This window comes from Lagenorhynchus albirostris, chromosome 18 (genome assembly GCF_949774975.1).
Source record: "Lagenorhynchus albirostris chromosome 18, mLagAlb1.1, whole genome shotgun sequence".
NCBI classification, from domain to species: domain Eukaryota; kingdom Metazoa; phylum Chordata; class Mammalia; order Artiodactyla; family Delphinidae; genus Lagenorhynchus; species Lagenorhynchus albirostris.
In genome coordinates this window covers 31,686,402-31,747,349 of record NC_083112.1, presented here as the reverse complement: position 1 = coordinate 31,747,349, position 60,948 = coordinate 31,686,402, and the positions used below count along the sequence as shown (strand labels likewise).

At 36.7% G+C, this 60,948-nt stretch overlaps 1 long non-coding RNA gene across 1 annotated transcript; it reads left to right on the top strand.

The window, feature by feature from the left end:
• The first annotated feature begins 669 nt into the window (after positions 1–669).
• Positions 670–54,065, top strand: LOC132508753 (uncharacterized). Its single transcript, XR_009536752.1, has 3 exons — positions 670–781; positions 43,089–43,296; positions 53,865–54,065. It is a non-coding gene; the product is annotated as an uncharacterized LOC132508753 (long non-coding RNA).
• Positions 54,066–60,948: the final 6,883 nt, after the last annotated feature.

The window sequence follows — 60,948 nt, the reverse complement described above, 5'->3', positions numbered from 1 at the left end:
AGATGAGGATTCTGGTTTGGATCAAGTAACCTCAGTTGACAGAGGCAATAGAGTGGTTCTGTAGTTGTCAGTTGGGTCTCAGTTCAAAATGCAGCTGTATATATAGTGACACAATATAGCAAATTTATATTAGAGACTTCTGAAATTCTGAGATAATTTTTTGATAACTATTTTTCTTCTTTTCCATTATTTGATGTCTTAAGAGATTTCTTAATATGAAATAAACTTTTATGGCATTACAATAATAAATATTGCAAGAGGTCTATCTGGCTAATCAATCAATCAATCTTGCAATCGTGGTGAACAATTTTTTTTTTGAAAATTTACCAGAAAAGAGAGATCTCAGTTATTGTGATTATTTTGGCTCCAAACACTGGCTGGAAAGGAGGCTCTAGGGGCAAAACTTGTCTTAAAAAATACCCAGGAGACTTTGAAAAGGAGGAAGAGAATAGCATAAACCTTGAGGAGGTATTAAAAGGTATTAACAGGTGGCAGAAAGATCATCCTCTGGTCAAGCAGGATAATGGTCCAAGTTAACCTCAGACCTTTCAGATTTCAAGTGTGCAGGGTAAAAAACAATAATAAAAATGTTTTGTCATTTATGTCTGAAGATGATATTGGTGACTCATACCTGTAAGGTATCTTCTACTTATTTTTCTTGTAGGAGCAATAGATTTGTGTGAGCTGTTCACTCTTTCCCTGTCCCCTCCCTACAAGAAAAGAATGTTCTCCGAGAAGATTAAGCAGGGTTAGGGGCAGACTGTGTCTTTGCACAGAGCAGGTAAGTGGCCGGCCTCCTTTGTAATCCCTTCAGGCCCCAGATTCCCTCAGTCATGTCAACATTGTCTGAGGTTCCTGACCCTAAAGAGCATTCCCAGCTTTTCCAGCCTTGTGTCCTGTCCCTGGTCCCTTCTCCAAAATGACCCCTCTCTGATCTGCCTTTAAGCCTCACTGCCTTTACCCAGGCCCTTCCCTACCCTGGATGAGCTTCTTCAGCTCAGCTTGGTAAAATCAACCCATTTGTCAAAGCCTCTCTCAGTTGTCACCTCCTGTGTAAATCCTTCTGGAGTCCCAACCAGCAGAATGAGCTGTTCTATGCTCTGTGTGCCAATGGCATCTTGTATGCATAATTTGTATGCACTTGGGGTGAACAATTTTTAAAATATAGTGCTGTAATACCTTTCATAAGAGTCTACCTAAATTTTTCAAATGTTCACGTATATGTGAAGTTGGTCTGAACTTTTACTTTGCCTATTTTTATATTTAGGTATTAAATTATGCAAAACATTATAAGATAAACTGTAAAATAAAGCTAATTGTTTTTGTTTTCCAGAGTGGTTTATGTAGTATGATACTTTGTTTTAAGTTGGCACATTTTTGCTGAGTGATTCACTAACTTTTAAATTCCTTCCATGATTTCTACCTCTCCTGGGTCAATTTTTCTAATTATATTTTCTAGGAAAAAAATATATTTCATTGATATTATCAAAGTTTTAGCATAAACTAATACATGGTATTATTATATAATACATTATATAATATTATATATTAATATTATATTTAATATTATGACATTAATGGTATTATTTTTAACCACCTCTATACTGTATTTATATATTAGCATTTCTTTTTTGCAGAATTATTCTTTTTTGGAGAATAGTTATTTTGATTGATTTATTTTCAAAGAGGCCATTCTTAGATTAATTAATTCTACTTTTTAACTTTCACATTAAAATGTTAATTTCTGTGCATTTAAAAAAGAATTAGTTTCTTTTGCTTTTCCTAAAATTGCTTTGTTGTGCTTTCTTTCCAATTTATATAATTAAAGGTTTAGTTAACATTTTTCTCTTTTTTTTCTTTTCTTTTCTTTTTTTTTTAATAATGAAAGCATTTAAGTTTGAGAAGAATACTTTTGAATAACTTTGGCCACTTCCCAGATGTTTAGTATGCAGTTTTATCATGATGTTACTTTAAAATTTTTCCGTAATTATTTTTTTACACCAGCAATTTATGAGGTTGACACATTTTTCAAACGTTTGAAAATTTTTGTTTAACATTTTAATATTACTTTGTAGGTTTTTTTGTTTTGTTTTGTTTTGTTTTGTTTTGTATCAAAGACTCTGCATGGAATTTCTGGAGTTTTCTTTTAAATTTATTTATACTTTTTAAAGATGGCCTTATAGGAGAACTATCTTTGCAAAAGTTCCGTGGACACTTGAGAAAAAAGTTTAGGTATTTATGTTTTCCATATAGAGTTCAATATAAATATGTTAAATAAACACTGTTAAGTATTTAGATTTTTCATATAATTTTTAATCTTATTTATTTACCAAAGCCTATGACTGTTGTACTAAAATCTCTACCTCCTATTGGGTTTCTGTTTATTTCTCATATTTTTAACAGTTTTTGCTTCATATATTTTATATTGATTATAAAGTATAATTGTTTATGACTCCAGTATCATTATTATGGATTGTACCTTCATAAAAAATAAGATTACACATATTTTAATTTTTGTTGAAGGCTATTTTTCTGTTATTAATATAATTTGGATGTTTCTTCTTCCTTGGGTTTAACTGTTGCATTTTGTCCAAATATTTACTTTTAGTATTTCTCTGTTATTTTGTTTTAGAGAGGCTAGCTTTTGTTTTATAGATAAGTCTAGCAGTTATCTTTTAGCAGAGGTGTTTGTTACAATAAATGTTATGTTTGATTTTATTTTGTCATTTTGTTTGAAGATTTCTGTACTTGTTTTCTGTTGTTTTGTATGTTTTGCCCCTCAAAACGTTTTTTTTTGTTTGCTCTTTTTGTCATATGAAATGTGTTCATTTAAAATTTTGTTACCTAACAATTTGGAAGAAAAATATCCCTGAAAACAACATTTTAGAGGGTACCTTTTTTTTTAAGATAAATTTATTTATTTTATTTATTTATTTTTGGCTGTCTTGGGTCTTCATTGCTGCACGTGGGCTTTCTCTAGTTGCGGCAAGGCGGGGCCTACTCTTCGTTGCAGTGCGCAGGCTTCTCACCACGGTAGCTTCTCTTGTTGTGGAGCATGAGCTCTAGAGTGCAGGCTCAGTAGTTGTGGTGCACAGACTTAGTTGCTCTGTGGCATGTGGGGATCTCCCTGGACCAGGGATCGAACCCGTGTCCCCTGCATTGGCAGGCAGATTCTTAACCACTGCGTCACCAGGGAAGTCCTGGGGGGTACCCTTAAAATTAAAAAATGGCTGAATATCAATGTCATGAATGAACCAGAAACTGTTGCCACCCTCCTGCTCCACCACATGCCCACTTTTATTCACCCCTTCTGCTTCATAAGTTTTTCATATGATATGAGATTTCTGATGATATTATTAAATTATCATATGTTGACATTACATAGCTCTTCTTTCTAAATCATTTTTTTGTTTGTTTCACAATTATTATTACATTTAAGTGATTTAATGCCTTCTGCGCATCCTCCTACAACACAGGATCACTTTTTGGCAGTCCCATTTTTTAATTTCTAAATTGAAGTATAATTGATTTACAGTGTTATATTAGTTTCAGGTGTGCAATGTAGTGAGTCAACATTTTTATAGATTATATTCCATTTAAATTTATAACATTATATTATATATATATGCCTATATTCCCTGTACATTGCTGTACATTGTATCCTATATAGGAGTTTGTACCTGTTAACCCCCTATTCCTATCTTGCCCCATCCCCTCACCTGTCTCCCACTAGTTTGTTCTCTCTATCTATGAGTCTGTTTCTATTTTGTTTTATTTTTTAGCTTCCACATAGAAGTAAAAACATATAGTATTGTCTTTCTTTGTTTGACTTATCTAACTAAGCATAATACCCTTCAGTTCCATTCATGTTGTTGCAAATGGCAAAATATTGGCTATCATCAAAAAGACAACAAATAATAAATGCTGGAGAGGATGTGGAGAAAAAGGAACCCTAGTACACTGTTGGTGGGAATGTAAATTGGTGCAGCCACTATAGAAAGTAACATGGAGGCTCCTCAAAATATTAAAAATAGAACTACCATATGATATAGCAATATATTCGAAGAAAATGAAAACATGAATTCAAAGAGATACATGCACCCCAGTGTTAGTAGCAGCATTATTTACAACTGCCAAGATATGGAAACAACATAAGTGTTCATCAATAGATGCTCGACTGTTTTTTAGATTGATCTTTTGAACAGTTAACATTTTGGGGGAGTACTCTGGGAGATATCCTTTGTGAGCCTGTGCATTACTAAGAATAATTTTCTCCTATCATTACTGGAATGATAACTTGGTTGAATACAGGGTTTGGTGGCAACTTTTTTTCAAAATACCTTTAAGTTGTTTTGTTTTGTACCTTTTTAAAATTGGCTTTTAATGCTATAGAGAAGCCCAGGGACAACTTCAGAGATTTTCTTCTGAGAGAGGTTTTCTCCTGAGAGAGGTTTTCCTCTGTGTGTCCTGCCCCCAGTCTCAGAGATGCATAATTTGCTCTTTTCTTTTTCCCTTAGAATTAACAGCTTCACCATAATATGATGAGAAAAAGGTAGGACCTTTTAATCTAAGCCTTAGGTCTTGAGATGTTTTTGAAGTTCCCTTATGTAACTTAGGGAAACGTTAGGAACATTTTAATCTATTGAGAGAAACATAAAAACATTTTACTTTATTAGGAAACTTCATTGTTTTATATCATTTGTTATTTATTATGTCATATTTGTTGGTTTTTCTTTTTCAGGAAATCAATTATCCATTTCTTATGTCTTTACTTTCTGTCTTCCATTTTAATCATCTTTAATCATATAAGTTTTCTTCTCTTGTCCTTCTATTGGAAGAGGCTGTTGAGAAAACATGACTGCCTGTGACCCTGCAATCAGAGGTTCCTCCCCCCTCCTCTGTCCTTGGCATGTACATTCTGTCCACCATGCCCACACTAGGAGCTGTTTCAAGCACACAGACTTGAGAGAGCAATGTGGTGTTGAGACCATCTGGACAGTATACCTGACTAAACCCAGTTAAGGCCTTTATATAAACTTTTAAGATTTGGTGGGTGTGGAGATCTACTTGCCTTGCAGCTGCCCATAATAAGCCTCATATATGAGATCCTTTGCTTATTAAACCTACCACCGACCAATCTGGAGTGGCCTGCATCTTTCTTTGGTCTCTGCTTGTCCTCCATGTGCAGGAGCCAGTTTTAGAACCAACACCTTCTGCATTCTTGAAGTGCTTCCTAAGTTTGTTGCCTATTGAATTTAGTTTTCAATAATATCGCTTCTAATATCTTGTTCATCTTTTTATCCTGATATTGCCTTTCTCTTCATAAAGACATATTAAATGAATGATTTAATTTTACGGCAGTTTTTTATCATTACAGTCTTTCCTTCTTTTAAAAAATTCTAGCTCCTTGATTCAGTCAGTTCCAGTTCTATCTAAATGTTAACATTATATTATTTCATAGAGTCCATGTTTTCTTCAATTTCACTGGGAATGAAAATCAGGTTTCTGCAAAAACAAACCTACCATTTTTTTTACCACTTCCTATAATAGTTCTTTTTCAAAAGTTTTATTTTTCTTTTGCATTTTTAGTACTTATGTCCTCTTCCTTTTTAAAGTGTAGACTATTTTCATAAGTACTATGCATATTTTTCTTTGGTTTTATTATTTTCTTTCCCTGAATGAGCAGAGTAAGTCCTACCATGATATTTTCCAGCAAACAGTTTTTGTGGTTTCTCTTGGGTTAAACTCACTGTCCATTTGACAGCTGTTGGAGCTGTCTCAGACTTTAAACTGGAGGCAAGTGTTGTTGATGTTAAAAAATTCCTGGTGTTTAGGTGTTCTTTCTGTAATACGGTCAAGCTGGCTTGGGAGGGATCGTTTCCTGGTCCAACTACATTACATTGCTGTGAGTTGGGGAATAAATTCCGGGGTAATTGAAGCACTCTTTAGTTCTTCCTTTGCCAAAGACAATGAATAAACAATCAACAACATTCCCACTCCTCCAAGATCTTTCAAGCTGAGACCTTCTCTATAGCTGCACTAATGTCCCTGGATGTCAAGCATCACATTTTGATAAACATCCCATCCCAGCCACATTTTTTTTTATATTTACAGTAATTATTATCTAATAGTAGGTAGAACAAGTGATATTATTTTCACTTGAGAACTAATCACAGGAACACAGGCAGATGTTGGCAACGTGACTCTGGCTACATGAGAAAGCAAGCTGCAAACACATAGCTGGAGTTTTCCCTTTATTGGTCAGGAATGTCTCCAACGAGGTAAGGACAGAAGTCAAGTACCAGTAAGGCTGGTACCCTTAGCATTGAAGCATGAACCTGCTGATAATAATCCTTTACTTTCTGACTCATGGGGAGATCTGGAAGATGCCAGGGCAAGGGTGGGGCACTCGAGGGACTAGAGTAAGTGGCAATTAATCAATCAGCTGAGAAGTATTTCAAAATTTTACCAACTCATATGACCATACCAGTATAGGCATCTCCTACATACTCCTGGCCTCTGACCTAGAATGTTTCCTTGGAAAAATGCCTGTTTAGTTGAAATTACTGATGGAATCAATAATTATTTCTAGTTTTTAGTGGGAGTAAAATTTTGCAACACTTACTGAGTTTTCAAGAGTATTTCATTGTGGGATACTATGAAGGAGGTAAGTCATGGAGTACTATAACTATCCAGGGGTTCCCCACCCCTGGGCCACAGACGGGTACTGGTCTGCGGCCTTGTTAGGAACCGGGCTGCATAGCAGGAGGTGAGTGGCAGGAGAATGAGTGAAGCTTCACCTGCTGATTACCACCTGAACCATCCCCCCCCCAACCCCGTCCATGGAAAAATTGTCTTCCACAAAACCAGTCCCTGGTGCCAAAAAGTTGGGGACCACTGATTTAAATTATTTCACAAGGAAAGAAATAGAAACTAAACAAATTTTTCTAAATTAGCATGGCCTGTGACTGGAATCCTTATTTCATTTATTTGTCTGCCTCCTGCTGTATTGAAATCTTGTATCATGTTCTTTCCTGTGTACAACTGATCCTATAAGAAATAGAACTATTGCCAAAGAAACTTTGGTTAGGAATTATGGGGTTTTTGTCTGTTTGTTTTTACTTTGTTTCTTACTTAGCTGTCTGATCTTGAATGACTCAATATCTCTGAATTTGGTTTTGTTCACCTGTAAAATATGCTGTCCAGAAGATCAAATAAAATAAAGGGTGTGGGAAAGCCTTATATGTTATAACATTGAAATGTTAGTAGCTTATGAATGCATGTATGTTTTCTGTTTTCTATGAGGTTTAAGCATCCCTGATGTTATGTGTTTGAGCACCATTTAAGGAATTGTGCATTGTTCATGGTATTATGCATATTTGTACATTGAGTGAGTGCATTTATAACTTGTCAGCCTGCTTTCAAATGACTGTAATGAAATTTTTTCTTCTTGATTTTCAGGTAAGTTCTATAAAATCCAGCAAGAAATAAATTAAGGTTTTCACAACTGTATATATTTATTTTGAGTAGTGTTAATGCCCTAAAATTATTCTTGATTATTTATCACTTCCTCTAACCTTCATTATTTAAATTAGTGTATACTTACTACACTATTTTACACTGATTACACTTGTTGCTTATCTCACTAGTGTAAATGTCAAGTTTCTTTTATTATAAATGTTTTACTCTTGTTTCCTTCCTTTGCTGCAGTTTTAAACATCTAGGCATTCTTGAATATAATGGGGGAGAATAGTATCTTTTACAGAATGCTCAAACATTCTTTCTATCTTGACTTTTTTGTTTTGGTTTTGGTAGAAGTATGAGAAAATTTACTGATTTCTTTACTAAAACAAATGCCAGATGTTCTAAGGCCAGCAGCTCAGGAAGCGTGCTCCAGGCAGAAGAGCTACAGACCCTTACAGGTGGCAACCTTCCTCTCTGGTGATTTCTCACTGGTCTCTTGTCACAGCTCTGGCTTTGGGGTGTTTTTCATCTCTTTACAGTCAGGCCTCAAAGTGGGCACTGATCATTTGTTTAATTCTGCCTAACTCAGCTGAGGACAGCAGACTTTTCTGCATGTGAAAGGGATACACCAGTTGCTACGGCTTCCTAGTTCCGGCTGAGCTCAATTTCTCCAGTGTGGACCCTACGCTGGGGTCCCTGCCTCACCATAGGGCTGCTGTTCTGGCCAGCCCCCAGCCTTCCCATCCGATGACCTCAATCTATGTACATGAGAACATTGTCGTCCGCTCTGAGTAAGAAAACAATATAATTTATCATCCAAACCAAAACACTTGGAGTAAAAGGGGTGCTGTTAATAATTTCACCAAGATAACAAGAATAAGCTGGGATTGTCCTGGGCAAACTGGGAGATATCATTTCTAAAATGGTAAGAGAATCACATACAGTAATGAGCAGAAGTGAGGAAGTTGCAGAGGGTGTCATTTCCTTATAGAATAGATTGATTTTATTTTTTTTAAAGTTACCTCTGTAGAAGAGTGAACTTACCATGCTTAGGTCCAGCCAGCCATTAGCATTTTGATGTTCACATTTGGAAATAATTATTTTATCTTGCTATGAGAACACTAATCTGAAATTTGAGATTTGGCTTGCTGCTATTCCTTTTCAGAGGACCCACACAAATTCAAGAAATTTACATGAAAGATTAGATATTACATTTGTAAAAATATTAGCTCATAAACTTAGAAAATATGGCTTCATATTCAGAGATCTAATGTATAAAGTGCTATTTTGCCATCCACTTTTAGCTGTGTTTGTTAAATAGAAACAATATTGTCCCCCATAATGACTCTTGGAAATGCATGCATCCATCCTGGTTTATTCTTTAATTCCCAGACACTTCTACTGTTTAAATTGCTCATGGTACTTTTGAGGGAAACTTTACCTGACACCTAAGCAAAGCACTGAACCATCCACTCTATTTTTCATCAAATGCTTCCTCTCCCTTCTTCTTTCTTCCCCTCTACCCTACACATACCTTTATCTGGCAGTAGAAAGAAAAATACATCTTATGAAAGCTTTGGAAAAGGATTCAATTCCCTACATCAGAGCTCCACCTCTCCTGGGACCTCATTATTTCTTTGAAGTTCTTGCCCTGCAAATCAGTTCTGTCCTACTGGCCCTCCTTCCTGCTTTTTTAGCCCTCTGCTCTCCCATCAAATTTGTCTAGATGTGCGGAATGTAGTGTTTTTCCAGCACTGACCATGTAATTGTATTTCTGATGTTTAAAAACAACATATGAAAAATACTAGATTTTGAAAATATAAAAAAACAAATGCCTATGAAGACAAGAGAAGTTTGGACTTTAAAAAATTTCTTAAGATGAGAAGATCAAGAGGACACATGGGTTTAGGAAAGTTTGATTTTCTGTTAAGTGCAAAGCAAACAAGGCAGGGAAAAGAAAAGCCAGGTGGGGTTGGGGACTGGGTATCCTGACAAATGTTGCCAGCAGCCTGAAACCAAAGAACATACTTAAAAATCCTGTCTGCTCAGGTGAAAACTTGAAAAGTGGCACCCTGAAGCTAGCTTGGGCTTGTTCAGTCTGCCCTACCCTGTGGCTTCTGATGCTCCCGAGCCTTCTTCCAGCAACCAGACAGCTCAGGTGGTGTCCGGACAAGGTAACACACACTCCTGTCCAATGTTTCCAGGACATTAGTACCCGGAGGCAGTCGGGGCCTCGCTCTCAGTGGAGGACATCTTTTCCTTTTTCCTTTCTGTCACTGGTGGTGCGGAACCGCTTCTGCTCATCATTCTCTTTTAATCTGGTCCAGTGATGAAAAATACCTACTGGGGCCCGCCTGGCAGGTGAAGCATACAGATGTTAAGCTCCAGGATTAATTTTGCTAGCACTGACATCTGGGAGTCAGCGCCTTTCCCCCGGCTTGGCTGGTGGACTGTGTTAACCCCTCATGGTCCAAAAGGCTCATTTGATGTGTCAAATTAGCAGTCCAGCTCTCTTGGCAAGAAAACCCACACTGATGCTTTTTCAATGCGAGAATCTGTATTTAAACTTCAGAGCCTTGAAGTTTTATCAGAGCCTCTGTGAAGGACAAAGAACCACAGCTCCTGAAGATGATAAGGAAACTGAGTGATGTGCATGCTTTTCTCAGCAGCACCTGCAGAATGTATTCTGAACAGGGGAGGCTGTCATCAGTGTCCATCGAAGAACAGAAAGGCAGAGCCTAGGAAGAATGCTCCCCCGAGTGGGAGTGATAGTGGATAAGCAATTAGACGCCCTTCACACCTCCCACCCCTCCACCACACATACACACACACACACACACACACACACTGTAGATGCACAGTCGTCACTCAATTTTCACCCTCTTTTATTTGAATTTAGCTTTTGTTTGGTGCAACTGTTTTCCTTGTCCCCAAAAGTCAAGAAAAAAATTTACAATCTGACTCTGCTTCGTGAAATCTTGCCTCTACCATGGTGTTTTCTGTTGTTGGAAAGTTTACGACTGAGTGTCTGCAAGCAACAGTACTTTTGAAAGGGGCTCTAAATATTAAACTCATTTCAAGTGTGACTTGAGACTGGGCAGACTGCAGGAGAGGTGACAATTTATTACTCTTCAGAAGCCCTAAAGCAGAGTAAATATAGATTTAGCAGTGATAATACGAGGACAACAGATCAATTTGATTTTAAGTAAATCTTTCCCCCCAAAAGCCAGAATTTGATTAATCCATCAAAGCTTGCTGCAGTCACTGAGAACTAATTGAAACATAGATTAGTTCCTCTTCTCTCCACACAGTTAAATGTACCTGTCTGCAGAAGAAAACATTCTGAACTTTTTTTGTTAGTGGTGCAGATTGTCAGTTTGTCAGTAATTGCTTACCTCAAATTTAAGTGTCATATGTCTGGTTTCAAAAGAGTCTGGAAGCCTGATATAATTTATTCATTATGTATGTAGGAAAAATAGCCTCATCCAACAGTCTCATAATGAAATTCTGACGCTCTGTATTCAGCTTTGGCCCCTGTCTGTGTGCATAGGTGGCTGTCTGGAACTGCTCTCAAGGACCCAGTAACCCTCATCCAATTTATTCTGCTTGTGTCCTAAGGATAGAAAAGCCCTACAAATTCTAGAGAGATGTGGTAATACTTTATTATCATGGAAATCTTACTAGAACTTTGAATTTTCAGTCTGCTTTTTGCTCTGAGCCTCTCAGGGAAATTTTGAAACATTTATGTGTTTCACAGATGTTTATGACTAGTGGAGATCAACTCAGATTTATGGGAGGGAAGAATGAGAAAACAGAGGGTAAGACCCATCTAGAAGTATCAAGAAAGTCAATGCCAAGATGGTCTAGAAGTAAATATCCAAGGGATCAATTGATGAGCCCTGTATACAGGAACTCAAGGTCACACAGACTTGATAAAAGTGGGAAAATAGTGACCTCTTCCATTTTACAGTTTACAGAGTGCTTCTACATATGTTTTTCAAATTGATGCTTGGAAACTTCTAGGATTCTACACATATATATATATATATATATATATATATATATATATATATTTTTTTTTTTTTTTTTTTTTTGCGGTACGCGGGCCTCTCACTGTTGTGGCCTCTCCCACTGCGGAGCACAGGCTCCGGACGCGCAGGCTCAGCGGCCATGGCTCACGGGCCCAGCCGCTCCGCAGCATGTGGGATCGTCCCGAACCGGGGCACAAACCCGCGTCCCCTGCATCGGCAGGTGGACTCTCAACCACTGCGCCACCAGGGAAGCCCTACTTATATTTTTTAATTTGATGCTTGAACAATCCTAGATTTGATTTTTCAGGTGAAGAAACTGAGGAACAGAAAATCACCTCATGTCAACCAGTAAACTGAGTGTGTGGCCAAGGTCCTTTGAATAATTGCCCAGTATTTTTTCCTCTAGTTTGACTCATTAGTGAAATTAACCTGGGTAGTTGAAAGGCTGCTTTCTTTCTCTTTTTAAAAAGTGGCTGCTAGGGGCTTCCCTGGTGGTGCAGTGGTTGAAAGTCTGCCTGCCGATGCAGGGGACACGGGTTCGTGCCCCGGTCCGCGAGGATCCCACTTGCCGCGGAGCGGCTATGCCCGTGAGCCATGGCCGCAGAGTCTGCGCGTCCAGAGCCTGTGCTCCACAATGGGAGAGGCCACAACAGTGAGAGGCCCGCGTACCGCAAAAAAAGTGGCTGCTGATGACAATACGTTTTTAGCCAGGGAACTAAAAACATTTTTTTTAAACATTGAGATTTTAGTTTCATTTCGTTCATGGGCTCTGTCAGTTAATTTACTGTTTTTCCCAGGAGGTGGCCCTTATTCCATTTATTTTAAGCAATAACAATGGCAATGATATTAACTTCACTAAGTCATGGGTTGAAGAATATCTGTATAATGGCAAAGTCTTCATATTTAGGCCTGATTTTTATTCTGGGGAATTTGATAAGCACTCTTTTATAGGGTTATTCTTGAGAGTTAAATGGGTATTTTCGGCAAGTGCCATGAAGTTCTGATTCTATTCATCTGAAAAAAAGAGGAATGATTTATGCACAACTGCATATAAATGATATGTGCACTATATTTTAGTGTGTCCTGGAAGTGCTATTGCTTTTTAATATTGCTTAATAAAATTGAATATGAGGTTTTTTTTAAAAAAGTCTTACTTTGCTTTGCAAAATAAATAATAGGTCCAGGTGGCTTTTGTTCTGCTATAAATTTTATCACAACTTCAGGAAATTTCCCCAAATCGTGTTGCTGCCCACTTTTGTAGGTGACATGTGGGGTGAAGGATTTACTTTTCTTTTAATCATTTCGTCCCGGAATTTCTCAAGTGAGAAAAGTAGTTGTAGGAAAGGGCTATAGAATTGTGCTTTGACTATTAGTAGAAAGGGAGTGTCAGGGAAGCTGTTGACTAATGAATTTTTCCCAGTGAATTGTGAGGCCTGTAATCAAGGCTTATCAGTTGGCTGCTCCATGGAATCTTGTTAGCTAACAATTTTCACCACTATTAATCCCAGGCTGGGGTTCAGTGCTTTGGATTAAAGCTCTGACTCATATGGAAGAAATAAAGTCTAGAGAGGTAGTCTACTTTGAAAAAGATTCTGACTCAAGGTCTTGACAAGACAGGGACTTCATAGGCCAACAATTCAGAGAGATGCATAGACCCTGAATTAATTTCCAATGGCCTGTATGCTTTGAAATCTCTACTTCACAAAGATTTGTTAAAAGAAGTAGTTGGGCTAAATTTTGCTGCCTAAGTGAGTGGGGAAAATTTGAGAGTAGAACCTAAAACATAACTTTCCTCTTTCCCTTCTGCCAGATCTCAGAGGGTATTGGTGGTATGTACATATCAGGAACATGATGAGTCCTGTTATTGGGAGAAAAGCTCTGTCTTGCTAGGTCAGGGCGACATTGAAGAGATGAGTGATTCCTTCTTGCTTATATGGATTAGAGCCAGACTCATATGTGTAGAGTATTTCCTACTTATATTTTAAGGCCCAGTTTAAATGCACCTGCTCCATGACCCTTCCCTGATTTTCCTCAATTGTTATTTCTCATCCTTTAGATCTTGCATATAATTTCATCTATATCTTTCTGATGCCATTTATCAGTCTCGCATTATACCATGGTTATACATTAAATTTTCTGTTTTCTACTTTTAGACCTGAAAGTAAATTCTGTTTATTATTAACTTTTAAACACCAATAGCATTTAATTCTGTACTTTACATATAATATGTTCTCACATACTTGTTAAATGACTCACTGGGTTTTCATGATAACTGAATTCTTATGATTAACTGTCCTTCAAAATAAGTTATGTGAGTTACAACCAAATGATAAAATTTGAAAATAATTATATACCAAATGAGATACAAATATAGGCATACTATTTCCCTTTGTAATAGATACATTCCAGTAAAGTTTAACATGTTTTAAAGGCAAATTTAATTTTTGTATTTGTTTTCACTTTAAAATTGAATACAGAGTCCTGTGGGGGAAATTGCTTAAGAATTGAACATTTATGGCTGGATAAAGTATTATGAAGTATATTTCTTTTGCTGTATTTTTATATTGCTTTATAAATTTTACTCATGTTGTTGTTGACCTTGTTATTGTTTTGGCCAAGTCTTTTTGCACAGTAGAAATCTTTTAAAATCATATATTTGACAGAAAAAAATAATTTTCTAATGAAATAATATAATGAAGCTTTTAACATAAATTTCGCCCTGAAGCATGAAAACTATCATGATTACATTAGAAGAGAGACGAGAAGTCTGGTTCTGTAGAGGAAAACTCATCTTTTATTGGAGCAGGGAGATAAATTATAACTGCCTGTTTCCTTTGTGTAATGGCCTACAACCATAACTTAAATTTACAGACTGTATAATTCAGCTTAGTCTAAGTTATTCTGTGTTTACAAACTACCTGAAAATCTCAATGGCTTTCATAAATAACTGTTCTCACTCATGTTTTGTGTCCATTATGGGTTGACGGTGGCTCTGTTCCACGTTCTCTTCATTGGAGGACCCAAACTGACAGAGTAGCCTCTATCTTGTCATTTTTTCCCATGTGTCAAAGGATAAGACCATCATCTAAAACAAAAATCTTAACATTAAATTTATTGCTTATTTAAGTGAGGGAAAGCTACGTGGATCAGGCATATACTCTTACAGCAAACCAGGGAACTGACTTTTTCAGAGGTTTTGGGACGGATAGACCTAACCCTAACCCTAACCCTAAGGCCCTGTAGAAGCATAGATACTACAGTGAAACTGTTGTTAACTAATTGACATTCTCGAGAATGTTTCTTTTCTAAGTCCATTCCCCACTGGATGACTTTTAGAAGCAAAATGCTGCCACTGTTTGGCTGGTGTTCTCGAGCAGTTGTGATTGTCACAGTGGCTGTAGACCTGCCATTGATTGATTAAATAGTTTTAAAGAATTCTGGCATTTAACTGATTCCATGGCTTCAGAACAGTTTTTTCCCAGGAATAGAGAAACTTTTATTATTTCATTTTCTCTTGGCATTCAGAAAAGAGAAGATGGTGTGCAACCATGTGAAGGCTTTTATAGTTTCTATATGGAAGTGACATGTCACTTCCACTCATATTTTAGTGGTCAAAGAAAATCACAGAGATAAATGAAGTAACAAATCTTCAATCAACCCACAGGGTTGGGCGAGACAGCAAATATTTTGAACAATAATATGGCCTACAGCACTGGTAGAAAGCAAATGCAACACACTTATATCAACGGGACAGGTGTCATGTTTCTTTAAAAATAGAGGCAAATACAGGCTTCCCTGGTGGCGCAGTGGTTGAGAGTCTGCTTGCTGTTGCAGAGGACACAGGTTCGTGCCCCGTTCCGGGAAGATCCCACACGCCGCGGAGCGGCTGGGCCCGTGAGCCATGGCCGCTGAGCCTGCGCGTCCAGAGCCTGTGCTCCACAACGGGAGAAGCCACAACAGTGAGAGGCTCGCGTACCACAAAAAAAAAAAAAAAAAAAAAAAAATAGAGCCAAATAGTATTATGTGGAAAAAAATCCATTTCTGATATGATTTTAAAACCATGTTCTTTTAAGTGTTTTCATTTGTGGCAATATAAAGCCAATTGATAGCCAGGGAATCATGTTTATAAATGTCACAAGTTGTTTTTTTGATGTATATTTTTTATAGTATGTTCTAAGGACCAAAAACTTTCTATAGAATATATTTTTGTGATTCCATCTGAGTTGCAAGAAGAAAAACATGACTTAATAAAAATAAGGCCATACACAGCTGCAAGATCAACCCTTTGAAACACTGATCATCTCATTTTTAAAAATTTCTTTACTGGCTTTCTATGGGCTGGAGTGGGGAATCCTTCTCTAGACTGGCATTTCTAGCTTTATTTATTTTTTAAACTGTATATTAAGGTGATTTCTGACAATGGGTTTAATAAAAAATCCTATTATTATTATTTACTAGTTTTGAGGAATCTTAGAAAGGACTTTGACATACAGTTACTCACTTAATATCACATAAACATTTGCTTATAGCAGAAATGAAAATTCAGGCTAACACTGAAGCTCTGAGGAGTCTGATGTCCATCTGCAGGTAAGAGAGTAGAAGCTGGGATTTGTCTCAGGTCTACTGTGCTTTATATTATGACCTGGTGAGCCAGACAAATTGACCTATTTGTTACTCTCCCTCAATACCTTTGGCTTTAGTTAATTTTTGTTTTTAATCCTATTATCCTTTCCCTCATAATGTAATTCAAATCGTTCATAAATGAGTAGATGAGACAAAGCTGTTTTATCTAGGTTGAGTAGCTGACAACATTTATCAATATTGAGCAGACTTTCTCTATTAATTAACTGGCCATTTGATTAAGTTTGAACTCTGACCCTTAGGCTCCAATAAACCTTTCCTGGACATACAACTCTTCACACATGTTGCTGCTGTTGAAGGAATAAACATGTCTTGTACAAGAGCATCGGGATAGAATTTCTGGAAGCTCACACCTGCTCTCTCCAGACTTGGCCCCATGTGCCGTTTTCATTTATTGATCCTGCTTTGTAGTCATTCACTGTAATGAATCATAGCCATGAGTAGAAACTAAAAAAAAAAGTTTGAGCTCTGGGACATTTTCCTGAATGTATTTCCTAATATATATTTTTAGGACTTTATTTTTTTGGAGCAGTTTTAGGTTTACAGCAAAACTGAATGGAAGATATAGAGATTTCCCATATATTCCCTTCCCCCATGCGTGCAGTTGCCCCCATTACTGACATCCCCCACCAGAATGGTATATTTGTTATAACTGATGAACCTCCATTGACACTTTATGATCATCCAAAGTCCATAGCTTACCTTAGGGTTCATTTTGGTTTTGGACATTCTATGGGTTTGGCAAATGTATAATGGCATGTACCCACCATTACAGTACCCTATAGAGTAGTTTCATTGCTCTAAACATTCTCTGCGATCTGCCTATTACCTGCCCCCTTCTCCTCCACCCCCCGCAATGACTGATCTTTTTACTGTCTCCATAGTTGTATGTAGCCTTTTCAGATGGGCTTCTTTCTCTTAGTGACATGCATTTAAGTTTCCTCTATGTCTTTTCATGCTTTACTATAGCTCATTTCTTTTTAGCACTGAGTAATATTCCATTGTCTGGGTGTATCACAGTTTATTTATCCATTCACCTACTGAAGGACATCTTGGCTGCTTCCAACTTTTGGCAATTGCGAATAAAGCTGCTGTAAACATCCAAATGCAGGTTTTTGTGTGAATGTAAGTTTTCAACTCTTTCAATAAATACCAAGGAGAGCAAATGCTGGATCATATAGTAAGAGAATGTTTAGTTTTGTAAGAAACTGCCAAACTATCTTCCAAAATGGCTGTACCACTTTGCATTCCCATCAGCAATGAATGAGAGTTCCTATTGCTCCACATCCTTGCCAGCATTTGGTGTTGTCACCACTATATATATATATATATATATATATATATATATATTTTTTTTTTTTTTTGCGGTATGCGGGCCTCCCACTGTTGTGGCCTCTGCCGTTGCGGAGCACAGGCTCCAGACGCGCAGGCTCAGCGGCCATGGCTCACGGGCCCAGCCGCTCCGCGGCATGTGGGATCTTCCCAGACCGGTACACGAACCCGTGTCCCCTGCATCAGCAGGCAGACTCTTAACCACTGCGCCACCAGGGAAGCCCACCACAATATTTTTAAAGGAGAAATTAATATAATCTCCTCAACCTCTAAACCTGTCTTAAGTTCATAGGCCCTTAAATTTATATACAAACCTATAGATGATTTTGGTTGTACAGATAAACATTGATAACCGTGTATGCATGTTTATAATAATAGTGATGGTGATGATGATGATGATGATGTTGGTGATGATATCTGACATTTATTGACCACCTACTTTGTGCCTCAGGCTGAGTTTTGTATGCAGTATCCCTTTTAATCCTTGTCACGATAGTATATATGAGATTTGAACGACATAATCTCTGTTTTACAAATAAAGCTTGCACAACAGTAAATGGTAAACCTGGGATTCAAATCTAGGTTGTCTAACTCCAGAGCCAACAATTTAAACCACAATACACCCTGGTTTTCATAGCAATAAATCTGCATGTGTATGTTTGTGTGTGGGAGTGTGGTGTGTGTGTACCTTCACATGCTGTTTGTTATAGGAGAGATAAAGTAGGAAGAATAAATGCAACAGATTACCTGAGGAGGTATTAGCTCTGTATGTGTGGTTGAATCAGTATTTCCAGATCATTGCCTGCAATGCTGCCATATAAACTAGTATTTAGCAAACTGTGTGCCAGGTTTCTTAGGTTTTATCCATGTCATCTTAATAACAGCTATATTTTTCTGATATAAAGCAACTTCTCCACACTTTTTGCCCTTGCCTCTCTCCTGAATTATATTGGACTGATTCTCTGTGGTACACAAATTGCCAAACAATCTAGTCTTTGCATGGTATGCTGCTAATATAATCCAGACAGCAGAGTGTGAGTTTAAATTACCCAATGCCGATAAAATACTCACTTGCTGTGTCATACAATGTGTGGAAGAAACATGCTTCACTTCCACTTACTGGTGGACATGATGTATTGGCTCCATAAGCATAGTACTTAGCATGAAAAAACATAGTTTTCAGATAAGGAGACTATTTTATCCTCTTCATTTTTCTTCCCTGCATATTTTTTTCTCAAAAGTGTATGAAATATGTTTTGTTATTGTCTCGTTTGGCACTTTCAGGTTGGTTTCCTTTAGGATGAACAGGTTTTAGATTCCCAAGCAGAGCGATGAAAGGAACACTGTGAAAGCTGCCTTTTGTAACAGCCCAAGGGGATGGAACCATCAGTTTCTTGGTAGGGATGGCCTTTAGGTAAAGGTCAAGTACAATTATACTGGAAGCATTGAGATTAGCTTCAAGTGGCTGTTTTGGTTAGGGGGCTGACCTTCTGAGAGCTGGAGAGAAAAATCCATATTCTAAAGCAAAAGCTCTCATCCTCCTGACTCCTCTGTTCTTCACTCTCAGAAATATTAAATGCTGACTTGTCTGTGATTCTTCTTTCTCTTCATTAGCTTATACAAGGTGTGTACTAGGGTATTTATCGTGAAATAAGTTTGTAAAAACTGGGAAGAAGTTTAAAAGTGTATCTTAAGGCTGCTATAACAAATTACGACAAATTGGGTAACTTCAAACAACAGCAATTTATTGTCTCATAGTTCTGGAGGTTAGAAGTCTGAAATCAAGGTATCATCTGGGCTATGCTTTCCCTGAAGGTTCTCGAGGATGATCCTTTTTTACTTCTTTCTAGCTTCTGGTGGTTGCTGGCAGTCCTCTGCATTCCTAGGCTCATAGATACATCACTCCAATCTGCCTTTGTTGTCAAATGATGTTCTTCCCTGTGTGTCTCTTTGTTTGTGTCCAAAATTCCCCCATCTTATAAGGACATCAGTTTTCAAATGAATGCCCACCCTTGTCCTTAACTTGATTACATCTGTAAAGATCCTATTTCCAAATAAGGTCACATTCACAGGTACCACAGGTTAGGAATCAACACATTGTTTTGGAGAATACAGTACCACCTACTACAAAAGGTAGGGCTGTATAGTGGGAAAAGCATCAGATTCAGAGCAAAGGCATCACCAAGTATTGGCTTGGTGGGAGTAGGTGGTTGTTAGCTCTCTTCATAATTTCCTTCGTATCCTCCACCGATTTTTTAAGTGGACAATTGAGTTTTTTCAGCCTTAGTGAAAGGCTATGCACATATAAGTTTCAGAAAACTCTGCTAGTTCCTCCTCTCAACCTGACTGGAAATCGAATACCCCTCAAGAATAAAATTTTTGGAGCCACTGACCTAGAATCAGAAGACCTGTGTTACGTTGTGCGCTCTACCCCTTCCCAGCTGTGTGCCCTTGAATTCTGGTCCTAATCCTTTCAAAGGTCAATCTGATAAATAAAGTTAAATTACAGCTCTATCTACGCAATCAGATTAAATGATATAATAATGCTATAATAATAGCATATGAAGTGGGAGTATTCCTTTTGCCTCAGAATTGGCAACTATATCCCACAGGTAGAGTCCCAGAAATATGAATGAAATGCATTGTTTAAAACCAAACACCGAAATTGAGGTCACTTTCCACAAGCTCTGAAGCTCCCAAGGATTGCCAACATAGTGCCTCATAAACTTTTACCTCTTTAAGCAGAGGACTGGGTAAAAAAAAGTGGGAGTTGGAGAATTGTCTCTGTGCTATGTCCTTAGGCTAAGAGGGTATGCTGGGACTTTTCTCTTTCTGCCCTGAGGTGCTCCACATCTAACAAAAAGATTGCAAAATGACACCGAATCCCTCAGTCCCTCCTGCCTCTTATATCCATATCCTTAGCAGTGTGACTTTTCAGGTTCCTCTAACAGCAGGTGGAATCCTTCCCCCATCTCTTTTATTTACTTTTTTATTGTGTTAAAATACGTAACATAATATCTACCATCTTAACCATTTTTAAGTGTACAGTTCAGTGGTAATACATACATTCACATCATTGTGTAGTGATCACCACTATTCATCCCCATAACTCTTTGCATCTTGTAAATCAAACTCACCTATTAAACAATTACTCCCCATTCTCTCTTCCCTTCAGCCCCTGGCAACCACCCTTCTACTTTCTGTGTTTATGATTTTGACTACTCTAAATACCTTATATAAGTGGAATCATACAATTTTTGTCTTTCTGTGACTGGCTCATTTCACTTAACATAAAGTCCTCAAGTTTTATCTATTTGAAGCAAATTGCAGAATTTCCTTCCTTGTTAAGGCTGAATAATATTCCATTGTATGTATATACACATTTTGTGTATCCATTCATTTGTTGATGGATACTTGGATTGTTTTTATGTTCTAACTACTGTGAACAATGCTACTATGAACATGGACGCACAAATATCTCTTCAAGACTCTGCTTTCAGTTCTTGAGGTATATACCCCAAATTGAAATTGCTGGGTCGCAGGGTAATTCTATTTTTAACGTTTTGAGGAAAATCCATACCGTTTTCCATAGCAGCTTGCACCATTTTGCATTCCCACCAACAGTATACAAGAGTTCCAATTTCTCCACATTCTCACCAGAACATGTTGTTTTATGTTTTGTTTGTTTTGTTTTTAATAATAACCATCCTAACAGATATGAGATGGTATATATCAATAAATATTCATAACATTTATTTGTTTTGTAAACTGTAAAACTATGAAAATGAAGACTTCTATTAATTAAAATTTCAAATATTTGTTTTAATATATGCTATTATTTTAAAAGTAGAGAGATACTAAATATCTAAAAAAATACCTTGATTTACTCCAGAATTGAATGATCTTTCTTACTTCCTACAATGTTCTTCTATGACAGGTTATAAGATACCAAAATAAGAGAATATCTGACTTTTGGTTGAATTTTATATCTTTTATACAAAATATTTCAGGCCTTAGAGTCAATTTCAAGCAAGAAATATTCAATTTTGTTTACAGACAACATTATTGAATATTTGCATAATATCCACTTTGCTGAGTGCTCACAAATCTTACCCACTGCATATTCAATAGTGGGGTGATGTTGCTCTTCTGTGTGTATTGCCTTCTCTGTTAGTCAGGGTTCTCCAGAGAAACATAATCAATAGGATGGATATATCTATGTCAATATGTATATCTTAGAAAGAGATTTACTTTAAGGAGCTGGCTTATGCAGTTATGGAGACTGGCAAGTTACAAATCTGAAGGGTAGGTTGCCAGGCTGGAGATCTAGAAAGAGCCAATATTGCAGTTCAAGTTCAAAGGCCATCTGCTGGAAGATGTCCTTCTTGCTTGGGGGAGTTCAGTCTTTTGTTCTATTCAGTCCTTCAACTGATTGGATGAGGCCCAACCACAACATGGAGGGCAATCTACTTTAGTCAAAGCCCACTAATTTAAATGTTAATCTCATCCCAAAACACTCTCACATAAACACCCAAAATAATGTTCTACCAAAAAATCTGTGCACCATGGCCCAGCCAAGTTGACATATAAAGTTAACCATTACATTCTCTTTGTGTGTGTGTTTTTCTCTTTTGGGTGTTAGAAATCCAGTTAATCAGCTTCCTTCAAAAGCTTTTGGCAAATTCTTTAGCCTCTTTTTTCTCCTCATTAGTTAAGGATCTAGCAATTCTCTAGTAATGATTTTAGAGTTTTAGAGCAAAATGTTGATAACCTACTATTGGTCATTATCCTTATGTGGACCCCTTCACTCTTCTTATGGTATATTAATTTATAGGGATAAAGCCTTACATATTTGGCTCTCATATTCAGGTATAATATTATGAAGTTCATACTATTTAAATATAAATAAGTTATTGATTTTCCAAAGTTGTGTTCTCAAAGACTGTTTGAATTCCTCTTCTATAATGCTATACTTATGTTTACTTACTCATACCAAACAATGGCTTGATAGCATGGGCCTCCTCCTAAGACCTAAACATCTCTAGGACTCATAGACTCACCACCATGCATCTGGCCAATTAAGCATGTCTCAATCTTGTGTTCTAGGACCATACTCTATGTATCTGAAACTTCTATTAACTCCACCATCCTTACTTATGATGTTGAATTCATCACTCCTCTCCCTTTCCATCAGCACTTTACTCCTTAAGGTCTTTTATTGGTCTTCATTTCTGAATAGACCACAGTAACTTTCCTTCTTTCCTTCCATTATTTACACGTTAATAGCCTTTTAACCAACCTCTGTGCTATAATCTTCCATTTCTAATCCAATGGATATAATTGAGTTTATTTTCCTAAAATTTAAGTTGCTTCATAATATATTATCCGTTACATAAATACTGTTTTGTCCTACATGAAATATATTATTGTTTACATGCAAAAGTTGAAAATTACCATGACATTCAAAGTCCTCCACACTCTGAATTTTTTGGCTTTTCAACTTCATCTGTTATTTCCCAATACCGATAATTCCAACAAGGACAATCTTTTTCCTCTTCCCCAAATAATCTGCCTGTGCTATACTTTAAGCCTTTCTTCAAATGTTCTTGCCAGCCACTTCCTTCCTTTCACTTGTTTCCCATCCAGCTTCTACCAGACTTCAAGGTTCAGATGCCTCATGACTTCTTACAGGCATTCTTCTCTAACTACTCCCATTATTTCAATCTTACCTACACATTTCTCTGTACTAAATAAGGCCTTTTTGTCATTTTTTTTAATTGTTAAGTGAAGGTGACATCTCATAACTAATTATTTGTAAACTATCTTTTGGCTAAGAATTTGTAGACACCTCTTATGTGTATATACTTAAAGTTCACATGCATTTTGATGTACAGCCTCTCACTTGATTCTCGCCACAACCTTACCAGGGAGGCAGGATAGATATTAATCTTGTTTGAAGATAAGAAGACAGGCTCAGAGTCATAGCTTTAGGTCGGGTGGCTGGTAATGACAAAGTTTTGAGCACAGGTCTTTTGAGTTTTTCGCCATGTTAACATATACTTCAAGATTGTTGCATAGATTAAAAGAATGGAGTGTGTACATGGAAGCATTTTGTAATCTGTACAAAATTATGTAAAGTCATATTTTTATATGTTCTGTATTCACGGGCAGAGATCACATTGTATATTCCCAATATTGATTTTTTCAAGTACTTATTGTTAGTTTATTACGTCTTCTAAATGTACTAGGATCTAAGAATGTAAACATGTAAAAATTTCTATAATTATTTTTGCCCTTCTGAAAGTCTAAAACTTATTGTCAGGAAGGAAGAGGGAAAATAAGGAGTGGAGGATAAAGAAGGCAAAGAAGGAAAGAAGGAAATGTTTACTCAAAGCAGAAAGAAAACCAACATAATGAATATCTGCCTTATGTCCACAACTGTACTAGGCTCTCTGACATATTTAATTATTATAAAATATTATGAAATACTATTATCACTGTGACCATAACTGAAAGGCAGAGAAGTTAAAGAGTTTTCCCAATTATACAGCTAACGTTGAGTTCATAGTAATGATAATAAACTACAATGTTGAGTCAAATACTAGCTACCAATGTATTGTCTAGCACATTTTTTAATTAAAAGGAAAAAACTCGTCTTCTACCGCATCTCATTTTTATTTTAACCACAATACATGAGCACTCCTGAAATATCAACAAACTGAAGTCCGTTTTGGTACAATATGGTCTCAGTTATGTTGAATGAGAAAGAGACAGATATATCTTAGCACATACAAAAAAAATCCTGAAAAGCTTTATTTTGTGATGTTACTATTTTAGAACATTTTGAAAACTTCTGCATGCTTATCAAAGCCATACTTAGTCTATTTTGAGTGTTCAACCAGCCATTGATAATTGAATAATAAGCCAGACTTTTGCTAATAATACATCTTTGCTGTTCTTAAGTGTTCAGCTGCCACCCAAAGCAATCTGCTGAGGGTAGAAAGAATACCATGGATTTGAAATATAAGGATATCCACAGTAGGATTACCTGGGTGGTGATGTTCACATGCAAAATTACATATTAGATCTCTGTACCCTGTCAAATATTTAAGTAACAAATCAAGCAAGCAAGCCTTTGTCAGGCTCTTGTTTGGAACCAGATGTACCCTAGACTTTTGTCACCATCTGCTTATTTAATCTTAGATATGAAAACATCATATTAATTATAACTGCCCCATTAATTACATCAGATTGTTTAGGACATGAGGTGGTGAATATATCTTTCAGTGCAGGTGGTAGAATTCTTTGTAGAACTATAATATTCATGGCAAGCTGGACAATTTATTTATAATTCACCCTGAGTGAAATTCATTTCATCAAGAAAATATGTAGATACTTCAATCATTAGAGAAATCAGTTCCCTTCATTGTAGTAATTTTTCTTTTTATAATAAATTTTTTTCTTATGGAAGAAAAATGACTTTGCTGTAATTGGTTTCTACTATACTTTATTCTTTTATGCATACACCTGTCTTCTTATCTGCGTGTCTCTCAGATTTAAGGCTGCAGCATTGACTCTCGTTCATGGTGGTATTTGTGATGGACTATGGATTGAATTGAAATCCTTTGAACTCATTTAGGCTGTGACATTTATGGCAGATTAATTAAAATGATTCGTGGTTACTTTAGCTTCAGTGGGAAAAGTGAACAGGTTTCTGATGTGAAATTCTCTCTTTGGCCTACCTCACTTCCTGCCTGATTACTTTAGCAATCTCTGCATTACCATGCTTCCTTTACAAGTTATTTAACATCAATATTTGGGTTGTATACATAGGTAATTTAGTGTTTTTGGACAAAATCAAAACCCTTGCAATACCAGGTGTTTGTAACCCATTACCTGTTCTTGAACCAAGGGACACGCTAACTTGCTGAGAATGGAGCATCATAAATGCTGGATCAGGCTCTGCTGTCATGATTTGTTCCAGCAGTGCTTTAGCTCAGCCTGCTGGAAAAGTGAAAAGTGGAGAATGCCTTATGCCACAACACCATGTTGCAAAGACACTGACTTCCAGGAATCATTTCTCTCTAGACAGTTCAAATTCACAAAAGGTAATGTGAAGTTCTATAACTATCTTATCTCTGGCTGGTGATTCCTTCATATAATATCTAAATCAGGAAGTGACAATCACCTCCTGCCTCATTATCCATGAACATTTCAGCTTCATCTGTAATCATTTTTTTAAATTTTGTTTGTTTCAGGCAAGCCAACACGTATGTGAAATATATCTTATAGAATACTGTATCAAGATGAACAGAAAGGTAACTCTTGGTTACTTCTTTAGCTGATTTTTCAGACTGTTTCTCTTTAAATTTTTGCCCTCTTGTTTCTCCCCTTTCTAGATTTTTATTTCCATTTTATTTTTTGACTTTTCATTAGCCCTAGTGGAAAACTGAAATGAGACTATGCTCATACTGTTAACAGTTCTAATAAAAGGTATTCTAAGAGTGAAGGGAAAAGGTAGAATCACAAAAATCTTAAGAGCTGAAGGGAAATTTAGAAAACATATAGTTCAATTCCCTCATTTGGTTAAGAAATTTTAGGTTTAAGTGTTAGATAAATACCCTAAAATATTGTGAAAGAGATCAACTTTTCAAAAACATTTAATGAGTAAAATAAGATTTGGTGTTGTATGCAATTTTCATTTTTAATATCTCTACCAAAAATTGAGGGCTTCCCCAGTGGCGCAGTGGTTGAGAGTCTGCCTGCCGATGAAGGAGACACGGGTTCATGCCCCGGTATGGGAAGATCCCACATGCAGCGGAGCGGCTGTGCCTGTGAGCCATGGCCACTGAGCCTGAGTGTCCGGAGCCTGTGCTCTGTGATGGGGGAGGCCACAACAGTGAGAGGTCCGCATACTGCAAAAAAAAAAAAAAAAAATCTCTACCAAAAATTGAGATTTGAATAGTGAATTTGAAAAGTCTAATAATACTATGGATTATAATATTATATATCTCATTTGTTTCAATAACCTGTTTTTGGTAGATACTACAATAATTACTGCTCTTAATTCACAGAAAAATAACTATGGCTCATAATGGTTACATCACTCACCTTGTTTTTTAAAAATATTTTGGTCGACACTAGAATTCAATTATTTGGTTGCAATCCAAAGCTTTTTTCTTCATACCATGCTGCACTTACGATAATTCAAAAATGAAAAGAGTTATCAATACATACGTTGGAATTATATTTGCCTTATTTTAATTTCATATTATGTTTATGATCCTTTTTTAAAACTAGACTATCATAAACAGATGTATATGTTTCAGACTTAAAGTTGCCAGTTGACTATATTTCCATACTTTCTTTTTGTTTTTAATTTTCATTGGAGCATAGTTGATTTACAAAGTTGTGTTAGTTTCAGGTGTACAGCAAAGTGAATCAATTATACATATACATATATCCCTTCTGATAAATGATACTCTTATCCTATAACACTCTAGGACTTCTAGTTTGGGTCAGTCAACTTAGATAGTATTAATGATCTCTCTAATTCAATGCCTTCTCTCGAGGAGACAAAGCAGAGATCCCACAAACTGTGGAGAAACTGATTTTAAATTGTTAAAGCTGATGGCCTAGGGGAGTGTCAGGCCTCTCTCAGCCCCAGTCTCTGTTAGTAGCCTCAGGAGGGGGAGTCCATTTAGGTAATTGTCGTACAACTGTCTAACCAAAGTGGCCTTTGGTTCTTTCTGGACTGTGGGCCCCCAAAGGCAAGATCTTTCATGAGGTTCATTTGGTGGTTCTCTGGGGACCTTGGTGGTTCAGTACCTGGTCTGATGAACTCACCGAGATACAGCCTCCTCCCTTTTTTCCACAGATGGCATAGTCCCTAAAACCCTTGCATTTAGGCCCTTCTCACTCCAGCTGTGCCTGGGAAGTTGATATAGGTCCCAGGTACTTAACGTGGCATTCTTTTGACCATGTCAGATGTACGACTACTTGAGAGCTAATTTCTGGGAATGTAAGCTATTCCCATGTAACAGGTCTCCTATTTCACTCTCTTTCTTCTGATAATTTCTCAGCCACATAGAGTATATTTGCTGCTTGATTACTTTGCCACCTTCAGACAGAAAGCATGGACAAGTCTCCAGTTTGGGGACTGATGCATAGAGCATCATGATCGGAGAAATAAGCTAAATGTTCTGCCACTACCAACCTCAGCACGTGAGGAAAGGGGAAAGAAATCGTTATCTCACGACTTAATTCTCTTCAGGAAGACAGTCCTCCCTTCCTGGCAGGAAAAGTTAATTTTGGAGACTTATTTAAACTGTGAGATTCTAGGACCATGAATCAAGCTTCCTTTGAACATGACTATATGGAATTTAACATCCGTGAACCATTTCAACAGATATTCTTGGACCAGTTAGTAGCCCCTTGGGCAGCAGAAAGATATTTCAGCTAGTAATTTATTCATATAGTACTATGAGTTTAGATAGATAAAGGGATAGATAGATATGCATTATGAACACAGATAAACTATATATTATATTCCTATTTTTTATAATTATGCCTAAATAAAGTGAATATGTTTAAAATATGGTAAATGACAGCTGGTAACAGGTATTTAAAGTTCAGGTCCAGCACCTAAGAAGAGCTGATCTCTCTTATAAGCATGTCCTCAAAGCACTTAATAATAAAACTAATACTAGGATGGACCTAGAATTACCATACTAAGTGAGGTAAGTCAGACAGAGAAAGACAAATATCAGATGATATCACTTATATGTGGAATGTGAAAAAAACAATGCAAATGAACTTATTTACAAAACAGAAACAGACCCACAGACATAGAAAACAAACATAGTTATCAAAGGGGAAGAGGGAGGGAGGAATAAGTTAGGAGTTTAGGATTAGCAGATACAAACTACTATATATAAAATAGATAAACAACAAGGACCTACTGCATAGCACAGGGAACTATATTCAATATCTTGCAATAACATATAATGGAAAATAATAAAAAAATACATACATGAATATATATATATATATACAGTATATATATGTCTGAATAACTTTGCTATATACCTGAAACAAAGACAATACTGTAAGTAAATTATACTTCAATTAAAAAAATAATTAAAAAAACTTTTAAAAACCTAATACTAAATTTTTATTCACTAAAAATTGAACTATTGTATCAGAATGAAAAGGAGCATATTGTAATCTTAATTTTAAGCAGATTTCAGACATGATTTTCATGCAGATGAAATTTGAGAATCACTGATGTAAGCAATTGGGAGTTGATGAATTATGAATAAGAATGCAACGGGACAAAAGCAGTATTTTTATATGCCAAGTTGGTGTGGAGGATGGACTGGAGAAGGGAGAGAGGCTAGAAGACCCCAGGTAAGGGACCTTGTAATCGTTCAAGTACAATGGTAGATTTACTGGTGCCGGCATGAAAGGAAATTAAAAGATGAGGACAAAGAAACATGATGAGTTACTGTGAAATCACAGCACAGAGAGGAGGCATCAAAGGTGATTCCAAGCATTTAGCTTAGATGATGGGAACACTGATTCCCCTCTTCACAGGGAACATAACTGCAGAGGAGGAGGATGGCAACTGCTGCCTGTAAATCAATGCTAATCTGTGGGTGGTTTCATATTCCACATGTGAGTCATGCTCTGTTTTGGAGGATGTGTACCTATAACAAAACTCAGCTCCGCTCTGCATGAGGCCTCTCCCTGCCCTACTCAGGATTTTGAAGCAGTCGGAGAGGTGGCTAGAGCTGGGTGATACTAATGCTGCCATGTTTATGGTGGTGTTGGGCTTAAGCCTCACCTCCCTTTTTCCTACTGGGTAATATTTCAAAGCAATTTTTAACTGCTCATAATATAATTAAATATTTTTATATTTATATAATGTTTTACAAAATTCTGTCACGTGGGCCATTCTATCTACTATTCAAAGCAGTGTTCTGTGCTAGACTGAACAATCATCCTTCCCTTTATATCCATGAGGAGAATTCCCAAGTCTGCTCTGCCTTTATGCGGCTTTGCGTCAATCCCTGCCCCTCTTCTGCCTGGCCTTCCAGGTCCAGTTCAAATGTTGCCTCTTTGAATGTTTACCCAATTCCCTCTGATAGTCTCATTATTTGATTTGAGTTGCTCTAGAACGTTCTACACATTTGCATTATGACTCTTATTTCATTGCCCTGTAGTTATTTATTACTTGTCTCTCTCCTTCTCTGTTCAGACTGTGAGCCAGGAGAGCATCTCTGAGCCAAGACTGCACTTGTTCTTAACTGAGAACAGGGGTGTCTGAGTGAGAAAGTGTCTATAAATTTGTCCCATCAAGTTCTGGTCAGAGTCAGTGTACTCAGTGGGCATGATCAGGTTCCTGCTGTATCCTATTCAGTCCTGAAGTCAGGGCTGGGGAATGAAGGCCAGACAGTAAATGAGTCAGGGTAGCTGCACTTAGAGAAGGTAGAAAGAGACACAACTCAGGATTTCTTGATTCTTTGTCCTGAGGGCTTTCCTCTTAGCTCAGTCTGTTTTATTTTAGTTTAGAGATAGCTGTTACTTGGATCTCACTTAGGATCCTTTTAGATTACCCATTGTATTTTAAAATCTTCTTAATTGTGTTCCATTAAATCTGCTATTCACTTAGCATGTTATGCACAATTCTGATGTATTTTTTCCCTTTCATCAGTGTGGGAAATGCAGTGAATGAGCCTTATTAACTCCAGCATCCCAGGATGGCCCCCATTGTCATTATCTATGACATTTTACATTTTTTTCAGGTCTTTTTAGAAAGCATTCAGAGCTGAATCAGTTTTATCTACAGTTGAATTTAAAATTCGTAGGGATGATTTTAAATGCATTGTGACAGTGCAAAGAGGCAACATTTACCTGATGCCCTTCATCCTCTAATTTTGTCATTCTGCTGAAAAGAGCTATTGACTGTGTCGGGCCTGATTTGCCCTTTATAAAACCATGCTGCTTATTGCTCATGATTCCATCATCCTCTAGATTTTGATAAATTTCATCTCTTTGGGCCTGTTTTATTATTTTACTGTTGATATTAGACTTACCAGGGCAACATTTTCAGGTTCATGTCTCTTGCTTTTTGTCAAATGTGTACTTGCCCCTATATACTCTCAGATTACGTCTTTGTATTGTAGTTGATACCTCAGTGACTGAAATTTCACTGAAGTTGAGGCGTACACAATATATTAATTATGACTGTTACAGAAAGCCTTCTTTTAAAATGCAAGCATTATGGGAAGTTTCACATACCTATAATACTTTAGTGACAATTAATTTTAATCATTTTTTTATTGAAGTAACATCATGAAAAGCCTGCATGAAGGGGGAATGGAGTATGGAGGGATGGCAAGATGGAACAAAAGGCAAATGAAAGGGTGTCTATGCCAGTTTCTTGCCATCTGAAATAAATGACTCCTTTTTGTCAAGGAAGGGATCTTCATTAGGAATAATCCTTCCACCCTCACCCTGCACAGACATGCTTAAAATAATGCTACGACAAGAATTAAATTCAAAATTATAATCTACATTACTTTTAGAAAAGGAAAAAGTACTTAATTCACAAATCAACTTTAGGGCAAATTATACTGGAAAAATACATGTAATTTTAAAATCTCTATTTCCCAGAAAGAGTATGGATTTCCTGTAGTGACAGTAATAGTGAATGTTGACTGACTACTTATTGTAGGCATGTTCTTGTTTCTCTTGATAAGCTTATGGGGTAGATGCTATTATTTTCCACGTGGTTCTTATGAAAATATTGAAGCACAGAGAGGTTATTTGTCCTTTGAAACAAAGCTGAAAGAGGTGAGGCTGGGATTCAGATCCAGGGAGTCCAAGAGCAGAAGCCATGCTGTTCAGTGCTACCCTCTGTGCTCAGACCAGGGGTGATAGGGTTGATGTTCTTTTCTGGGCTCTTTATTTTCTGTTACAGCCTTGGAGGGATTCAGGCTTCAATCCTGTACTTACACTTGCTTGCCTTATTTTGATTTGTCTGTTTGTTGTTGTTTGTTAAACACAGCCTTTCAAACTATAACATGTAAAATGAAGAGGGAAAAATAGACTTATTGCATAATGGAGGTGATCTTTATGAAAGCCTATGGAAGAAATTAAAAATCCTTCCAATTGAGCAGGCACTAGATGTGAAAAATAGAGAATGCAGGGGAACGTTACTAATATAAAATGAACAACTGCAAATTCTTTATGGTATTTTTTGGAAGGGTAAGGAATGTTAACCATGTTGGCTTAATAAAAATAATAAATTCTTATTTAATGCCTAGAGTTTGGAAATCACCATGCTGGATGCAGAAAGAGATATCAAGAAAATAAAAAAGCTACATAATACTCTACTGAGTCCTGGTTAGGCATAGTTGTATTTGTACTTTTACTCAGTCCTTCATTCATCTATTCATTCATTCATTCATTCAATAAACGCTCATGAGATTCATTAAGTACTATTTAGCCATATGGTATACACTTTCATATAAGAAGAAATAGAGTAAGGTAATGTTTCATTTATCTCTGGAAAGAGCTGTAGAACATGCAGAACTGATAAAGGTCTATCTAACCATGATATGGTCAATGAACAGTTTGGACCCTTTAAGGAATTTTCTTATATTTTGTTATTGATTTAAATGTTTACTTTTCCTGAACATATACATTATGTCATGAGGAGTTTTTCATACCCATCAAGAACATAAAATGTAATGGTCAATTTTTGCTGATAAATATTAATATTGGTAAGTTGGGAGTAGGGATCAAATACCTACCATGCAATTAAATACCTAGCAAAATAGCACGCTTTTCTTAAAAACATATGTTCCTTATGATTATTCAGGACTTAGACTATGAATGAAGAGGGTTTTATAAGACGTAATAGGTTCATCATAAATTTTACAAACTTACTTACCTTTGGTATATATTATAATTTGTAACTTTCAAGCTTGCCTAGAATATTAGAAAAAATTGAAATTATATAATTATATATCAACCCGATCCATTAAAATGTGCCTAGAACCTAAATTAGGAACATAAGTATATCATTTTCTAATGTGTGAGATTTTAGAGCATTAGTGTTAATTTTTTTTTTTTTTTCTTCACAGGAGTAGACAGAATCCATTGATATAAGTACACTGGTCAAGATAGTAAATTATTTTTTGTGGTTTTTATCATTTCCCATTATTTTGTATATATTAATAAGCTTATTAAGACATTTTATTTGTAAGTACAAAGACTCCCATAAGCCACTTTTTACAGCCTCCATCTTTTATTCCCTTTGTGAAAATGTAAAGTCTTCACAGCTGCTTTAAAGATATAAAAAGCTCTGATTTGTTTGAAAAAGCTTCAGTACGCATAGGCAATATTTAAAGAGGCTTTGGCAAAATAAAAAGTAGAAAGCTTTTAAAGCAGATATAGAGATTCTGTCAACTTAGAAGCAAGTCCAAGATGGCAGTGTACATTGTAAAACTATCCAACTTGGGTCATCAGTTGCTTCTTGAGGTTGGTCTAACAGCTCGGGTATTCTTGTTATTGACTAAGGGTCCTTATTAACCAGGGGTAATTCAGCCCTGTCTTTAGGGTCCTCCAGAATGCTTTGTTAAACAACTATGATAGTCCAAATTAAGGAAAAAGCAAATAACTGTAATTGCTCTGGTACATATATTTTGCCAAGGCAATAAAAACTGATTTCTAAGATGTTGGAAGGCCTTTTTAATCATCAAAGAGAATTAAAATTATGTTGTCATATTTTTCTTTCTGTATTTAAAATATTGTTTTTGCTTTGAAGTATTATTTCAGTTCTCTCTGAAAATATTATATTATGCATATATGTTTTCAACTAACAATAAGATAACTAATGCTTGTTTCCTTATTTCATATTGACTGAATGTTGATTTATGTCTTGTGCTAGATGCTGTGGAAAATATGAAAAGTTAATAGGCAAAACCTCTGCCTTCGAAGAGAGTATGCTTTCTCTGGGGGAGAAAAGAAATACATAAATGAATAATTAAATAGCAATGGAAGGAACTCTAAAAAAATACTGAGCTCTTTATGCTAGAAAATGCACATCAAATTGATTTACATAGGCACAGTAATCATCTTAGAACATGATAGTAGAAGATGGATATGTTGTAGAAAACATTCAGGTTTTGAAAAAAAATTCGGATTCAATGTCTGGTCCTGCAACTTACAAGTTGACTTACTTTGATTTCCCTGAAATAATTACTGCCTTACAGAGTCCTTTTAACCATTGAGAGAGTAAAGGTCAAACATCAAGCTTAATAAATCCGGACCTGCAATTTTTTTTTACTAAGTGAGACAATACGCACATGTGGAGGATCATGCAGATATGAGGGCTTTTTCAAATAGTCTATCTTTGCCAAGAGCAGCAGCAGAGGAAAGAAAGTGGAGAGGAGTGGTCTAAATGTGAGTATTGAAAAGGATTAAGGAAATGAGGAAGGATGACCAGATGACAGAATGTCCTCTAGTTCAGTGCTACTCAAAATGTAGTTGGTGGACCAGTGCTGGCTTATAAAATATTTATACTGAAATTAATACAGAAATTGAGAGAGAATTTTTATAGCAATTTGACAGAATAATTCTAGGTTAATTTAGTAGTAACATTTTGAGGCTGTATTTTTTTATATCTTTATGTTTTTCCTTTTCACTTTTCCAATAATTTATTTTATTGAATTTTACAGATGTATCAGTCTGCAAGCTGTTCTTCAATTCAAGTAGTTTGAAAAACCCTGTTCTAGTAGGCATTTTGAATTCCACGAATTGAAAGTTGAAAAGTTAGGACAGTGATTTCTTCTTTCTAAGCTAACAGCACATTTCCTCCTGTTTTTCAACAGTGATGTACACAGTTTGTTATTGTCAATGAGATGTTGGCAGTGGAGGCTTTGAGGGTTTCATGGCACCAGCCTGTCTATGACTGCTTGAATAAGGGACTTGCGGGAGATAGGGACATACAGAGATCTTTTGCTGTTGTCATAGATGAGATGGAAAACTTGTAAACAAATGGGTGAATGTTTAATAATGCAGAACATCACAGCAGCAAGGGAATAGAAGTTGTCCAGCAAACAGCACTGAGGCAAATGCCAGGCTCTCTAGAATACTCACAGGACAGGGGTACATGTTACTTCAGCCTGGCTGATGCTACTCAGGTAAACATCAGTAGTCAGCATTTCCTTCCCCGATGACTTACACCACCCAGGCTTAGAAACTGGTAAATAACTTGGGGAAGTGAAGACCAAAGAAGAAATTACATTAAAAGTAAATGAGGTGGGAAGGGCAGGAAAGACATCTACAAACAAAATCTGTTTCCTGCTCCCACTTCCTCCTAACTTCTGGCTGACTTCCCTTTATTTGTGTATGTGTGTGTGTGTGTGTGTGTGTGTGTGTGTGTGTGTGTAAAGTTCCCAAGCAGAACTGATCTTAGACACCTAGATAATAGATGTGAGAAGTCTAGGATGTGCTATTTTTGGACTTAGTGGCCGAAAATAAGAAAAGTCAGCAATAACTAACAAAACTCAATCTATGTAGTATTGCAAGTAAATTGTCAATGAATGACTGATTTTACTCCTTCCTTTTCAAAAGAAAAATATAGTTGACAAAGTCATCTATTTACCTATCACTTCTAAGCTTATATTTTTAAAGGATTTTCAATAACTTTAAAATAAACTTTTACCAATCCATTTTTTTTTAATTTGGAGATTTTTCTTAGGTGTCCTTTTTGAATAACAAAAGACCAAAGGGGAGCCCCAGAAAATTATTTTAGCATTTTTCATTTTTATTTTATTTTATTATTTTTTTTGTGTGTGTGATACGCGGGCCTCTCACTGTTGTGGCCTTTCCCGTTGCAGAGCACAGGCTCTGGATGTGCAGGCTCAGCGGCCACGGCTCACGGGCCCAGCCGCTCCGTGACATGTGGGATCCTCCCGGACCAGGGCATGAACCCGTGTCCCCTGCATCAGCAGGCGGACTCTCAACCACTGCGCCACCAGGGAAGCCCAGCATTTTTCATTTTTTAAACTTTTTGTTTTGAGATAACTGCAGATTCACATACAGTTCCACAAAATAATACAAAGACTCCATGGACTTTTCACTCAATTTCCCCCAAAGGCAACGTCTTGCATAATTACGGTACAATATTGCAACCAGGAAATTGACATTGATACAATCTACAGAACTTATTCAGATCTCATCAATCTTACATGCACTCATTTGTGTGACAATGTGTGTATTTAGTTCTCCGCAGTTTTATCTGTAGATTTGTGCTACCACCACCACAGTCAAGATACAGAATATTCACATCACAAGGATCTCTTTTGCTATCTTTTTATAGCCAAAATCACTTTACTTCCTTGTCCTCCCCTATCCTTTGGAAAGCTCTAGTCTTTTCTCCATTTTTATTATTTTGTCATTTCAAGAATGTCACGTAAGTGGAATCATACAGTATGTAAGACTATGTGATTGGCTTTTTTACTCAGCATTATTCCTTCGAGATCAATCACATTATTGTTTCTATCAATAGTTTATTCTTTTTTATTGCTGAGTAGTATTCCATATGATGGACCACAACTTTTTAAATCATTCAAGCACTGAAGGACATTTGGATTGTTTAGTTAACAGCCTTTTCTTTATAATTGAAATACTCGCCTCCATGCTCTTTTTAGAAATGTAGTGCACATTTCCTACAAGCTCATGCATGCCAGATAGTGTGCTACGTATTTTTCATGCACCAACTTATTTACAGAACAACTCCGTGCAGTAGGTACTATTATTATCTCCACTTTACACTTGACAACAACTAGGTTCGGTTAAGTTAAATAGCTTGCCCAGGTCACAGAGCAAGCAAAGTTTAGGTAGAGTTGGAGTTTAAATTCAGGGGATTTTATTCCTATGACTTGATTTCCTTTATTTCCCCTGGTAACAAATTAAATGTGGTTATAGTTTTAGGTTTAATTTCTCTTAGTTTTCCCAATGTATAACTTCATATTATTTGTGCAAAATTTCTGAATACATAAGTAAATAATGAAAAGAGATATCAAAATACATCTGACATATAAATGAAAAAAAATATTTACTTAAAATGGCTGTTTATTATTCCTGAAGCCAATTTTATACCATTATCACATGAAGAACTTAGTTGAACAAAGAGATTTGTAAATATTCATTTATTAGACTATTCCTTGGGCTCCAGGGCTGAGCGGAAGGTGGGTGGGGGAGGGGAGAAGAGTAAGGTGGAATCCTGAGTTGAAGAATTTAAGTTCCCTCAGGGTGATGGCCTTTCATAGGGCCTCTGTTTTGTATTGGGCCATGTCTCTCATATCAGGAGGGAAAATCAAATTGCCTTGGAGACTTGGGCTTCTCCTCAGGGTTTAAAGATGAATCTCCCTCAGGACCCAAAGTTTCCTGTTTAGTGGGTATCTCTAGCCTGAAGTACCAGAAGTGTCTCAATCCCTGGGTAGAGTAGCAACATGTGGGCAGCAGCACAGAGGTCCCCTGCCCCTGCGAGATGACAATTATGGTGTTTAGGTGGCACCTGGCCCAGATACTCTAAGAAGCTGCATTATGTATGGGAATGGCAGTGGGACCACTAATGAGAAGCTGAGGTTTGTTTTTTCTGTGGAGAAACTTATTTGGCTGATTCCAGAACACAGGGGCCAAGGCCTACATGCTTAGCCAGACTTAGGGGATACAGTGGTTGAGGGACAGGGAGTAAAGCAGTGAAGCACACCCAGTAATTAGGCGGCTGGAGTAGTTAGTGCTACAACTTGAAGGGAAAATGGGGTCCTCTAGTTCCTGTCAAAACTCTGAGCCGAGACTCCTGAGGTGGTGAAGGGACCAAGATGGATGTCAGCAGTTACACTATGGGGAAGATGCGTCAGCAGGAGGAAGGAACCAGGCGCCTTCGCTCTTGTTCATCTCTCTTGATTCTTAAGGGAGTTACAATGGCCCAGTTAGGTCTCAGATTGACAATTTCAACAAATATTTCCCAATAAGATTTATAATAAAACCTAAGAGGTGTGTGATCTTGTGTAAAACACATACACACACACACATACACACACACACACACACACACACACACACACACACACATATACAGGCGATGGGCCAGGAGTGAAGACACCTCAACTCTTGTTCTGATTTTCATCATTCAGGGTCCTCATGTGCAAGATGTGATGATAATTTTGAATGACTTTTTAATACTAAGATTGTATAATTCTGTCAAAACCACTCTAAACATTTCCATGTTCAATTGAACTATCATACTTCATTATTATTACTATTGTTATTTAACTCTCATTTCAAAATTATTTTATTAATCTTTATCTGAAGATATATATATCTTCCAAAGATATGTATATGTATGTGTGTATATTTACACATATTATATATAATATAATTTCCCCATTATTAGGAAATATTATTAGGAAATATTTGGGGGTATATACCATTATCAGCTTTCAATATTTGCTTTGTTTAAATCTACCTGAAAAAAAATTCTACTTTGTTTTGTTATGCTGTTTTACAAAGATGTCTGCATAAATCAAGATGAGAACGCAGGAAAGGCAGGGCTGATGCCTTGTGAGTGAACGCTGTAAACAAGGCAAATCTATTTGCTGACTGAATGGTCTACGTGCCAAGGGGCAGTGGGGTGTGGGGGAGTGAGATTTTAACAGGCAAGGAGCTCCAGAGGCCACTTTGCCCAAAAACATTTGCTCTCCAATGAATTGAAGACCCCTTAGAATGGAGGTTCATCCTTAAGGAAGAATTACACACCTTAACACTTACTGCAATGCTCATATCTGTACCTAGAGCAGCGCTATTAGGGAGCAGATGGGGAGGGAGGGAGATAGGGAAATGGAAAAGGGATGGAGGTGCAGGCAGCAGGAGTCAAGCTTTTACTTCTTCTGCCCTCAGTTACCCTAGCACTTTATTGGGCATTCAAGGACTCCCAGCTTGAGGGAACCACGCCAGGAAAACCTAGAACAAATTGCCTCTGTTATCATTCTGTTCTAACATTAGGTATAAATTGCCACAGATAAAAATTACTTCACAGGGAAATTACTCTTAAGGAAGAAATTCATTGTCTAACTAAAATAAACAATTTCATCTGAATCTGAATAAAAGCAGTAATCTTCAAAGAAAAACTTCTTTTAACACTAAACTCATTTCAATAGTTTTTGAAGTATCTAACCCCAGCAATGTCTTTTATGCTCATTAAAAGTAAAGCTTTGAGGTGCTTTTGTTTTCAGATAACTTAGTCTCATGTTTACTAATTTTGGTTAAAAAAGAAAAACTCTCACAAGTTGTCTTTTTTTTTTCCTCAAATGTTAACAGGTAATTTGTTTTGTTTTGTTTTTTAATGCTTGGTGGATATTCTGATAAGCCTGAATGAGTCAGTTGTAACAGTAAATTTTGACTTTGGTTTTCACTTCTGATTATTTCACTACTGATCATTCCACCCATTTCCAAGAGCAAAGCAATTCACACATATTAAGAAGAAAACAGAATACATTGGAATGTTTCTATTTAGGAAATATCCAATTGTTATAATAAGGCTAGCTTATGTTGCTATAATATTTGTAGTAAACAATTTATCTGCTTATGATACCATCCTGTTGAAGAAGTAAAACAGCTATTATTTATTATTCCAATTTCAGATGAAGGAACAGAAGCTCAGGAAGTACACTGACCAAGGCATAAAAGTAGTAGGGGTTCCAGAAGATCTTGAAGTTTCAATTCCTGATTGAGTTATCTTTTCTTGTTTTCATTACTTAGAAGTTTATTTTTAATGACTAAAATAAATTGAAGTGACCATTTAGGACCTGTCAGGCTTCTCTGTGCTATTTATGAGTTTGAGACAGTTTGTTAAAATTAAAGGACCTGGGCTTCCCTGGTCGTGCTGTGGTTGAGAGCCCGCCTGCCGATTCAGGGGACACGGGTTCGTGCCCTGGTCCAGGAAGATCCCACATGCCGCAGAGCAGCTGGGCCCATGAGCCATGGCCACTAAGCCTGCGCGTCCAGAGCCTGTGCTCCGCAACGGGAGAGGCCACAACAGTGAGAGACCCGCGTACCGCAAAAAAAAAAAAAAAAAGAGAGAGAGCAGGTTCCAAAAGGGGTTCTAATTCATGAATAAGGCATAAGGAAAATTGTGTCAAATTCTAGAAGAAAGCAGCATTACCTTATTTTTTTTGTCATTGAAGTGCATAGGAGATTCTTTTCAAATAGTTTTATGAGTATTTTAATAAAAATTTGATAAGAGATTTCTAAGGCATCTTCTCTAGCATTCTCATACATCAGAAGCTGTTACTTAAAAATAGAGAAAAACTAACTTTTGCATCATTGTATTTAACATCAGCATTCACTCATCAGTTTATTGCAACATTTGCTTATATAATAAATAGTCCCTGAGCCTCTACCATATCACGCACTTTGTAAGAACTGGGAACACAGGAGTGAGCAAAACCAGATGAAACCCTGCTCTTGTAGAGCTTGCCTTCTGTAGGAGGAGGAGGGGGATTGAGAATAAACAAGTAAACACATATATATGCAATATTTCATTTGATCACAAGTGCTAAGAAGAAAAGTAAATCAGGAAAAAGGGATGGAATGGGGAACAATAAAGGGTGGAAAGACAGGGCGGGGTTATTTGAGATAGGTTGGTCAAAGAAGTGATGTTTTCTGTGTTAAAATTCTCATACTTAAATAAAGTGAGGAAGTTAGCCATGAAGATATCTGAAGGAAGAGTATCAGGCATTACAGCAATAGTAGTAACAGTGACAGCAGTAGCGGGTATAATCTATTAAATGAATAATATATATATATATTTTTTTTCTTTTCTTTTCTTTTTTTTCTTTTTTTGTGGTACGCGGGCCTCTCACTGCTGTGGCCTCTCCCGTTTCGGAGTACAGGCTCCGGACGCGCAGGCTCAGCGGCCATGGCTCACGGACCCAGCCACTCCGCGGCATGTGGGATCTTCTTGGACCGGGGCACGAACCCGTGTCCCCTGCATCGGCAGGCGGACTCTCAACCACTGCGCCACCAGGGAAGCCCATGAATAATATATTTGTATCCATTGTTCTAAATAATTTCTGTAGTTTTTATGTTAGTGTACGGGTTTTTTTTTTTTTCTTTTGATGCTCATAAGGGATTTTGTGTGTATGTGTGTTTGTGTGTATACAGAAGGGACTATTCAGAGATTTACTTTTCTTTTTAATTATATTTTTAAAACTTTAATTGTATATTCACATGCAGTTCTAAGGAATAATACAGAGAAATTCTGGGTATACTCACCCGGTTTCTGTCAGTCTTAACATCTTGTAAATCTAGAATTCAATAAGACAACAGGATGTTGATATTGATACAATCTTTTGATCTTACTCAAATTTCACGTTTTACATGCACTCACTGGCATGTGTGTGTATATAGTTCTATGCAGTCGTATCACATGTGTTGATTTGTGTGACTGCCACCACATCAAGATACAGACAGTTCCAAGACTGCAAGGATTCTCCATGCTGCCACCTATACTGTCTCCCTGTCTACTCATGCTCCCAGTCCCTAACTCTTGGCAACTACTAATCTGTTCTACATCTCTATAATTTTGTCATTTCCATAATGTTATATGAATGAAAGTTTGCTACATGTAATCTTTTATGGTTGACTTTTTTTAAAACTCAGCAAAATTCCCTTGAGATTCATCCAAGTTGTTGCATCTATCAAGAGTTCATTCCTTTTTTGATGTTAGGTAGTATTCCATGGTATGGATGTATCACAACTTGTTTAACCAGTCATCGGTTGAAGGACATTTGGATTGTTTCCAGTTTTTCGCTACTACAGATAAACATGCTGTGAGCATTTGTATTCAAGTTTTTACATGAACCTAAGTTTTCATTTCTTTTGGATAAACATGCAAGGGTAGAATTGCTGCATCATATGGTAAATGCATATTTAGTTTTGTAAGTGACTGCCAAGCTCTTCTCCAGAGTGGTTGTATTATTTTACATTCCCAATAGCAATATATGAAGAATTCAGTTTCTCTGCATCATCTCGAGAATTTGGTACTGCCATAATTTTTTTTAATATTAGATGTTCTAATAGATGTTACTTTTGTTTTTAAAATTCAGTTTACCAAACTTATAAATTCAAATGACATAACTTCATCTTTAAGTAGGTAATTATAGCTTTTGTGAATATTCTGTTGATATGTCTAGAAAATTTTAGCAATCACTTTGAGGGGACTTTAATAGTATTTGGTATCATTTACACATTTAGTTAATCACTTTTTAACATTTTAAACTGAATTTATACATTTAATATGATTAATTTCCCTTTAGTCAATTATCTGATTAACAAAATTTTCGAGGACCTATCAAATCATCAAGTTGTACACCTTAAATGTTTATAATTCCTGTTTGTTAATAGGACATGACGTATCTCACTAAAACTGAACAAAAGGAAAAAAGAAAAGGAAAAAAAGTAAGAAAAATATAATTTCCCTTCCCCTGAAAATATTCTTTTAAATGTAACAAACCAAAGTTCTCTTGAATATTCCAATATGCCACATACTAGCTTTGGACCTGTATTTTAAATTGAACACTTATTAAGATTCTATATGTTAAACTGAAGTTACAGTTTTTGACAAAGATGCAAAGTAATTCAATGGAGGAAAGACAGTCTTTTTAAGGAATGGTGTTGGAATAATTGGATGTCAATAGCCAAAAGAATAACACTTGGCCTATCCTCACATATTATGGAAAACTGAACTCAAAATGGATTATTATGACCTAAGTGTAAGAGAAAAAACTACAAAACTTTTAGAATACAATATAGTAGAAAATCTTTATGACTTCGTGTTAGTTGACAAATTCTTATGCATGATATCAAAGGCATAATCCATAAAAAAATTGATAAATTGGACTTCCTCAAAATTAAAAACCTTTGCTCTGTGAATGACCCTGTTAAGACAATGAAAAGGCAAGCCACCAAATGGGAGAAAATATTTTCAAATAATATATTTGGTAAATAATTACTTTAAGAATATACATGAAACTCTCTAAACTCGAGTAAAAAACCAAAAAATCTGATTAGAAAGTGGGTGAAAGAACAGAACACTTCATCAAAGAAGACATATAAATGGCAAATAAACACATGAAAATACGTTTAACAATACTAACCTTTAGAGAAATGCATATTAAAACCATCATGAGATATAATAGAAGAGAGAGAGGACATCCTTGCCTTGTTCCCGATCTTAGGAGAAAATTATCCTGTTTCTCACCATTAAGTATTATGTTAGCTATATAGGTTTTGTAGATGGTCTTTATCAAATTGAGGACATTTTCCCCTGTTTATAGTTTGCTGAATATTTTTATCATGAACGGGTGTTGGGTTTTGTCAAGTGTTTTTGCTGGCATTAATTCATATGATCATATGATTTTTCTTCTTTATTTTATTGATATGGAAGATTACATTGACTGTTTTTTTTTTTTTTTTTTTTTTTTTTTTTGCGGTACGCGGGCCTCTCACTGCTGCGGCCTCCCCTGTTGCGGAGCACAGGTTCCGGACGCGCAGGCCCAGCGGCCATGGCCCACGGGCCCAGCCACTCCGCGGCATGCGGGATCTTCCCAGACCGGGGCACGAAACTGTGTCCCCTGCATCGGCAGGCGGACTCCCAACCACTGCGCCACCAGGGAAGCCCTACATTGACTGATTTTTAAATGTTGAACCAGCCTGCCATACCTGGAATAAATCCCACCTGGTCATGGTATATAATTCTTTTTATATATCAATTTCTTTGATTTGATTTGCTTATATTTCCTTGAGGATTTATCTATGTTCATAAGAAATATTGGTTTATAATTTTCTTTTCTTGTAATGTTTTTTATCTCATTTTGTATTAAAGTAATACTGGCCTCATAGAATGAGTTAGAGAGCATTTAGCCCATTTTTATCCTCTGGAGGCGATTGTGGAGACTTGGTATTATTTCTTTTTTTTTTTTTTTTAACATCTTTATTGGGGTATAATTGCTTTACAATGGTGTGTTCGTTTCTGCTTTATAACAAAGTGAATCAGTTATACATATACACATGTTCCCATATCTCTTCCCTCTCGCATATCCCTCCCTCCCATCCTCCCTATCCCACCCCTCCAGGCGGTCACAAAGCACGGAGCCGATATCCCTGTGCCATGCGGCTGCTTCCCACTAGCTATCTATCTTACGTTTGTTAGTGTATATATGTCCATGCCTCTCTCTAGCCCTGTCACAGCCCACCATCCCCCCTCCCCATATCCCCAAGTCTGTTGTCGAGTAAGTTTGTGTCTTTATTCCTGTCTTGCCCCTAGGTTCTTCATGACATTTTTTTTTCTTAATTTCCATATATATGTGTTAGCATACGGTATTTGTCTTTCTCTTTCTGACTTACTTCACTTTGTATGAGAGACTCTAGGTGTATCCACCTCATTACAAATAGCTCAATTTCGTTTCTTTTTATGGCTGAGTAATATTCCATTGTATATATGTGCCACATATTCTTTATCCATTCATCTGATGATGGACACTTTGGTTGTTTCCATCTCCAGGCTATTGTAAATAGAGCTGCAATGAACATTTTGGTACATGACTCTTTTTGAATTTTGGTTTTCTCAGGGTATATGCCCAGTAGTGGGATTGCTGGGTCATATGGCAGTTCTATTTGTAGTTTTTTAAGGAAACTCCATACTGCTCTCCACAGTGGCTGAACCAATTCACATTCCCACCAGCAGTGCAAGAGGATTCCCTTTTCTCCACACCCTCTCCAGCATTTATTGTTTCTAGATTTTTTGGTGATGGCCATTCTGACAAGTGTGAGATGATATCTCATTGTAGTTTTGATTTGCATTTCTCTAATGATTAATGATGTTGAGCATTCTTTCATGTGTTTGTTGGCAGTCTGTATATCTTCTTTGGAGAAATGTCTACTTAGGTCTTCTGCCCATTTTTGGATTGGGTTGTTTGTTTTTTTGTTATTGAGCTGCATGAGCTGCTTGTAAAATTTGGAGATTAATCCTTTGTCGGTTGCTTCATTTGCAAATATTTTCTCCCATTCTGAGGGTTGTCTTTTTGTCTTGTTTATGGTTTCCTTTACTGTGCAAAAGCTTTGAAGTTTCATTAGGTCCCATTTGTTTATTTTTGTTTTTATTTCCATTACTCTAGGAGGTGGGTCAGAAAGGATCTTGCTGTGATTTATGTCATAAAGTGTTCTGCCTAAGTTTTCCTCCAAGAGTTTGATAGTTTCTGGCCTTACATTTAGGTCCTTAATCCATTTTGAGTTTATTTTTGTGTATGGTGTTAGGGAGTGATCTAATCTCATACTTTTACATGTACCTGTCCAGTTTTCCCAGCACCACTTATTGAAGAGGCTGTCCTTTCTCCACTGTACATTCCTGCCACCTTTATCAAAGATAAGGTGTCCATATGTGCGTGGGTTTATCTCTGGGCTTTCTATCCTGTTCCATTGATCTATCTTTCTGTTTTTGTGCCAGTACCATACCGTCTTGATAACTGTAGCTTTGTAGTATAGTCTGAAGTCAGGGAGCCTGATTCCTCCAGTGCCTTCTTTTGTTCTCAAGATTGCTTTGACTATTCGGGGTCTTTTGTGTTTCCATGCAAATTGCGAAATTTTTTGTTCTAGTTCTGTGAAAAATGCCAGTGGTAGTTTGATAGGGATTGTATTGAATCTATAGATTGCTTTGGGTAGTAGAGTCATTTTCACAATGTTGATTCTTCCAATCCAAGAACATGGTATATCTCTCCATCTGTTTGTATCATTTTAATTTCTTTCATCAGTGTCTTATAATTTTCTGCATACAGGTCTTTTGTCTCCTTAGGTAGGTTTATTCCTAGATATTTTATTCTTTTTGTTGCAATGGTAAATGGGAGTGTTTTCTTGATTTCACTTTCAGATTTTTCATCATTAGTATATAGGAATGCCAGAGATTTCTGTGCATTAATTTTGTATCCTGCCACTTTACCAAATTAATTGATTAGCTCTAGTAGTTTTCTGGTAGCATCTTTAGGACTCTCTATGTATAGGATCATGTCATCTGCAAACAGTGACAGCTTTACTTCTTCTTTTCCGATTTGGATTTCTTTTATTTCCTTTTCTTCTCTGATTGCTGTGGCTAAAACTTCCAAAACTATGTCAAATAAGAGTGGAGAGAGTGGGTAACCTTGTCTTGTTCCTGATCTTAGTGGAAATGCTTTCAGTTTTTCACCATTGAGGATGATGTTGGCTATGGGCTTGTCATATATGGCCTTTATTATTTGAGGAAAGTTCCCTCTATGCCTACTTTCTGCAGGGATTTTATCATAAATGTGTGTTGAATTTTGTCAAAAGCTTTCTCTGCATCTATTGAGATGACCATACGTTTTTTCTTCTTCAATTGGTTAATATGGTGTATCACACTGATAGATTTGCGTATACTAAAGAATCCTTGCATTCCTGGAATAAACCCCACTTGATCATGGTGTATGATCCTTTTAATGTGCTGTTGGATTCTGTTTGCTAGTATTTTGTTGAGGATTTTTGCATCTATGTTCATCAGTGATATTGGCCTGTAGTTTTCTTTCTTTGTGACATCCTTGTCTGGTTTTGGTATCAAGGTGATGGTGGCCTCGTAGAAGGAATTTGGGAGTGTTCCTCCCTCTGCTATATTTTGGAAGAGTTTGAGAAGGATAGTTCTTAGTTCTTCTCTAAATGTTTGATAGAATTCGCCTGTGAAGCCATCTGGTCCTGGGCTTTTGTTTGTTGGAAGATTTTTAATCACAGTTTCAATTTCAGTGCTTGTGATTGGTCTGTTCATATTTTCTATTTCTTCCTGATTCAGTCTTGGCAGGTTGTGCATTTCTAAGAATTTGTCCATTTCTTCCAGATTGTCCATTTTATTGGCATAGAGTTGCTTGTAGTAATCTCTCATGATCTCTTTTATCTCTGCAGTGTCAGTTGTTACCTCTCCTTTTTCATTTCTAATTCTATTGATTTGAGTCTTCTCCCTTTTTTTCTTGATGAGTCTGGCTAGTGGTTTATCTATTTTGTTTATCTTCTCAAAGAACCAGCTTTTAGTTTTATTGATCTTTGCTATTGTTTCCTTCATTTCTTTTTCATTTATTTCTGATCTGATTTTTATGATTTCTTTCCTTCTGCTAGCTTTGGGGTTTTTTTGTTCTTCTTTCTCTAATTGCTTGAGGTGCAAGGTTAGGTTGCTTATTCGAGATGTTTCCTGCTTCTTAAGGTGGGCTTGTATTGCTATAAACTTCCCCCTTAGAACTGCTTTTGCTGCATCCCACAGGTTTTGGGTCGTTGTGTCTCCATTGTCATTTGTTTCTAGGTATTTTTTGATTTCCTCTTTGATTTCTTCAGTGATCTCTTCATTATTAAGTAGTGTAGTGTTTAGCCTCCATGTGTTTGTATTTTTTACAGATCTTTTCCTGTAATTGATATCTAGTCTCATGGTGTTGTGGTCAGAAAAGATACTTGATACAATTTCAATTTTCTTAAATTTACCAAGGCTTGATTTGTGACCTAAGATATGATCTATCCTGGAGAATGTTCCATGAGCACTTGAGAAAAATGTGTATTCTGTTGTTTTTGGATGGAGTGTCCTATAAATATCAATTAAGTCCATCTTGTTTAATGTATCATTTAAAGCTTGTGTTTCCTTATTTATTTTCATTTTGGATGATCTGTCCATTGGTGCAAGTGGGGTGTTAAAGTCCCCTACTATGAATGCGTTACTGTCAATTTCCCCTTTTATGGCTGTTAGTAGTTGCCTTATGTATTGAGGTGCTCCTATGTTGGGTGCATAAATATTTATAATTGTTATATCTTCTTCTTGGATCAATCCCTTCATCATTATGTAGTGTCCTTCTTTGTCTCTTCTAATAGTCATTATTTTAAAGTCTATTTTGTCTGATATGAGAATTGCTATTCCAGCTTTCTTTTGGTTTACATTTGCATGGAATATCTTTTTCCATCCCCTTACTTTCAGTCTGTATGTGTCTCTAGGTCTGAAGTGGGTCTCTTGTAGACAGCATATATATGGGTCTTGTTTTTGTATCCATTCAGCCAGTCTGTGTCTTTTGATGGGAGCATTTAGTCCATTTACATTTAAGGTAATTATCGATATGTATGTTCCCATTCCCATTTTCTTAATTGTTTTGGGTTCGTTATTATAGGTCTTTTCCTTCTCTTGTGTTTCTTGCCTAGAGAAGTTCCTTAGCATTTGTTGTAAAGCTGGTTTGGTGGTGCTGAACTCTCTCAGCTTTTGCTTGTCTGTAAAGGTTTTAATTTCTCCATCAAATCTGAATGAGATCCTTGCTGGGTAGAGTAATCTTGGTTGCAGGTTTTTCTCCTTCATCACTTTAAATATGTCCTGCCACTCACTTCTGGCTTGCAGAGTTTCTGCTGAGAGATCAGCTGTTAACCTTATGTGGATTCCCTTATGTGTTATTTGTTGTTTTTCCCTTGCTGCTTTTAATATGCTTTCTTTGTATTTAATTTTTAACAGTTTGATTAATATGTGTCTTGGCATATTTCTCCTTGCATTTATCCTGCATGGGACTCTCTGTGCTTCCTGGACTTGATTAACTATTTCCTTTCCCATATTAAGGAAGTTTTCAACTATAATCTCTTCAGATATTTTCTCAGTCCCTTTCTTTATCTCTTCTTCTTCTGGAACCCCTATAATTCGAATGTTGGTGCATTTAATGTTGTCCCAGAGGTCTCTGAGACTGTCCTCAGTTCTTTTCATTCTTTTTTCTTTATTCTGCTCTGCAGTAGTTATTTCCACTATTTTATCTTCCAGTCACTTATTTGTTCTTCTGCCTCAGTTATTCTGCTATTGATCCCTTCTAGAGTATTTTTAATTTCATTTATTGTGTTGTTCATCATTGCTTGTTTCATCTTTATTTCTTCTAGGTCCTTGTTAAATGTTTCTTGAATTTTGTCCATTCTAGTTCCAAGATTTTGGATCATCTTTACTATCATTATTTTGAATTCTTTTTCAGGTAGACTGCCTATTTCCTCTTCATTTGTTAGGTCTGGTGCATTTTTATCTTGCTCCTTCATCTGCTGTGTGTTTTTCTGTCTTCTCATTTTGCTTATCTTACTGTGTTTGGGGTCTCCTTTTTGCAGGCTGCAGGTTCGTAATTCCCGTTGTTTTTGGTGTCTGTCTCCAGTGGCTAAGGTTGCTTCAGTGGGTTGTGTAGGCTTTCTTGTGGAGGGGACTAGTGCCTGTGTTGTGGTGGATGGGGCTGGATCTTGTCTCTCTAGTGGGCAGGTCCACGTCTGGTGGTGTGTTTTGGGGTGTCTGTGGACTTATTATGATTTTAGGCAGCCTCTCTGCTAATGGGTAGGGCTGTGTTCTTGTTTTGCTTTTTGTTTGTCATAGGTTGTCCAGCACTGTAGCTTGCTGGTCGTTGAGTGAAGCTGGGTGCTGGTGTTAAGATGGAGGTCTCTGGGAGATTTTCACCATTTGATATTATGTGTAGCTGGGAGGTCTCTTGTTGACCAGTGTCCTGAAGTTGGCTCTCCCACCTCAGAGGCAGAGCACTGACTCCTGACTGAAGCACCAAGAGCCTTTCATCCACACGGCTCTGAATAAAAGGGAGAAAAAGTAGAGAGAATTAGTAGAAGTAGAAAGAAAGAAAGAAAGAAAGAAAGGAAGGAAGGAAGGAAGGAGGGAAGGAAGGAAGGAAGAAAGGAAGGAGGAAAGAAAGAAAGAAAGAAGTAAAGAAGGAAAGAAGGCAAGAAGGAAAGAAAGGAGGGAGGGATGGAGAGAGGGAGGAAGGAAGGAAGGATGGAAGGAAGGAAAAAAGAAAGAAAGAAAGAAGATACAGTAAAATAAAATAGAGAGTATAATAAAGTTATTGAATTAAAAAATAATTATTTAGAAAAAACAAAAAAGGGATGGATAGAACCTTAGGACAAATGGTGGAAGCAAAGCTATATAGACAAAATCTTACACAGAAGCATACACATACACCCTCACAAAAAGGGGAAAAGGGGAAAAAATCATAAATCTTGCTCTCAAAGTCCACCTCCTCAATTTGGGATGATTCGTTGTCTAAAGGAAGGAAGGAAGGAAGGAAGGAAGGAAGGAAGGAAAGAAAGAAAGAAAAAAAGAAAGAAAGAAAGAAAGGTAAGGTATAATAAAGTTATTAAAATTAAAATTAATTATTAAGAAAAAAATTAAAAAACAACACCAAAAAAAACAATGGACAGATAGAACCCTAGGACAAATGGAAGCAAAGCTATACAGACAAAATCTCACACAGAAGCGTACACATACACACTCACAAAAAGAGGAAAAGGGGAAAAAATCATAGATCTTGCTCTCGAGGTCCACCTCCTCAATTTGGGATGACTCGTTGTCTATTCATGTATTCCGCAGATGCAGGGTACATCAATTTGATTGTGGAGCTTTATTCCGCTGTTTCTGAGGCTGCTGGGAGAGATTTCCCTTTTTATTCTTTGTTCTCACAGCTCACAGGGGCTCAGCTTTGGATTTGGCCCCACCTCTGTGTGTAGGTCACTGGAGGGCGTCTGTTTTTTGCTCAGACAGGACGGGGTTAAAGGAGCCGCTGATTCGGGGCCTCTGGCGCACTCAGGTCGGGGGGAGGGAGGGGCACGGCGTGCGGGGCAGGCCGGCGGCAGAGGCCAGCGTGACGTTGCACCAGCGTGAGGCCCGCCGTGCGTTCTCCCGGGGAAGTTGTCCCTGGATCCCAGAACCTGGCAGTGGCGAGCTGCACAGGCTCCCCAGAAGAGGGGTGTGGATAGTGACCTGTGCTCACACACAGGCCCCTTGGTGGCGGCAGCAGCAGCCTTAGCGTCTCCCGCCCGTCTCTGGGGTCCGCGCTTTTAGCCGCGGCTTGCGCCCGTCTCTGGAGTTCCTTTAAGCAGTGCTCTTAAACCCCTTTCCTCGCGCACCAGGAAACAAAGAGGGAAGAAAAAGTCTCTTGCCTCTTCGGCAGCTCCAGACCTTTTCCCGGACTCCCTCCCGGCTAGCCATGGTGCACTAACCCCTTCAGGCTGTGTGTTCACGCAGCCAAGCCCAGTCCTCTCCCTGTGCTCCGACCAAAGCCCGAGGCTCAGCTCGCAGCCCCGCCCGCCCTGGCGGGTGAGCAGACAAGCCTCTAGGGCTGGTGAGTGCCGGTCCGCACCGATCCTCTATGCGGGAATTTCCCGCTTTGCCCTCCGCACCCCTGTTGCTGTGCTCTCCTCCGCCACCCCGAAGCTCCCCTCTCCGCCTCCCGCAGTCTCCACCTGCGAAGGGGCTTCCTAGTGTGTGGAAACATTTCCTCCTTCATAGCTCCCTCCCACTGGTGCAGGTGCCGTCCCTATTTTTTTGTCTCTGTTTCTTCTTTTGTTTTTCTTTAGCCCTACCCAGGTACGTGGGGAGTTTCTTGCCTTTGGGGAGGTCTGAGGTCTTCCTGCCAGCATTCAGTAGGTGTTCTGTAGGAGTTGCTCCACGTGTAGATGTATTTCTGGTGTATCTGTGGGCAGGAAGGTGATCTCCGCGTCTTACTCTTCTGCCATCTTCCCAGCACCCCCGGTATTATTTCTTTATTAAATATTTGGTAGATTTAATGAGTGAAACCATCTAGGCTTGATGCTTTCTTTTTTGGAATGTCATTAATTATTGATTTAATTCTCAGTTGAATATGTGCTTATTTAGGTTATCAATTTTTTTGTAAGTTTTGGTATTTTGTATCTTTCAAAGAATTGGTCCATTTCAACTAAGTAATAAAATTTGTGGCCCTGGATTTGTACATAGTGTTACTTTATTATCCATTTAAATTCCTTTTTCATTTCTTATATTGGTAATTTATGTCTTCTCTCTCTATTGTTCATTAGCATGGCTAATGGTTTATTAATTTTACTGATCTTTTCAAAAACCTAGATTTTGTTTTGTTAATTTTATAAATTGGTTCCCTATTTTCAATTTCGTTTCTTTTTTAATTTAAAAAAATTTAGATTTTCTCTTTTCTTCCAGTTTTATTGAGATATAATTGATATATAGCATTGTATGAGCTTAGGTGTATAGCATAATGATCTGACTTACATGCATAATGAAATGATTACCACAGTAAGTTTCATGAACGTGTATCATCTCATATAGATACAAAATTAAAGAAATAGAAAAAAATATTCCTAAAAAAAGAGAACTCTCAGGATTTACTATTTTTACAACTTTTATATGTAACATACAGTAGCTATTAATTATATTTCTCATATTGTACATTACATCCCTAGTACCTATTTATCTTATAACTGGAAGCTTGTACAATTGACTATCTTCATACAGTTCTTCCTCTCCCCACACACCACCTCAGGTAACCATAAATTTGATCTCTTTTTCTATGAGTTTGTTTATTTGTTATTGAAATATAATTGACCTACAACACTATGTAAATTCCTGTTACACAACATAGTGATTTGGTATTTCTATACATTTCAAAATGATCACCATGATAAGTCTAGGTAAGATAAGTCACCATGCAAAGATATTACATAGTTATATACTATATTCCCCACACTGTACATTTCATACCCATGAATCACTTATTTTTCAACTGGAAGTTTTTTCTTTTTAATTTGATTAAAGTATAGTTGATTTACAATGTTGTGTTAATTTCTGCTGTACAGCAAAGTGACTCAGTTATGCATATATATATAATCTTTTTCGTATTCATTTTTTTCACATCTTTATTGGAGTATAATCACTTTATGATGTTGTGTTAGTTTCTGCCACACAACAAGGTTAATCAGGTATATGTATACATATATCCCCATATCCCTTCCCTCTTGAACCTCCTTCCCACCCTATATTCTTTTACATTACAGTTCATTATAGGATATTGAATATAGTTCCCTGTCCTTTATAGCAGGACCTTGTTTACCCATTCTATACATAAAAGTTTGCATCTGCTAATCCCAAACTCCCAATCCACCCCTCTCCCACCCTCCATCCGCCTTGGCAACTACAAGTCTGTTCTCTATGTCTGTGAGCCTGTTTCTGTTTAGTAGATAAGCTCATTTGTGTCATATTTTAGATTCTGCATATAAGTGATACCTTATGGTATTTGTCTTTGGCTTACTAGGTCCATCCATGTTGCTGCAAAGGGCATTATTTCAATCTTTTTTATGGCTGGGTAGCATTCCATTGTGTATATGTACCACATCTTCTTTATCCATTGATCTGTTGATAGGCATTTAGGTTGTTTCCATGTCTTGGCTATTGTAAATAGTACTTCTCTGAACATAGAGGTGCAAGTATCTTTTCAAATTATAGATATGTGCTATATTATAGATATACATCTGTATATATGCCCAGGAGTGGGATTGCTGGAAGCTTGTACTTCTAAATCTCCTTCACCTGTTTATTTCCTCCACCAACACCTCTCCTTTCTGGCAACCACTTGTTTGGTCTCTGTGTCTATAACTCTGTTTCCATTTTGTTATGAATGCTCATTTGTTTTGTTTTTTAGATTTCACATATAAGTGAAATCATACAGTATTTGTTTTTCTCTGTCAAACTTATTTCACTTAACATAATACCATCTAGGTCCATCCATGTTGTCACAAATGGCAAGATTTCATTCTTTATTATGGCTGAGTAATACTCCATTATATATATATAAGTATATATGTGTGTGTATATATATAATAAGATATATATGTATGTGTATATATATATATATATATATATATCTTTTTTACCCATTAATTTATTGATGGTCATTTGGGCTGCTTCCATATCTTGGCTATTGTAAACAATGCTGCAATAGTTACTCTGCAATAGTTGTAATTTTGGTGTGCCTGTAGGACGAGGTTAGCTCAGGGTCTTCCTACTCTGTCATTGTGGCCACTCTGTCTCTCAATTTCACTGATTTTTGCTCTAGTTTTTATTATTTATTTTCTTCTGCATGATTTAAGCTAAAGCTGATCAATCTTAGTTTTTTTTTACTGTGCTTGTGTCTTGGCTCTGTGACTTTTATGAACATTTCTCCAGTGGTGTAACTCCCTTCAGCCCCTCCACCCCTACCTCCAACTCCTACTTCCTCTCCTGGCTTCAGCCTTTTAATATTTTCCTTGCTGACTGTGTTCTCTCCCTGCTTCACTAAGATTAAAAGGTTGAAGAGGCATGGAATAGGGAGGAATTCCTTTCCCCCAGCAGGGATAAAACTTCAGAATTGTGCTTTGGCAAATATCTTACCTCTGGAGAGTAGGCTTTTTTATGGAGAAAGCTTTGGGAATGATTTACAATATTACTCTTCCTCTCCCCCCTCTCAGAGCCTCAAGACACTTTGGGAACTTGGAGGAGCACCTGGAGGATGAGTCCGTGAAAGTGAGGATGTCCTCTTATGACTGTGGCCACCAAGAGTTTCTCATTCTCACTGCAGTCCACACTCAACCTCCTGCAATTCATTAAAAATTACCCTTTATGAGTGCCTACCATTTTATGGCTCCACTGGCTTCTACCTTAGATATGCAGCTCTCAATTGATGGTATCTTTATTCTTTGCCTGTCTTTCCATATTTCAGGGTGGCAGCTTATTCAATAATCTCAGTTCTCTTATTGGTCAAAGAACAGTAATTGATTCTCAGTTTGTCCAGGTTTTCTTGTTATAAGTGCAGGAGCTATAACTTCCCATTTCTTTATAGAATTGGAGCTGAATGGAAGTCTCTGCTGTATTTACTTTTAAACATGTCCATATTTAATATCAATTCTATCCCTTTTGAAAGATGTTTACTGCCAGGAAGAAAATTACTGTCTTGGATAACTGAAGTTTCCTAGTGTCTGAGAATTTGGCCCACTGTATAACCTGGAGTTTCAGATGTCCAAGGTGTTCTTTGTATTAACTGCCCTATCAAATACTCTGTATTTTTATTAATAGAGACTATATCCTAGGCTTTATATTTCACAAATCCAGTGGTCAAGTAACACAAATCTCCAATTTAACTTCTGTCTTGATGGAATCATGGAAGTCTGCCAATTTTCCCAAGTTGATCACTTTATTGGATTTTGCATTTTTTAAAATTTCTCTTAGAATATTTAACTATCTTCATTAGTAGGACTAAAGGTCATAACTTGACAGGATATGTGTTTTCTGCCTTATGTTAAAAACCTTTAACCTTGATTGAATTCTGTATTCTCAGAATCCCAAACATTTATGGATATTGAAAAGACCACTAACTAGATCTTGGATATTTCTCTTTTTTTTTTTTAACTTAAAGTCATAGTTTATAAGGTTAGTCCATGAAAATTCAATCCTTTCATCAATCCTATGAAAAAATAATGTTACTCCCATTTCCATATAGAATGTGGATATTTTTAGAAATTAAGGAATATGTTTTTCAAAGGTGAAAATTAAATAAGACGTTAGAAGAACAATAGCCAAAAATATTCACAGCTTAAGAAACAGTGTACTATGTATCATAAGATATTACAAAACAACATCATCTTAGGGTTGTAAGGAAAGAGAGATCCATCACTTCTTACTGGGGAAATTAGGAAAGTGTGAAAATATCACTCCTGAAAATATATATACAAGATTGTATATCTTTATGAATAATAAACTTCATTTCCAAAAGCTATGGCAATGTTGGTCTAGTTATAAGTGTTTAAGTGCATATGACATTTTCATTTAAAACTCTTAGAGGAAAACCTAGGCAGAACACTCTTTGACATAAATTGCAGGAGTATCTTCTTGGATCGACCTCCTAGAATAATGAAAATTAAAAGAAAAAGGGATCTAATTAAACTTAAAAGCTTTTGCACAGCAAAGGAAACCATAAACAAAACAAAAAGACAACCCACAGAATGGGAGAAAATATTTGCAAATGATGGGGCCAACAAGGGATTAATCTCCAAAATATAAAAACAGCTCATGCAGCTCAATATCAAAAACCCCCCAAATAACCCAATCAAAAAATGGGCAGAAGATCTAAATGGACATTTCTCTAAAGAAGGCCTACAGATGGCCAAAAAGCACATGATAAGATGCTCAACATCACTAATTGTTACAGAAATGCAAGTCAAAACTACAATGAGATATCATCTCACACCAGTCAGAATGGCCATCATCAAAAGGTCTACAAATAATAAATGCTGGAGAGGGTATGGAGAAAAAGGAACCCTCCTATTTGTAGGAATGTGAATTGGTACAGCCACTATGGAGAACAGCATTGGAGATTCCTTAACAAACCAAAAATAGAGTTGTCATATTATCCAGTAATCTCACTACTGGGCATATCCAGAAAAAAACATAATTTGAAAAGATATGTGCACCTCAATGTTAATTGAAGCACTATTTACAATAGCCAAGATATGGAAGCAACCTAAATGTCTATCAACAGATGAATGGAAGATGTACATATATACAATGGAATATTACTCAGCCATGAAAAAGAACAAAATAATGCCATTTGCAGCAATATGGATGGACCTAGAGATTATCATCCTAAGTGAAGTAAGTTAGCCAGAGAAAGACAAATATCAGACACTATCACTTATATGTGGAATCTAAAAAAAGATACAAATGAACTTATTTATGAAACAGAAACAGACTCACAGACTTAGAAAACAAACTTATGGTTACCAAAAGGGAAAGGTTGGGGGGAGGGATCAATTAGGAGGTTGGGATTAGCATATACACACTACTATATATAAAATAGATAATCAACAAGGACCTACTGTATACTGTATAGCACAGGGAACTCTATTCAATACTCTGCAATAACCTATATGAGAAAAGAATTTGAAAAAGAATAGATATATGTATATGTATAACTAAATCACTTTGCTGTATACCTAAAACTAACATAACATTGTAAATCAACTATACTCCAATATGAAATAAAAATTAAAAAAAGAATTTCTCATTAGTAAATGTTTTCTAATGAGTTCATATTTGATATTTCCATGTGTGAAACAATTTTATATAATTGTTGGGGTGGTAAGAGGAGAATTTTAAAAAATGTCAGCTCCTTTGTGCTTACCTGAAAAGTATAACATGCACTAGCTATGAACACATCTAGCACCCAGATCTTGGTTTCTAAATACCATTCCCATAAATGTCAAAAGAGAGAAAGAAAAAGAAGTGCCACTTTCTTTGATTAAAGGAGAATAAAGATACATGATTTTTGACTGGGTCACATCATAAATGTACTTGGTGGGGTACGTGGGGACATTTGAATATTTACTCAGTATCATAATAGTGCTATTCAAAGTCTGGTCCTTAAGGCGGTGCCAATCAGTGAATTGATATTTATTGTTCCACAAGGACATAAGTACAAAATTGAGTAAGCAATTAGAAATTTCGATAGTAATTTGACATTTTTGTTATATATAGGTGCCTGCTAATTTTTCATAATTTTAAAATTTTATTTCATTAAACTCTTGTTTCTCAGTTTACTGGAAATAAGAAATACTGATCCTTCTCCACAAGTAACTTAAGAAACACTGTATTATCTAAAGTTGTATCAATGATTTATTTCTTGAGTGTGTTAGTGGTAGTGTGGCTATGTAGGAGAATGTTCTTATTTCCTATTTCTTAGACAATACACGGTGGCGTATTTAGAGATGAATATTATAATATGTACAGTTTAGTTTCAAGTGGCTCAGCAAAAAAAAGTGTGTGTGTGTGTGTGTGTGCAGACATAGAGTACTTGTGGCAAAATGTTAAAACGATTAGTGAGTTTAGGTAAAAGGAATATGGTATTCATTGTACTATTTTTATGGAAACTTGATATTTGTACCAAAGATCCTTGGATATTTATAGCTCTCCAAATATATCCCACTTTAACTAATACCTCTTCATTAGCTTATAAATTTATTGTCTTGTTTCAGAGTTGTAGATCTTAAAATAAATAATATGCTTAATAACTTCAAAGATTTATTAATTATTACAACATAAGGCATATTAGACAGGTAATCTCAGAAATGTATTCAGCAACTAGAAGAATAAATATCAACTATGATCTGGATATAATGCTATTAGGATAAATAGTAATTGAAATAACTTCGAAGTTGTTTCTACAGCTGCTTTGTTCTGTTTTAAGTTTCTGTTGAATCCAGAATGATTTTATTTCATTATAATCACTTTTTATAAGTCAGAGTCCTCCCCATTAATCGTTATATAGACTTTATATTATAATTTGCTTCATAGTTGGTTTTTCCCAACCTTCCTGTAAGGTAAATTAGAATATTTTTCACTGCTAAGGGACAGAGAGTTTGAGTGACTTGTTTTGCATCATGCTGAACACTAATTATATAGGCAGAATTTAAAGGTGTAGACTTTGTAACATTAGCCAACAGAACCATAGCCATACTAATGAGAAATATCATATTTTTAAATCAAACTTTGATTTTTCTGAAACAAAATATACTAATACTCGTCTTATTTGCTTTTCTGACTTTGATCACTTAAATATCAAATTCAAATACAAATTTCTTATTGAGGAAATCCTATTGTGTGCCATGCATAGTGGGTACTAATTTGCATAAGACAAGGATCCTACTCTCCAGATGATCATGGCATGTTAAACAAGACAGATTTATGAAGAAGTGCAGTAATGTGTTATGTGCTATTGAATGGGGCATAAAGTGAAGTGGTCAAATATCCAGTGGGGAGGAGAGTTAGAAACCTCCAACTTTTAATAGTTATATTCATTGAGATGATATTTGAGAGTTCTTAGTGGTTGTTGAAGAAGCAAAACTACTTTACTCAATGACTGTAATGATGTTCAATAGATTTGTGTTTGACTCAACTTTCTAATATTATACTTTTGGAAGCACACACAAAGAGATGAAAAGCCTAAAACAACATTAAACCAAACAGCCATAATTACAGTCCTATCACAGCTGGAAGTATGATGGTATCTTCATGCTTATAAATGTACTTTGCTCTGTCTCTTTCTTGTATGGTGTTGCTACCTAAGAACGGTTTCCTTTCCTGATTCTGCTTGTGTTTGTGGTCTTGTGGTCCATTCAGCCAGTATAGATTCTTGGTGCCAGGTTTATATTTCTCTGGTCTCCTCACTTCTTATTCACAGTGAATAAATCCACGCATTACATGCCTATCTCAGCAAATGCTGTTTCTGGTGTATATCACATTAATGTATTTTGATCCCTCTTTAGGAAATCAAATACGCAAAACTTAATCTTACAGAAAAAGATATATGTATCTGTTGATATTTTCTTTTGATAAGAGTGCCTGGAATAGATTCTGACACATAGTAGGCTTTTAAAAATGCTTCCTGAATAAATAAGAGACTGTCTTAGTAGGTGTGGCTGTCACTTGAGTATAATGAAAAATTATAGCAGTAAGAAAGCTTGTAGAAATTTTTTTGTTTGTTTTGTTATCATTTTTTATAAGAATTTTTTTTAACTTTTGAATTTTATTTAATTTACTTTTTTTTACAGCAAGTTCTTATTAGTCATCCATTTTATACACATCAGTGTATACATGTCAATCCCAATCTCCCAATTCATCACACCACTACCCCTCCCCACCTGCCGCTTTCCCCCCTTGGTGTCCATACATTGGTACTCTACATCTGTGTCTCAATTTCTGCCCTGCAAACTGGTTCATCTGTTCCATTTTTCTAGGTTCCACACATATGCGTTAATATACGATATTTGTTTTTCTCTTTCTGACTTACTTCATTCTGTATGACAGTCTCTACATCAATTCACGTCTCTACGAATAACTCAATCACGTTCCTTTTTATGACTGAGTAATATTCCATTGTATATATGTACCACATCTTCTTTATCCATTCATCTGTTGATGGGAACTTAGGTTGCTTCCATGACCTGACTATTGTATATAGTGCTGCAGTGAACATTGGGATGCACGTGTCTTTCTGAATTATGGTTTTCTCTACGTATAAGCCCAGTAGTGGGATTCCTGGGTCATATGGTAATTCTATTTTTAGTTTTTTAATGAACCCCTATACTGTTCTCCATAGTGGCTGTGTCAATTTACAATCCCAACAACAGTGCAAGATGGTTCCCTTTTCTCCCCACCCTCTCCAGCATTTGTTGTTTGTAGATTTTCTGATGAAGCACATTCTAACTGGTGTGAGGTGATACCTCATTGTAGTTTTGATTTGCATTTCTCTAATAATTAGTGATGTTGAGCAGCTTTCATGTGTTTCTTGGCCATCTCTATGTCTTCTTTGGATAAATGTCTATTTAGGTCTTCTGCCCATTTTTGGATTGGGTTGTTTGTTTTTTTAATATTGAGCTGCATGAGCTGTTTATATATTTTGGAGATTAATCCTTTGTCCCTTGATTAGTTTGCAAATATTTCTCCCATTTTGAGGGTTGTCCTTTCGTCTTGTTTATGGTTTCCTTTGCTGTGCAAAAACTTTGAAGTTTCATTAGGTCCTATTTGTTTATTTTTGCTTTTATTTCCATTACTCTAGGAGGTGGATCAAAAAAGAACTTGCTGGGCTTCCCTGGTGGCATATTGGTTGAGAGTCTGCCTGATGATGCAGGGGACACCGGTTCATGCCCCGGTCCGGGCAGATCTCACATGCCACAGAGCGGCTAGGTCTGCGAGCCATGGCCACTGAACCTGTGTGTCCGGAGCCTGTGCTCCACAACAGAGAGGCCACAAAAGTGAGAGGCCCACGTACCTCAAAAAAAAAATAAAATAAAATCTTGCTGTGAATTATGTCAAAGAGTGTTCTTCCTATGTTTTCCTCTAAGAGTTTTATAGTGTCCGGTCTTACATTTAGTTCTCTAATCCATTTTGAGTTTATTTTTGTGTATGGTGTTAAGGAGTGTTCTAATTTCCTTCTTTTACATGTAGCTGCCCAGTTTTCCAAGCACCACTTACTGAAGAGACTGTCTTTCTCCATTGTATATCCTTGCCTCCTTTGTCATAGATTAGTTGACCATAGGTGTGTGGGTTCATCTCTGGGCTTTCTATCTTTTTCCATTGATCTATGCTTCTGTTTTTGTGCCAGTACCATATTGTCTTGATTACTGTAGCTTTGTAGTATAGTCTGAACTCAGGGAGTCTGATTCCTCAGATCCGTTTTATTTTTCCCTCCAGACTGTTTGGTTATTCGGGGTTTTTTGTGTCTCCACACAAATTTTAAGATTTTTTTGTTCTAGTTCCGTAAAAAAATGCCATTCATAATTTGATAGTGATTGCATTGAATCTGTAGATTACTTTGGGTTTTACAGTCATTTTCACAATATTGATTCTTCCAATCCAAGGACATGGTATATCTCTCCATCTGTTGGTATCATCTTTAATTTCTTTCATCAGTGTCCTATAGTTTTCTGCATACAGGTATTTTGTCTCCCTACATAGTTTTATCCCTAGGCATTTTATTCTTTTAGTTGCAATGGTAAATGG